We start from the raw sequence: 72,089 nt of genomic DNA on the forward strand, positions 1-72,089 counted from the left end.
GGCCCAATTATACTTTGGAATTGGGCATTCAATAAACATTATTACACCGCATTTTGTATGAAGACGTGGGTCTTAAGTTCCGTTGGCGCAATAATTTAAGCCGGGTTATTTTTAACAACGTCAGTTCTTAGTTTGGGTTTTTGAAATGCTTGAAAATTATTCTGTATTCAATCGAAAGGTCATCTTTACTAATTCAGTTCATTTCTAACCCATAATATTATATAGAGAACATTTATCCCCAAAGAAACTAAAATTAAAAGCTTCAGCCAAATAAATCGGAAGATATGGTCAGGGCTATTAAAATAACTTAAATTAGAAAATGTGCAGGTTAATTCGTTAGAAAATGTGATTTAAGTACCGAATTTCGGGAGATAAATCTTCTAAATTCCTAGGATTTCAATTTAATAATATGGACTGTATATAGATTTCAAAGAACATCAATAAAGAGACTTAAAACTTTTAGCAGTCGGCTGTCCAAAAAGAATTATATGTGTTACAAACGGAATGACAAATTTAATATACCGTCCATTCTATTGTGGATAGTTGAAAGATACCAAGTAAAAGTCAAATCGATTGCAAAACGGGACCTAGAGCCTCGAAGTAACTACAATCAAACTGTACCGCCATATAAGTGATGTTCCGAACCTCGGACCCATGTAGACAATTTTCTGCGTGAAACGTTTTTAACAACGTATGACGTATGAGTACTTCAATCTGGATTCTCCCCTTAGTAGTCTTTCAGGACATATAGTAGTATTTTATGACAAATAATTTTGTAGAATATTTTGACTTGTTATGGTCCCGACTAAAGGGAGTTTTGAACCATATGTTAAAATAAGTCCGGAGAAAAATTTATTAAAAAGTCAGGGAATATTTTCGGTATTTATTTTTTTGGAACATTGATACAAATAATGTTTTAATATACAATGCTAATTTAGATTTCCTGACTTTGGTGGCTTACAGTGAAATGAAGATTATTTTCGTCTTTGACGTCATCTTCCTAAAATGATGTTTTGTGGTAGAAATTTGGATAAATTCATATGAAATAAGACTTTGACCCTAAATGGTATTTTTTTAATATTTATAAATTTCTGGCGTTTTGCCTTCTAGAACGTGTAGTAGAATTTTGTGACAACTAATTTTGTACAGCATTTTGACTTTGACCCTTTTTTAAAAATAAAGTTATGTAGTAAAATGTAACGTCATCCTTCTAAAATGATGCTTTGTTGAAGATTTTTGAGCAAACTAACACATAGTACGACCTTAACCCTAAAATGCGCTTTTAATATATATGAATGCCTGGCGTTTAGGTAAGGTTTAGACGCTTTACGTCTACTATGTCCTATAGCAAAATTAATATTTTGACTTGCTACGATCCCGTTTAAATGGAGTTTTTAACCCAATTAATGAAAAAATGACCACAAATATCCTTTTCCTGACCCGCTTGAGGGTTAAAATTTTGTACCAAAAAAAATCCTCTATAAACCACAAATTTCGAAAAATCTTAATCTGAATATTTAAAAATATGTGGAAGAGAGGGAACGTGGCTCCTTTATTTATGTTATTCTTCGATATAAACTTTCGAAACGCCGATACAGTTGTCTCCAATTTTTAGCTCTACTTTCATAATCAGCTGGATTTTTCCTCTGTAATTATTGAAAAAAAAAATGGATTTTGTCGCACAGTGTAGTTTTTACAATATGAACCAAAATGCTCTGAAAGTAATATTGTTTTAATTTGATGTAGACATGAAAATATTTCCATTGGAAATTGTAAACAAGTTAAAAAGCAGTAACTTTGAATACCCGAATTTGGAAATTTTCAAAAAAAATCCTTAAAAAATTCTGTTAAAATTTTAAAAATGCTGAATATGACCGTTATATTGCGGTCTATACGACGTGGACTGTTTGTCAGAAGCCATTACCATATTCGAATTCGAAATTTGAAATAAACGGTGAATGATGTAACTAAAATCATCAAAATATCGTATATAGGGAGGTACCGTTATATCAGAGCTGTGCGAAGGCCTGAACCAGCATAGACAATTTTCTGTTGCATCCATTACGAACTTTAAATACGACATCTCAAAAAATTATGAACTTCAAATTCGACATCTCAAAAAAATTCGGAGGGTATTGTACCTAAACTCGTCAAAATACCGAATATAGAGAGGTACTGATATATGGGGCTTATACGGAGACCTGGACCTGCATAGACAATTTTTTTCACAGACTGTAGTTCCCATTACGGTCTCTAAATACGTAATTTGAAACAATTCTGGTAAATAATGACGCTAAAATCATCAAAATACCGAATACTGAGAGGTACCGTTATATGGGGGCCATACCTACACAGAAAATGTTCTGTTATAGGCTGTAGTATCTATTACGAACTTCAAATACCAAATTTGAAACAATTCTGGTGAATAATGTTGCTAAAATTATCAAAATACCGTATATAGGGAGGTACCGTTATATGGGGGCTATACGAAGACCTGGCCCTGCATAGACAATTTTCTGTCTTAGGGTGTAGAATCTCTTTCGAACTTCAAGTACAAAATTTGAAACAATTCCGGTGAATAATGTCGCTAAAATCATCAAAATACCGAATATCGGGAGGTACCGTTATATGGGGCCTATACGAAGACGTGAACCTGCATAGACGATTTTAAGTCTTAGGCCGTAGTATCCATTTCGAATTTTAAATGCCAAAAAAACAATTCCGAAACAATAATGTCGCTAAAATTATCAAAATACCGAATATCGGGAGGTACCGTTGTATGGGGTCTTATGAAAACGTGGACCTACATGGCCCATTTACGAAAATAACCTACCTACTGGAAAAATAAAGACGTATGCAAAATTTTAGCCTTCATTCTCAATTCGTTCGAAAGAAAGCGTGATTACAACAGACAGACGGACAGACAGAAAGGCGGACATCTCTTAGTCGACTCAGAATTTTACGCTGATCAAGAATATATATACTTTGTTGGGTCTGACATGAGTATTTCGAGGAAGTACAAACGGAATGACAAAGTTAATATACCCTCCATAGTATGGTGGAGGGTACAAAAACTGTTTTTGGTGATCTTCCGAGCAGTTATTTAACCCAGCTTTGAGTGATTCCAATTTAAAAAACTTCTATACCAAACAGTTTGGAATAATACTGTTAACTTTCCGATCGGCAGCTATTGGCTAGGCATATTTTTATTTCTTCCAAAGTCCCGAAAAATCAGTGGCATGTTGTGAATTTTACTGTCAAACCTAGATTGCAGAGAAGTTTTTTTTTATCTCAAATAAGGCAGTTGTTTATTCCATTCAATTTTGATATAAAAAATTATCTTTCAAAAAACTATGAATATTAAATAATTTTACCTTTAAAGTCCTTAAGATTCAGCATGCCATACCATACTACCCCCCATTGCCACGTATTGTCCCATTTCAAGACAAACGATTTGACAATGTTTAGCCCTCATTTAGATAAAAAAAAAAAATTAAACAAAACTGATACCCACGAACCTCTTACAAGAAAATTCTGATACCAGTGGTGGTGGAAAAGTGCAGCAAAACAGAGAAACTCACACCAGGAATAAAAGGACAATGTGTCATGACATGGGTTAACTTGCGTTCGCAATAATTCGTAGATATGTTAAAACTTCCTAGAATGTGGTCATCCTACAAGTGTTTGTCCACCGTTCGTTGGTAGTACTCTACCCCCTGCCCCCATGACCCTTTTTGTTTGGCTAAATGCAATGAAATGAGCCATAACACCACAGTCTTGCTGTTTCTTCCTTACACGGTTTGTACGTTTTGTCTCCGTGTCTGTCTCTTGGCCCATCCTGCCAGGAGTCAGTAAGCCAGTAAATACTATTTTGAAAAAAAAAAAAAAAATTTGAAAGGTAAACACAGTTGTCAACAGACCTCATGTTGTTTTAGCCACACCGATAGTAGTGGTGGCAGCAATTTTAGTGAGGTCCTGCTGCAGACAGGACAAGCTAAGGTAAGTATTTGTACTAAGTATTTGCCTACCTGTCACGCCACCACCACCACTGACCTTATTCTTTGCATTGTTGTTATTGCTGCTGTATTTAATACCAGCCATTGTCCTTTTTTCCCTTGTCCCTGTTATCCTGTCTGAACTATATTTAACATAAACAAAGAGTCAACCCACACAATTTTTACGATACCCACAGCCATTGTCCGGTGTCCTGTTTTGCGTGTGAAACCGTTATGTTGGTAATAATCACCATTCAATTTTCTATGGTTTTTCAGTTGAAAATTGATTGTTGGCCAACATCAGATTTGTTACAGACGAAATTTTCGGAATTACACCTCGATGTCTTGTCGTGTTCTTTTTTTTGGGGTTATGTTGCCAAACTGACGCACGTCTTGTACGTGTGCACGGAACAAGGATCGATGGATGCAGGGATAGTGCGATGGATGCCAAACACGTTCGATCAACTTACAAAGATAATCGAGATCTCATAAATGATATCTATTTTTATGATTGTTCATTAGGACCAATCTTATTGTTCTTGATGCTATTGTTGTTGCAGCAGAAGGGACATTAACGGTTCGTTGGAGGAAATTATGGCAATTTGGCGCCTTAACTGAATTTTTTTTATTGTCTATCAATGTGACATTTATGTGGACATTTATCTTTTTAGTCTAGATTTGTATGGAATTCTTGAAAATTGAATTTTGATTTGTATATCTGTACCGTTTTGAGGAGACAGAAAACCTGAGGAAATTTGGGATAAATTATTAATAATTATTTTCATATTTTTTTCCAATGAGGATGTGGAAATGACAATTCTAAGAAAATAATTTATTATTAGAATTTTGCAAATAAATATCGAAAAGGACAGGAAATACAAATAAGTAAAAAATGCACATTTAAATAAAGGGAAACGAATCTTGGGAAGTCAGAAATTAACAACAACAATATGCAACAACATTCGTTTTTTCTAAGATTACAGGGAAAAACTTAGTGGCTTGTGAAGAAAGGAGAGCAAGAAAGAGAAGACACATAATTTTGGAGAAGTGATGTCAAAAAAAAATATTCAGGAAAAAAAAAATAATTATTTTCATAATACATCCAGAAAATAATTGCATCAATTTGCCAAAAAAGACGATAATATTTCGAAAATTTTTCCCATAGGATTTTCTTTGGGATTTTCTAGGATGATCCATTTTAGACTAGAATTGCCAAAATATTAAATATTCTATACTCAAGATCGCTATAAAAACAAAACAACTAAAAATGGTGGTAATGGTTTAAAGAGCTCTCGTAGGTTTCATATTTTCTTTCACTGTCAAACATCTTCGGTTTAGTTTATAGTTAAACCATGAATCGTCTTATAAACGAACAACGCTTGCGAATCATTGAATTTTATTATCAAAAAGCGCGCTCTGTTAAGAAATTTCATCGCGCGGCTCCTTATTCGGGCTATTGTGACTCATCGTTTGCAGCGATTTTGCTTTTGTTACTCAAAAACTTAGAACATTTTGTGAAACGATTTAGCCTTTAAAATACAGCTAATGCAATAATTGAAGCTGCCGAACGACCTTCCAAAACGCAGATTTTTTGGGACGTGGGCTCATGGAAAGATTAACTTTTTCGAAAAATTTTATTTAACGACGTAGCTTATTTTTAACTCAATAAATACGTTAATAAGCAGAATAGTCGATTTTGGAGCGAAGATCACTCAGATCACCATCCAAAAGAAGTGAAAGTTTGGTGCGGTACGGAAATCTTAACGTAACTGTTAATGGTGATATCCAACTGTTTTTTTTCCCCAAAATGCAAGAGCTTGACTTGCATGAAATGTGATTTCAAGAAGACGGTGCAACACGCGTGACAATGGACTTATTGAGAGGCGATTTCAGTGAGTATTTTATTTCACATTCGGGACCTGTCAATTGCCCAGCTAAACATGCGATTTAACGCCTTTGGGGTATTTTCAGCTCATATCTATACAGACTAGACAGCATTAAATTATTTATTCGTGAGACACCGCCCGAAATGTTGAAAAGAGTATGGCAAAATTGGACTAAGCGGATAGAATATTTGAGGCGCAGACGCGGTCAAATCTTAGATGAATTATCAATTAAAATGTAGGTTTTATACATTGAGTTTTTTTAAGGCTTATTACACGTTTTTTGAGAAAACTAAGGCAAATTTTCCTTTTTAGCATTTTGAACTCATATCTTCTTGTAAGGCATCCAAATCTGGTGCTGGTTTTGGCATATCGAAAGAGTGAGTACATATTTTCAATTCATAAGCCACAATATCCAACCGGTTGAAAGTGCAACAATCCGCACTTTGGGGTTTGTGATTTGGTTATTAGCTCCGATTTCAATTCAAGCGAAAACTTTGAATCGGGGAAATTAAGGAATAAAATTTTTTTTCTATTCGGAATCGAAAAAGGGTTAATTTTGTTCCACTCCATGTGAATTGTACGACTCGGAAACTACCCTAATTTTGAAATATTAAATTGTTGAACTTATCACAGCAGCAGAGTTGTGCAAATTTTTGGTATGCCTTTCATAACTCGTAGTTACATCTGTCGTGAATTGGGTACCCTGTTTGCTACATTGTCCGCAATGAGCAATACTCTTAAAGACAAACAAACAAACAAACATACGACGGTAGTTTGGAAACTTAGCCTAGCACAAAAAGCGCGGTATAAACAGAAAAAAGTTAAGTGTTTGGAAACTGAACACATGCTATATTTTGTTTCCATCTGGCAACTCCTTCATATAGAAACAGGTGTTCAAAAAAGTCGCATCCGCAATTTTTTTCCAATGGAAAAACTTGAAATACGTCCTGTCATTAAATATTAACCTAAAAAAGGGTTAATCGGGACAAGAAATTTATAATGATATGATGAATGTGGTAGTGAAAGTGCTCCTTCATATCCAACAGTAAAAAAATGGGTTGCTGAATTTAAATGTGGTCGTACAAGCATTGAAGATGAGCCACATACTGGACGTCCAAAAATAGCACCAACAACAGAAATTGTAGCTAAAACGCATAATATTGTATTAAATGATCGACAAATAAAAGTGCGTGGGCATTTCAAATGATCGAGTTATAAGCGAAATAAAATGGATTTTAAGCGTCATTTCATAACTGATGAGATGATTTGACATGGAGCCACCACTGTACTCCAGAGACAAGAGAACAATCCAAACAATGGACTGAAGCTGGAGGAAATGCCCCAAAGAATTACAGCTGTAAACCTCTAATTTGGAGACCTTGAGAAAAACTATTTTAATCAGGGATAAAATTGGTGGAAAGCGTTGGACTAAGTGTATGAAATTTTCAGGAGATTATATTGAAAAATAAAAATAACTTTGAAGAAGTAACTATTCTCTTTCAGTGATAGGCTAAGAATTTCCGAACCACGCTCGTACTATGGTGGGTATATTAACTTTGTCATTCCGCTTTTAACTCCTCGAAACACTAGTGTCAGACCCAACAAACAATAATATATTTGATCAGCGTAAAATTCTATGTAAATGGGTCATGTCGCCACGCCCCCCTCTCCCTTAAAACGGTACCTTTCAATTTTTGGTAGTTTGCTGATTTTAACGACGTTATTTGCTGGAATCGTTTCAAATTTCGTATTGAAAGATCTTAAGAGGTACTACAACTTACTTACTCAGGTCCATGTCCTTGTGTAGCCACTTTATAACCGCACCTTCCTCTATTCAGTATTTATGGACCGGGATTGCTTTAAATACAGATCCACGTCCTCGTATAGCCCCCATATAACGATACCTTCCGATACTCAGTGCTTCGATAATCCTAGGAACATTATTTATCGGAATCGTTTCAAATTTCGTATTTAAGTTTCGTAATGGACACTTCAATCTATGACAGAAAATATATAACGGTGTCACTCTTTTTCGATATTAGAGATTGTTTTTTAAATATTTTTAAATTTTGTATTTGACAAAAAATTGCGTAGGCATAGTACTCATCTAAGGATTTTTTTAAAGGTTTTTTTCGACGAATGTTTTTTTTTTAATTTCGAAGTCCCCACCCACTGGTGGAGGTTATTAAAAGTTCGGACCGGCTTGACTTCTGTTATGATTATTCAAACTGTTGATCCTGATTGATATTGTCCATTTCGTATCGGACCTAAATAAATATGATATAAATATTGCGACGTGCCAGGTTTGGACTATATTGGTAACTTCCTTCACTTTTCATGACATGTGTAATAATTTTTAGAAAATGATAACATGTTCGCGATGTGCTAGACATAGTCGACCGAAGTATTCGAATTTCATGCTTCATCTAATAGATATAAAAATATTAGTATGGGCAAAATTACAAGAAAATCGAACGAATTTTAAGCGAAATTCTGAATTTTATAGTCATCTCAGGTTTCTGATTAAAAGAGATTTATTTAGATATATACCAGAAGGGGTTTGCAGATATAACCCATCTTCACAACAGATTTTGTTTTTAAAAAATGTTTGTATGTGTAAAATTTAAAGAGTTTTAGAAGCTTATTTCGCTTTTTTGAGCTTAGCAGGTAGCAAAAAATGGTCCGACCTCTATCATGTTTATAACAGATTTTGTGTTGATAAAAATATTGTGATATACCAAGTTTGAATGAAATCGGATGTTAATTTTGCTTTTTATGAGATTCATGGATATTCAAAATGTTGAGCCTTTGTGGGGGAGGTATCAGAATGAGTGGACCGATATATCACATCTTGACAACAGTGTTAGTAGAAATAATGGTATGTGTAAAATGTTTATTTCGGATTATATAAACGTTTTGGTTATTCAAAACCTTAACCCTTTGTGGGGGAGGTACCAGAAGCAATGGCGCGAGCTCTACCGTTTTGATAACAGATCTTGTGTTGATAGAAATATTCAGATGTGCCAAGTCTAAATGGAATCTGATGTAAATTTCGCGATTTATGAGCCTTATGGATATTCCAAATTTGGACTTTTTTGGGGAACGTAAGTGATATAAGTGTCAGGTTGTCTTCAAATTATACACTGCACAATATTTTTATTAACCGAAAGTCATCACAATATATTTATAAACCCAAGGTCTGGTGTGAAAATGGGATATATCGGTCCACTCCTTCTGGTACCTCCCCATGAAGCTCATAAAACGCGAAATTAACATCCGATTCCATTCAGACTGGGCACATCTCAATATTTCCGTCAACACAAGATCTGCTGTAAAGATGGTAGATATCAGATCATTTCTTCTGGTACTTCCCCCATATATAGGGCTCAAGATTTTGAAAAACTAAACACTCAAAGGTCAGATACGAATTGGACAATATTGACCCACTGCTTCAGAACCTACCCCATAAAGGCGTGAGCACTTTGAATAATTATAACTCAGGGCTGGGAGTATACATTTACTATTTTAATTGTTTTAGTTAAATTCTGTGAGTAACCTTCAAAAGTTATTTATATAAATATCACTTTTATTTTCAGCGCTTGAAACATACATATTTATTTCTGGTAAGTACATATCAAAAGTTCGCATATTTCATTTCAAATTTATGTCTCATAGGAAATAATTTAATGTGTCTCCTCTGATTTGTAAGCATTTTTGACGATCTTTTCACGTTCATTTCTAATGGGAGAAATAGTTTCCCTTCCCTGTATAGAGAGTGCTTCAATTTTTATTTTCTAAATGCTTGGCCATTTTATGGAGGATTTTTGCGTACCGACGCTTTCATTACTCCTAAACATAAAACAATTGCCTTTAAATGTCCCTTCCCAAATCCCCCACAACCTTTCGTTAACTTACAACTATTTTTTGCAGTGTCTACAGATTGTTGCATGTAAAAACCTATTAATGAAAAATTAATGTGAAAAACGATATACAATGGAAAAACATAACTAACGAAGTGGCGAATAATTGGCAATTGTAAATTCCAAATGGCAAGCGTAAACGGGGCAGGCATTCTCCAGAAAATAGGGGAGAGGACCTATTCCACAATAGAATGATAGAAAATCTAAAAAAATTGCCATAATACATTTCTACTATGAAATGATCACCCCATGGACATAACACCCTATAACTGCATAACTCAGCTGTCGGGTTATGGTGGTATGCAGCCACTAAGAACTCAAATCCAAAATACCTATTTATAAATACCTATCTCCTCCAAGCTAAAAATATTTGCTCGTACTTCTGGGCAAATGGCAAATTAAATAGCATTGTAGTAGAGAGTCTCGCCAAAGCAAAAGGCAGAAACAAGTGGGAGAACTGATTTATATGGACAGCGGCAACAATCGGCGACGTCAGCAAAAGTGTTAAACTCTAAGCTAGTCAAGTAGTCCGACAATCAGCCACACCACCACCACCATCGCTATTTGCAAAACTGCTCTGTAAACTCTGAATGAAATGAGTGAATGTATGAATGAAGCAGCAGCAGAATATTATGAACAACTATCCATATGCTGGCTGGATGGATGTCTGGCCGGTGCTAACTAACAAACCTGCCAGCCGGCCGATTCAGCAAGCTTGCTATCTTGCTTGTCTGCCTGCCTGCTTGACTGGTTGACTGCAGCAGAGAGTTTATTATTAATTAATTACAAACAGTTAATAAAGTAATTTTCTCGCCTTTAGAGCAACTTAATATAAATGCTAATAACGTTAATAAAAAAAATGCAGCAACATATCGCCGACAAAAACAACAACAACAAAAACACCACGATACCATGGCATATGGAGTACAACAGAAACACAGATTACAAGGAATGAAAACAATAACTAGGCAGAGATGAGAGACAAGGACGGAGCACACTTTGCAATTAATTACACAATTAAATGACATTTGTAGGAGATGTGAAGGTAATATAGAGTTTAGAGTGGAAGAGGAGGGGCGAGTTGATTTATAAATAACATGGAACATAGATTGTTTGTAAATAGTCTGTGATCTTAAGAGCTACCTTAAAAGTTTCGTTATTTTCAAACAATCTCCTGAAAGACTGGAATGAAAATTAGTAGAAACATATCATCTGGCCTCTAGGATATCTGGTTCCAATCATTAAAGATCTGTAAAATTTATTCATTCCATTTAAAACCTCTAAAAGTCATTCTATTTGGTGTTCTATTCGTAGAAGACTTGTGAAACATCTTCTACTACTGTATTCTAACCATCGAATATCCGTAAAATATAGTTAGAGATATAGAAGACATGTGAAAGGCCTTTAAAAATCTAATTTCCATAAAAGGTTCCTATATTTATAGAAGACTTATAAAAATTGTTACGTTTACGAAAGACCTTTAAAAGGCCATTTATCACTCAGCAATCGACCATTTATTTATATGTACCCTACCCAACAATGTAACAAAAGCAATATTTTCCATAGATCAAGTCTTGTCTTTATCCAGTACTGGAATCGTCCAATTGAAATTCTAGAAAAGAACACTTCAACATTTTAGAGTCGTTCCACCAGTTCATCTAAGTACTCAAAATACACAATTTTTTCATTATTTCATTGACATCGTACTAAGTTTCCAGGTGCGCCAGTTCGACATCGAGAAGGGTATTAGAAAAATGACAACTTTTTGAACCAAAAACTTTTCGAAATTGTTCGTTTTGAAGTTAACCGAAGATCTTATTAGTTATATCCTTACACAATGCATTTTACATCCAATTTCGCTAGCCAAAACTATTTCGGCGTCTTGGCCACCTCCATATCTAAATCCTAGAAACCAACAGTGACTTCAATATCGAATTCTAGGATTCGAGCTCGATCCATTCACTCAACGATAGATTTAGTGGCATTTTTCGAACGATCATAGTACGCATTTCCAAATACACCGGCTTCTCTCAAAACTATATACTAACAATGGCTTCCATATAAAATTTCAGAATTCCAGCTCCATCGTAAGACATAATCTCAAATTTTTTCCAATACCTTTCGTACATTTATACTACGCATATACTATACTCCATCTCTCCAAACAACAATGACCTAAATACCAATTTCAGAATTTCAGCTTTATCCCAACAGTCAATGGTGTGACATTTTGCACTTTTCGTACGTTCATAGTACGCATTTCCAAAACCACCTCCTTCTCTCAACTACAGACATATCAAGTTAAGCATATCAGCTCCATCCCTTCATCCAATACCAAATATATGCGCATTTAGTACCATTTATCCATATCCAGTTCCTTCTCTCCGCTGCAGATACCAACAGTGCCACTAACATCAAATTTTGGGATTCCAGAACTATCTCTTTACCCGATTCCAGTTTTAAGAGCATTTCAAAATATGCATTTTTAAAATAATCTCCATATCTCAACATTAGATACCAACAGTGAACTTAAAATCAAATTTCAGGATTTCACCTCCGTAATTTCTCCCATTACTAAATTAAATACCATTTAGTACACGTATGGTACGCATATCCAAGACCAGCTCCTTCTCTCTCACACACACACCCCAACAACAGCATCCATGTCAAATATCAAGATTCCTATTCTATCCCTTCAGCCACTTGTACTTTTCGTACAATTATAGTACACATTTTTAAAACAACCTCAATATCTCAATTCAATATCAATTTTGAGGATCACAGCCCAATCCCTTTACTCAATACGATGTTTAGTACCATTTAGTACTTTTGATTCAAATATAGGACGCATTTCCAAAATCAGCTTCATATCTTAACCACAGACACCAACAGTGACCTTAATATCAAATGTAGAGATTCCAGTTCTATGTACGAATTTCCAAAAATTCCTACATACCCCAATCCTACACTCAAAACATCCAAAACTGCCTGCATACCTCAATCATACAATCGCATAGAAATTTTAATTCCAAATTTCAAAATTCCAGTTCTATTGGATCACTGCAATTCTAATTTGTACCGAATACATACCCCAATCCTGCACTACCACAGTAATCCCAATTCCAAATTTCGGAATTTGGTTCGCCCTAACACAAATCGTACCAAACTAAGAATTTTCAAAACTTCCTACATATCCCAATCCTACTCTCCAACAGTAGTATTAATTCCAAATTTTAGGATTCCAGCTCTATCGGTTTATCCATAAGAACAAATTCCCAAAACTACATACCATATCCCAATTCTACACTCCGACATTAATCTTATTTCCAAATTTTGGTATGCCAGCTCCACTGGTTCTCCCAAATACATATTGTACCAAATTCAATACCATTTATTACAAATTTCCATACAATCATATGGAAATCTTATTTCCAATTTCACAATCTTTTTTCAAAATGTCAGAATTCCAACTCTGCCGATTCTTCCAAATTTTAATTGTACTAAATTTAGTACCATTTAGTACATATAAGCACGAATTTGCAATAGTAATCTTTCCAGCTTCATACCTTCACCCAAAATGCTAATTGTACCAAATTAAATACCCAATTCAGTGCATTTTAGTATTAGTGGTACACTTAATATCTGAATTTCCGAAAACCGTCCGTTTGGTTCGTCTGTCCTACACAACATCAAAGAAATATCAGATTTCCTGCTCTATCCTTAATTAAATACCAAATTTAAATCCATTTAGAACTTTTCGTATATTTTAGTTTGTATTTTCAAATCCACTTTTTAGATTTTCAACTCTATTACTTCCCAAAATACTATATTTCCCAAATATTGGCAGGGGCACTCGCAGGAGCAGGACCGTGCAGTATAAATATTTAGAATTTTATTTTTTTAAATCAATTGAAATATTGGAAAATTAGATACATACCGGAAGGTCAAAAGAGTTTCAAAATATTTCTTTGAATATAGACAGCTACCGCACCCATTTTTACCCTCTCTCGAGGCTAGTTAATTTCTTATTTTCGCTGGAAGAGGCGTGGATGACAACAGGTTCGTCATAGCAACACACGTTGCTGTTGTTAACCATTGTCGGACAAACACAAATTGTGGACAACACAAATTTTCATACACCTTGGTGGCGAAGAAGAAGCGCTGAAGAGATGTTAATGACGACAAAGCAAAAAGCTAATGCAGATAGATGGATGCGAGCTGCAGTGATCGTGATATTGGTGATGGTGACGTTGATGGTAGTAGAGCGGATGACCATGATCGTTGTCCACCGAGGGGATTGTCTTCAAGGGAATTAAGTAATTAATTGTGATTCTTTTCACATTGATAGCTTCAGAAAATAAAAAACGAACATGATAAATTAAAGTGCATAATGGGTATATTCTGCTGATATAGTACCAGCTCATGATGATGGCTTTATATGCCTTAAGTATCGATCGGATCGAAACAATTGCTATGATGAACCTCAATTAAGAATGCACCAATTAGGTGTCATATTAAGTAGATTTAGAAGTGTATATGTTATAAAAGAATATGGGGGGAGTGTTTATATCAGATTCATGAGAAATATGTAATTCATAAATTTAGACGTAAAATGCATAGAAGATGTTTTAAGAATCTATACAAAATTCAATTACCTTGTTACATTTTCGTACCCCAAATTCAGCGTATTTTTTCACACGCAGATTGATCCTCATGCAACATTTTAAGTTCTTGCCGATCCATCACATTTTTTTTCTCTTTTGCACTTCTTAGTATATTTATACCCTCAGCCATATGGCTACAGAGGGTATATATCATTTGTCCGTCCGTCTCTCTGTCTGGCTGGTGCGCACGATAACTCTCGAAGGGAGTATCCAATTTGATTCAAACTTGGTACATTGTAATATTTTTGTCAAACTTAGATCAAGTTCGGAGATGGGCAATATCGGCCCACTCCTTCTGGTGCCTCCCACACAATATGTCAAAATTTTCAAAGAAAATAATTTATTGCACAGAAAGAGAAAGCATAATCCGATTTTGCTCGAACTTTGCGAATCTTCATATTTTCATTAGTGCTAGGTCATATGCGAAAATGGACAATATCGGTCCACTCCATCAGGGACCTCCTCCACAATGGGTCAAAAAATTGAATAATTAAAGCTCTCATAAAATGTGATGTAAGAGTCCGATAGTCTTCAAATTCCACACATCCCAATAATTTTATTAGCCTAAGGTCTGGAACGGAATGTACCGGCCCACTCCTTCTGGTACCTCCCCCACAAATGGTCGACATTTTCAAAAAATATTTTTTGCACAAAAAGAGAAACGATAATCCGATTTTGCTCGAACTTCGCAAATCCTCATATTTTTATCAGTGCTAGGTCATGTGCGAAAATGGACAATATTGGTCCACTCTATCAGGGACCTCCCCAACAAAGGGTCAACATTTTGAATAATTAAAGCTCTTATAAAATGTGGTGTAAGATTCCGATTGTCTTCAAATTTCACATATCCCAATATTTTTATTAACACAAGGTCTGGTGTTAAGAGGCAATACATCGGTCCACTTCTTTTGGTACCTCCCCAACAAAAGGTCAAAATTTTCAAAAAAATATATATAAAATATATTTTTTGCACAGAAAGAGAAACTAACTTTGCAAATCCTAATATTTGCTTCAGTGCTAGGTCGGGTGCGAAAATGGACAGTATCGGTCCACTCCATCGAGTACCTCCCCCACAAAGGGTCATTATTTTGAATAATTATAACTCTTAAATAATGTGATGTAAGAGTCCGAACGTCTTAAAATTTCACATATTTCAATATTTTTATAAACCCAAGATCTAGTGTTAATATGGGATGTATCGGTCCACTCCTTCTGGTACCTCCCCCACGAAGTGTCGAAATTTTGAATACCCATGAAGCTCATAAAACGCCAAATTAACATCCGATTCCATTTAGACTTGGCACATCTGAATATTTCTATCAACACAAGATCTGTTATAAAGGTGGTATAGATTGAACCATCGCTTCTCCCCCATACATAGGGTTCAGGATTTTGAAAAACAAAACACTCAAATAAATAAAGAAATAAATATCCAACTCTCTTCAAATTTCACACACACACAAATATTTTTGCTAACACAAGATCTGTTGTGAAGTTGATATATATATATGCCAACCCCTTCTGGGGTCACAATTTTCAATAATTATATCTGTAATAACTTTCGAAATGCATATGGACTCAATTCACAGTTCTGCCATATAGACACATTTTACATCTCTTTCACCCACACACCCATCGTTCTTGGTAGTGTTAAACATCTTCCGAGCTCGTCTATCTACTCCTTTTTTAGCTTGCCTTGAGGATATTCATTCGCATTTACTTGATATACTCTTCCTTCGAAGTTCGTCGAAATAAACTCGTAACACAGCTCGTTTATATCTGATCCCTTTCCCTCTACCTATGTAAAATACGGTGCCGTGCCATAATCCCCACGGACATATAGAAGCAGAAAGTTCGAATACAAAAATACCAATTTTCTTGTATTGCTCCAGAACCGGATCAAACAACCCCATTATCATGACCGATTGTTGGATGGGTATTCCCATAAACTTTCAAACGATGCCCATTTTGTGATTATACCCTACACCACATAGTGGTAAGGGTATTATGTCTTTGAGCATTTGTTTGTAACATGGAGAAGGAAGCGATATAGATCCATAGTTACTTTGAAGATGTCCATAGAATCACTTTCTAATTTGATTTATGTGTGTCAGTCCGTCTGCCCGTCTGTCCATGTATTCTTGTGAACAAAATGCAGGTCGCATTTATTATCCGATTGCGATGAAATTTTGTTTGGCCTAAGGTCGAAATCTATTGAAATTGGAGATAATCGGTCAAAATTTAGATATAGCTCCCATATGTATCTTCGTCCGATTTGCCTTTTATTGTGCACCAAACGTGTAATATCAGCCCGAAATGTATGGAATTTTGCACATACAAGCATATTAGGCCTGAAAATAAGTATGCCAAATTTGATCGAAATCGGTTCAGATATAGCTATAGCTCCCATATATATTGTTCATCCGATTTGTTATTTTTGTGCTCAGCAGCCGTAATATGCACTCTGTGACAACAATAATAATATCAAATGCAGTCCAGAAATATCTTTGCCAAATTTTATCGAGATCGGTTCAGATTTGGATATAGCTCCCATATATAACTTCGTTCAATTTACCTTTTATTGTGCACAAAACGTCTAATATTTGCCCAAATGGGATGGAGTTTGGCACATACGATCGAATTGAGTCTAGAAGTTAGTATGCCAAACTTGGTGAAGATCCTATCAGATATAGCTATAGCTCCAACATATATTGTTCATCCGATTTGTTGTACAGCCGTAATATGCACTCCGTAACAACGATATTCAGGGATATATATCAAACACAGCTCAAAAATATCTTTGCCAAATTTTATCGAGATCTGTTCAGACTTGGATATAGATCCCATATATATCTTTTTCCGATTTCAAATTAGTTGAGCTCCACACGGGTAATACAAGTCCGAATTTAAAAGATACAAATGCTTCGGCATGTTTAGTCCTTTGAACTTTAAATTATAGTCATAGCGTGCATCCATTAAAATCTGTAATTGTTATATGGAGCTCTACTAAATTAGCAAAGTGGTGTAGGGTATCATAAAGTCGGCCCCGCCCGATTTTAGGACTTTCTTTACTGTTTTTTTTTTTTTCTTGTAGAACCTGATATAATCCGATGTATCCGAATGTATCCAAATTTTCAGGCCGAAAAACCGAATACCCCCCACGAAAAAAATACTTTGCGTAATCGGCTGAGAAATACCAACCATAGCCCATAACTTCATTTTAAGCCTTGGGGATTTTGTCCAAAAATTTTACTTTTGTGTCCGAAAAATTTTCGGACATATCCCCAAGAGAAACGGTCACACCCCCTCTTTGTAAAATTGTCCGGACACTGTAAATTACCACGAGAGGTCCTTTAAATTGACTCCCTACACGGTCCATCCATATAGTCTCCATTTGAGCTCAACTACAAACTCCTTATAATTGCTTTATATAATTTTCCTTTAGACCACATTCCTTGTCTTGACCACTACCTTACCTTGAGCACCAATTCATCTAAGCTCTCTTGGAATTTTCTGGGCATTAAGAATATGGTGTGTTTTAAAAGTCATTTCAGATTCATTAAATTGTTTTGCATGCACCCAAAAAACAACCTAGCAGCAACAAGAAAAACAACCTCAAGTCGTGCCAGTTGGATCGAAGAAAGAAACGAACGAACAAACCAACAAACAAACAAGAAAAATGAAAGAAACAAAACATAACATAACAGATTAGTTACCATATCCCATATCAGGGTAATTATTGTTAAATGCGATAACAATCTTGTAGTGTGGTGACATTTATTTATTTTCCTTAATTTTGTTGTATTAATCTTTTCGAACACTGCCCGAGTCCGACTCTCTCTGGGGGGAGAATCGTTGGTGTTGTTGTTATCATTTCGATGCCGTGAATACACATGTATCCATTCCAAGGCAGCCAGCGAACAGCCAACCAACCTTCCAAGCATCCATCCATTCATTCAGATGACGATAAACAGGGGATTGGGATGTGTTTTTTATTTTTTTTCTCCTCTTCTTCTGAACTTCTGCTTAATCATGTGTCCGAGTCCAAGCATCTATCGGCCCCACCCCGCCTTGGGCCCCATCACGTTCCATACTTGTCGCATCATTAACACGAATTGTAGTTGTATGGAGTGCACACATTATCATCTTCATCATCAACTCCACGGCATCTGCTCCAGCATCATCAGCCTGAACAACAACAAGAATAACAAAAACAACAACACCAGTATCGACACCAATACCTGTATCATTATCAACGACAAAGTGTTTGGTCATCAATTTTTGGCTTAAATATGCATACCCTCATCTTCTACGTTGTTGTTGTTGTATTCACTCTTTTCTTGTTGTTGTTGTTGTGTGGAGAATGATGGGACTGTTATTGAGGCCTTCAGATTCAGGTGAACAGCATTTAAAATGATGTTAAAGAAAATTAGCGAATTTTAATGGACAGTTTTCAGAATAAATGTATTTCGGGCTGGCGAAGGGGGCTATTTTTTTGTTGCTGTTGTTAATATCGACAGATAAGTTCATTAGTTAAATGTGATAAAAATTTGAGATTATATTCTCAAAAAGAAAGAGGTAGAGGATAATAAAATGGTCATTTTCATGAGAGACAGTTTTTCGGAATTTTTATAAAATATTCCCAGGCGGATTTGTGCAGCGTCATTCTGGCGAAAATATTGGGCTGAAACGCAATTTAGAGAAAGGCTATTTCATGACTATCTGACCAAGACTCCCTTTTTGTAAGCCTACATACACTCCTTGTGTTTAAGAAAGTAGACCAAAATTCCAGATCATTGCTGCGGTCTCATATCCTTCCTCCTTTCAGCTTGGCCAAAAAGTTCCAAGATTGCCTTCCCAGCTTCAGATCGTCTACAAAGACTCTCCTCGTAGTTTGCCTGTAAAGACGCTTTTCGCTGCCCTTCTAAAAACACACTCTTCACACCTCGTCTATACAGACGAGGTCAGCTTCAGGTCGTCTACACCGACGAGGCTAGCTTAAGGCAGGCTATTAAGACTATGGAACCTTCCTGACTAGCAGCTCGTCCATGCAACCTTCCTGTCTATGAGTTCAACAGCTCTTCTATGAAGCCTCCCTGCCCAACAGGTCGTGTATGGACTACTGGCGCAGCAGCTCGTCTATAGAGCCTCCCTTACCAACAATATCTCTATGAGTTCAACATCTCTCCTGTGCAGTCTCCTGGCGCAACTGCTCGTCTATGCAGCGTCCTGGCCCAGCAGCTGGTCTATGAAGCCTCCTGGCTCGACAGCTCGTCTATAGAGACTCTCTGCTCCATCTGCTCGTTTCAACAGACTCCCTGCCCCATCTGCTTTATAGAGACTTTGTTTATAGAGACTTTCTATCCGGTCCGCTCGTCTATGGAGCCTCCTTGTATCGTCAACTCGTCTATGAAGACTCCCTGTCCCGTCAGCTCGTCTATGGAGACTCCCTGTCCCGCCATCTCGTCTATGGAGACTCCCTGTCCCGCCATCTCGTCTATGGAGACTCCCTGTCCCGCCATCTCGTCTATGGAGACTTCCTGTCCCGTCAGCTCGTCTATGGAGACTCCCTGTCCCGCCATCTCGTCTATGGAGACTCTCTGTCCCGCCATCTCGTCTATGGAGACTCCCTGTCCCGCCGTCAGCTCGTCTATGGAGACTCCCTGCCCCGTCAGCTCGTCTATAGAGACTCCCTGCCCCGTCAGCTCGTCTATAGAGACTCCCTGCCCCGTCAGCTCGTCTATAGAGACTCCCTGCCCCGTCAGCTCGTCTATAGAGACTCCCTGCCCCGTCAGCTCGTCTATAGAGACTCCCTGCCCCGTCAGCTCGTCTATAGAGACTCCCTGCCCCGTCAGCTCGTCTATAGAGACTCCCTGCCCCGTCAGCTCGTTTATAGAGACTCCCTGCCCCGTCAGCTCGTCTATAGAGACTCCCAGGCCTTCTGCTCGTCTATAGAGACTCCTAGGCCTTCTGCTCGTCTATACAAACTCTCTTACATTCAGCCCGTCTGTAAAGAGTCTTGGACCTTCATCTTGTCTCCAACTCGGCTATACGCACTCCCAGACCTTTAGCTAATATATTGAGACTTCCAGGCCCTCCAAACCCTTTCAGCTTCATCTGCAGAGACTCCGTAGCCTCCTCCTTCAGCCTCTATTACCAGCAGCTTTTAGGCCTTCAGCTTTTTTACAGAGACTTCCAAGCTTTAACACCCAGCCATTCATCTCGTCTATAGGTATTCCAAGTCTTACCGTCAGTTTGTCTATAGAAACCTCCTGGCCTTGTGTTCGTGTTTGTAAACTCTTCCAGGCTTTCATGGACTGCCATACCTTTAACGCCTTAACTAGCGACTCCCAGGCCTTCAGCCCTTTATAGAGACACTTCTGCTTGTCTTTAGAGACTTCCTGGCCTCCAACTCGTCTATAGCGACCACCAGGCTTTATCTCATTTATGAAGAACTCAAGGGTTCTGCTTGTCTCGGGAGATTTCTAGGCCTTAATCTCGTCTATAGAATCCTCTAGGCCTTCTGCTCTTCTGTAGAGTCACCCAAGCCTTCAAATCATCTATAAAGAATCGTAAGTCGCAAGAGAAACTTCAGCTTGTCTTTATAGACTTTCTGGCCTCCAACTCGTCTATAGCGACTACCAGGCTTAATCTCTTTTATGGAGAGTTCCATGGATTCTGCTTGTCTCGGGAGATTTCCAGTCCTTTAACTCGTCTATAGAGACCTCTAGGCCTTCTGCTCGTCTGTAGACGACTTAGAGACTTCTCCGGGACTTCTGCTCTTCTCTAGAATCACCCAAGCCTTCCGCTAATTTATAAAGAATCGCAAGTCTTCAGTTCGTCTATAGGGACTCCTAATCCCTCAGCTCGTCTCGGGAGGCTCATAGGACTTAAGTTCATCTTTAAAGACTCCCAGATCTTCAGCTCGTCTACAGAGACTCCCTGGCCATAAGCTCGTCTATAGAGACTTAAAACGTTAAACCGTCTTTCATATTCCACTTTTTTGGCCACAAGTTTCATCTTCACTTGAGAGCTTGCATATATGTCAAATTCAATATCAATTGAGAAAAGCTATCATTCATTTATTGTCATAAAGATCGATGAAGAATAATATTTCAAATTGAAAGCAACTTCAGAATAAAAACAAAATACGAAGAGCATCTAACCGCATCCCAAATCATCATTAGCCCTTAAAACTGATGAGCAATCAAAGTAACTCAGTTACAAATCACAGGTTTTTAAAACAACAGTGTTGTTGGCCCGTGCTTCAATAAAAGACAATCTTTTGTTAAGGAAAATTTAGTGTTTTGTTCATTAATAACAGCCGAACAAACAAACTCTCATATCTTTTTTCAATTTATGAAGGCGCCTTGGTCACAGTTGGATTGCTGCAATGCCTGACTATTTGACTTTTCGTCAAACTCATAAAAGTCTTTGACTCTGTGATTGACTGTTTTGAAATGGAAACCACAAAAGAGAGGATAACACAAAGCAAACCTCAAAAAGATCAGAGATCCAATGATTTCGGTTAGTTGATTTAATTTGGTTGGCTAATCAACGCGATATTCATAAAAATCATAAAAAAATAAAAACAAATCGAACAACAAACACAATAACAACAACAACAACATGATACCCCTCAACGCTATTGGGTTTCTTCCCTGGCATGCCGCCCTACAACTCTACATGGAGCCACAGAGATTCAATCTCCAAGAGAATTGAGACATAAAGGAGAGTCGCTCCCCCCCCCCTCCCCATTCCTCCAACACAAGAGGAGGTGTATCATAAAAAGTGTCAAATTCAAAAATTGTCTGTCTATTGATACCTGAAAACGACATGACATTGCGATGCATAAACACAGAAATATTAACGTGGCCGAAACGAAACCGAACCGAACTGAACCGTATGTCTGCAACCGATACATTTTCTCCAACAAACAATATAAAGACATTAGCTGCCGTCACAGGGTGCCATAATCATTTGATTGTGATCAGATGATGCCAGTCGACACTTTCGTACCACGAAATTTTTGTCAACCAGCAACAACAACAACAATGGCAGCAACAGTGAATGAGCTAAAGATTGAACAGCCACAATTGCGCTGAAGGGACGGAAATCAATACAGCACGCTGAAGTGAACTAGCAGCCGAGAATGTATTTTTTGTTTGGATCACGCTAAAAGCTCATGGGGTCGCTCAGCCGTGATGGTAAATCAGTGATATGACACTATGCTTATATGTCTCGATTGGCTTCTAACCGTGTGAGAAGGTAAGTGTGAGATGTAAAGGGTAACACAATTGGTGTCGGAAACCCCATTTGAGATGCCCTTCCCTAGCTCGTCTACAAGGTCTTATTGACCCCCACGCTAGACCTTCTGCTCCTAGACCTTCTGCTCCTCTATTGAGACTTTCTGATCTTCAGCTCGTCTGTGGAGACTCCCAGGACTTCTGCTCGTCTGCAGAGACCCCCTAGGTTTCAGCTCGTCTATAGTGACTCCGTGGGCTTTAACTCGTCTATAGAGACTCCCAGCACTTCTGCTCGTCTAAAGAGACTCCCAAACATTCAGCTCGCCCATAGAGATTTCTAGGCCTTCTGCTCCTCTATGGAGACTTTCTGACCTTCAGCTCGTTTATGGAGTCTCCCAGGTCTTTTGCTCATCTATAGAGACTCCCAGCTCCTAAGTTCTTCTACAGAGACTCCCTGGCCTACGGTTCGTCTATAGAAACTCATTGGCCTTATACTTGTGTATAGAAACTCCCAGACCTTCTATAGGGACTCCCTGGTCTCCACCTCTTCTATGGAGACTCCCTGGTCTCCACCTTGCCTATGGAGACTCCCAGACCTTCGGCTCGTCCAAAGAGATCTCCAGGCCTTCTGCTCGTCTATATAGATTCCCAGGCCTTCAGCTCGTCTATAGAGACTCCCTGGGCTTCTGCTCTTCAGCTCGTCTATGAAGACTCCCAGGTCTTCTATTCGTCTATAGAGACTCCTAGGCCCTAAATTCTTCTACAGAGACTCCCTGGCCACCGGTTCGTTTATAGAAACTCATTGACCTTATACTTGTCTATAGAAACTCCTAGATCTTCTACTCATCTATAGAGACTCCCTGGTCTCCTCCTCGTCTATGGAGACTCCCAGACCTTCGGCTCGTCCAAAGAGACCCTCAAGGCTTTCTGCACGTCTATATAGACTCCCAGGCCTTCTGCTTGTCTATAGAGAATGCCTGGGTTTCAGCTCGGCTATAGAGATTCACTGAGCTTCAACTCGTCTACAGAGACCCCCAGGCATTCTGCTCCTCTATGGAGACTTTCTGACCTTCAGCTCGTTTATGGAGTCTCACAGGCCTTTTGCTCGTCTGTAGAGACTCCTAGGCCTTCTGCTTTTCTATGGAGATTTTCTGACCTTCAGCCAGTCTATGAAGACTCCCAAGTCTTCTGCTCGTGTGTAGAGACTCCAAGGCCTTAAGAGACCCCCAGGCCTTCTGCTCGTCTATAGGGACACCCTGGGTTTCAGCTCATCTACGGAGACTCCCAGGGCCTTCTGCTCGCCCATAAAGGCTCCCACGCCTTCTGCTCCTCTATGGAGACTTTCTGACCTTCAGCTCGTCTATGAAGACTCCCAGGTCTTCTACTAGTCTATAGAGACCCCCAGGCCTTCTGCTCGTCTATGAAGACTCCCAGGCCTTCTGCTCGTCTAAAGAGACTCACAGACCTTCTGCTCGTCTATAGAGACTCCCAGGCCTTCTGCTCGTCTATAGAGACTCACAGGCCTTCTGCTCGTCTATAGAGACTCCCTGGCCTCCAACTCGTCTATAGAGACTCACCGACCTCCAACTTGTCTATAGAGACTCACTGGCCTCCAGCTCGCCTATGGAGACTCCCTGCCCTCCAGCTTGTCTATGGAGACTCTCTGCCTTCTGTTCGCCTATAGAGTCTCCTCTTTTTGTGAATCATTTTCTTTAAATCTCCTTGTCTTTCGCATTGTCGTTACCCTTTTTCCAATCATTTACACGTTTCCAAAATAACTAAGCGACAAAATGACACCTACACACCAACCAATATCGTCAATGGATTGTGAAATCTTAATTTAATTTATACATCGCAACAATTGTTTATAATCTCCTCTATGCTCGACATAAATATAGACCAATTTAGTTATTCATAAAAATATTGCTTTCAGGCCATTAAAGACGAGAATGAAAACAAATAGCAGATAGCTAACACACATGCCCCATAAACTCTCGTTAAAACAAACCATAATGGGTGCCACAGAGAACGCAGGAGAGAGAGAGAGAGAGAGACCCGATACTCATACGTCCATGTGAACGATAGGTCGGACAGGCAGACAGACAGACAACCATAGCACAGATCATTAAAAAAACTTGTCACATTTTAATAAAGCTGCTTTGTGTCTGGTGGTTAACACGGGCGAGATGGATGGATAGCTGACTGGCTGACGGACGGACGGACTGATTGGATGGAGCTTACACTGCATACAGCTAGCCAACATATTGTTCAAACAAGCTGCCTGCTCTAAATGACTTGACTCATGGACTGAATGACTTTGTCGTACTCGAGCACGCACACTCCATGCTTTTAATGGACTAATTCCAATGAATTAATGATAATTATAATAACTTTATTTTGTTGTTGACGACCACAGACAACCACGAAGACGGCTTCAACGACCAACAACGCACCATGCACGCATTAATTGAGGTACTCTCTCACGCTCTTTAACACATGTGTGCTGTCATCATTCTCAGTTGCAGTCGCAAGAGTATGGGCCTTATAATACGCCGTAAGAAAGCTATTCAATCACTACCGTATGGAATTTGATGTTACAAGGGATTCATGACACCTTGCCGACTTTGCAGTACCCTATGGTAAAAAAAAAATAAATTCGGAAAATAGATTTTTAAAAAATCAGCAATGAAGTCTCACAGATTGAAGCTATTTTTATAGACTCCCTGACCTGATGAAGACTTAATGAAGATGAGGGGTCGTCTATAAAGATTGCCTTCAGCAGGGAGTCTCTATAGACGAGCAGGATACCTGGGAGTCTCTATAGACGAGCAGGAGGCCTGGGAGTGTCTATAAACGAGCAAGAGGCCTGGAAGTCTCTATAGACGAGCAGGGGTCTCCACAGGAGTCCTGGGAGTCTCTATAAAGGAGCGGGAGTCCTGGAATTCTCTATAGAAGATTTTCAAGGCCTGCGAGTCCCCATAGACAAGCAGAAGGCCTGCGAATCCCTATAATACATGGGAGTTTCTGCAGACGAGCAGAATGCTTGGGATAGGAGAACTTACGCCTTGCTTTCAGCTTGTATATGAAGACGACCTAGATTCAGTTCACCTTCATGAATTCAGCTCGTCGATAAAAACTCCCTAACTTAAGGTGGTATTGAACGAGTCTTGTTTCCCAATTCGCATAGGCCCAGCTTTTCTTTCGGGATGTATTTCCCAGCATACCTACAACAGCTCTCATACTTATTTTACCCTGCCTTCAGCTCACCCAAAATAACAATTCTCTCCATCTGTCACCTCCCCACTTCTCCCTCATCTACCGCTCTAAGTCCACATTACTCTCCCCTATGCTGTAGCGCTACACACACCAAAAAAAAATATTTCCAACATAAATCGTTTTGCATTGCGTAGAGTTTGTTATGTGTGCGATTAGTTACGAGTACTTAACTGAAATGGACGTCAAGTAATTAATATCAGAGTGAACAAGAAAAGCAACAACAACAACATCATCAACCACCAAGTTAATATAATGAACAGCAAAGCTCCAAATAACAGCACTAATAATAATAACAATAAACTTATTGTGGTTGTTGTGCTGAGAAGCGTGAGGAGGGGCAACGGGAGATAAACGACATCAAAAATGGCCCAGCAAAACAAACAAGGCAGGCTGGTTGGCTGGCTGGCAAACAGATCGACCGACAAGCAACATACAAACGTCAAGAGTCAAGACATGTGCGCAATTAACGAACAGACAGCATAACACTATACACGGTTACACCTACTGCTGTGCCATCCAATGTTGGGCTGATTTTTCGTTCCAAACCCCCACCTCCATCAGAGAAAATATTATTGAGAGCTAACAATCAGATGAGATGCAGTTTTCAGTCCAAAGTGTGAAGAAGAAATGAGAAAGAGAGACCATAAGGGGGAGATAGAAAGGGGTTGTCTTTTAGATGAACTAAGGGGCAGGGTATCATAATAGATTAGCTGGGTGGCCAGGGAGTCTCTATAGACGAGCTGGAGCGCCAGGAGTCTCTATAGACGAGCTGGAGGGCCAAGGAGTCTCTATAGACCAGCTGAAGGGGCAGGGAGTCTCTATAGACGAGCTGATGAGGCCAGGGAGTCTGTATAGACGAGCTGAAGCCGAGGGAGTCTATAGACGAGCCGGAGGGCCAGGGAGTCTCTATGGACGAGCCGGAGGGCCAGGGAGTCTCTATGGACGAGCCGGAGGGCCAGGGAGTCTCTATAGACGAGCCGGAGGGCCAGGGAGTCTCTATCGACGAGCTGGTGGGCCAGGGAGTCTCTATAGACGAGCTGGTGGGCCAGGGAGTCTCTATAGACGAGCTGGTGGGCCAGGGAGTCTCTATAGACGAGCTGGCGGGACAGGGAGTCTCTATAGACGAGCTGGCGGGACAGGGAGTCTCTATAGACGAGCTGGTGGGACAGGGAGTCTCTATAGACGAGCTGGCGGGACAGGGAGTCTCCATAGACGAGCTGACGGGACAGGGAGTCTCTATAGACGAGCTGACGGGACAGGGAGTCTCTATAGACGAGCTGACGGGACAGGGAGTCTCTATAGACGAGCTGACGGGACAGGGAGTCTCTATAGACGAGCTGACGGGACAGGGAGTCTCTATAGACGAGCTGACGGGACAGGGAGTCTCTATAGACGAGCTGGAGGGCCAGGGAGTCTCTATAGACGAGCTGGAGGGACAAGGAGTCTCTATAGACGAGCTGGAGGGACAGGGAGTCTCTATAGACGAGCTGGAGGGACAAGGAGTCTCTATAGACGAGCTGGAGGGACAGGGAGTCTCTATAGACGAGCTGGAGGGGCAAGGAGTCTCTATAGACGAGCTGGAGGGACAGGGAGTCTCTATAGACGAGCCGGAGGGCCAAGGAGTCTCTATGGACGAGCCGGAGGGCCAGGGAGTCTCTATGGACGAGCCGGAGGGCCAGGGAGTCTCTATAGACGAGCCGGAGGGCCAGGGAGTCTCTATCGACGAGCTGGTGGGCCAGGGAGTCTCTATAGACGAGCTGGTGGGCCAGGGAGTCTCTATAGACGAGCTGGTGGGCCAGGGAGTCTCTATAGACGAGCTGGCGGGACAGGGAGTCTCTATAGACGAGCTGGCGGGACAGGGAGTCTCTATAGACGAGCTGGTGGGACAGGGAGTCTCTATAGACGAGCTGGCGGGACAGGGAGTCTCCATAGACGAGCTGACGGGACAGGGAGTCTCTATAGACGAGCTGACGGGACAGGGAGTCTCTATAGACGAGCTGACGGGACAGGGAGTCTCTATAGACGAGCTGACGGGACAGGGAGTCTCTATAGACGAGCTGACGGGACAGGGAGTCTCTATAGACGAGCTGACGGGACAGGGAGTCTCTATAGACGAGCTGGAGGGCCAGGGAGTCTCTATAGACGAGCTGGAGGGACAAGGAGTCTCTATAGACGAGCTGGAGGGACAGGGAGTCTCTATAGACGAGCTGGAGGATCAGGGAGTCTGTATAGACGAGCTGGAGGGCCAGGGAGTCTCCACAGACGAGCTGGAGGGCCAGGGAGTCTTTATAGACGAGCTGGAGGGACAAGGAGTCTTTATAGACGAGCTGGAGGGACAAGGAGTCTCTATAGACGTGCTGGAGGAGACCTGGGAGTCTCTATAGACGTGCTGGAGGAGACCTGGGAGTCTCTATAGACGTGCTGGAGGAGACCTGGGAGTCTCTATAGACGTGCTGGAGGAGACCTGGAAGTCTCTATAGACGTGCTGGAGGAGACCTGGGAGTCTCTATAGACGTGCTGGAGGAGACCTGGGAGTCTCTATAGACGAGAAGGAGGAGACCTGGGAGTCTCTATAGACGAGAAGGAGGAGACCTGGGAGTCTCTATAGACGAGAAGGAGGAGACCTGGGAGTCTCTATAGACGAGCTGGAGGGCCAGGGAGTCTCTATAGACGAGCTGGAGGCCTGGGGGTCTCCATGCGAGTCCTGGAAGTCTCTATAAAAGAGCAGGAGTCTTTGAATTTTCTATAGAAGACTCTCAAGGCCTGCGAGTCCCCATAGACAAGCAGAAGGCCTGCGAATCCCTATTGACGAGCAGAAGGCCAGGGAGTTTCTTAAGACGAACAAAAGGCCTGTGAGTCTCCATAGGAGGGTTGAAGGTCAGAAAGCCTGTAAGTCTCTACAGACGAGCAGAAGACCTGGGAGTTTCTGCAGACGAGCAGAAGGCTTGGGGTAGGACAGACGATATGAAGTGAAAAGCTGAAGTAAGTCGTCGTAGACGACTTGGAGAGTTGATTATAAGACCTGAAGGAAGTCTATTAAGACATTCTGAAGGGATGCTTTTAAGGCGAGTAAAAGTAATTGTTGTAGTCGATCTGAAATCAGTGTTTTTATGAGCTGGGCGAGCTCAAGAGAGTCGTTTTAGACGAGAATTTCTAAAAGCTCCAAAATATTTGGAAAAATGTCTGTAACTCATAATGGTATCCATACTAAAATCTCTAATTAATAACATATTTCCAAACACTCTAATACACACCTTCAGACAAACACGCACACACACAACCATACCCCCGAAGTAAAACCAAAAAAAGGCTTAATACCATTAAGCCCCTAATAAATCTACACACCTAATCAGAAAAACGAAAGAAACACTTATGAATGTTCGGTGGGGAGAGAGAAGCACACGATTTAAGCCATAATGAAATGATGTTGTTAATTCAGGCAAATTGGATTATTAAATAAGTTTATTGGTTGCGTAAATATCAAACAACAACAACAACAGCCACGACAGCAACAACAACACCACACCACAACTGGAACAACATTAACAACGATTATGCTGATGATGACGATGACTACGGTTTTCAGTTTTTGTTTTGGTGGGGAGGAGAGCCCACCAACAAAAAGAAAAGAAACAACATTAATAAACAAAATTGAGAAATACAAATAACAAATCAAGGAATAAACAAGCCCAGCAACAACAGCAGAATACAGCAATAAGGAACAAGGCTTCCCTCCAACAGTACGGCAATAACGAGCCAATATATATGGACAACATGCTAACGCATAACCTTTGGCAAGCAATTCTTTAAAATATTAAAGGAAAAATAAATAATATCAGCCACGAAATGAAATTGTGACTTTATATTGGCCAATATCGTTTTAAATTAAACCACACCACCAACAAAAAAAATGTGTACTCGAGCTGAGCCTAAGCTCCAATGTTTGCTTGCTGTCGACAGCAGCTGAAACAACAGCCAGACGAAATGACTCGGGAGATCGGGCGGCGCACAGTGGGTGGAATTAGGGATTCCAAAGAAATTTTCTGTGAACAAGAGTGGACTATTAACATAATCTTTTATATTAATAACCGCGGATTTGTAGAACACATTTTTTGTCGTGGATTTCTTCGCATTTCCAAAACCACCTCCTTCTCTCAACTACAGACAACAACAGTAACATCCATATCAAGTGTCAGGATTGCAGCTCTATTCCTTCCCTAAATACCAAATTTAGTACTTTTCATCAGTTATAGTACAACAATTTCCAAAGCCAGTTCCATATCTCAATTCCAGATACCAACGGAGACCTCAACATAAAATTTCTGGATTCCAGATCTATCCCTTCACCCAATACCCAATTTAGTACCACTTAGTACTTTTCATCAATTATAGTAAATATTTCAAAGCCACTGCCATATCTAAATCACAGTTACTAATAGTGACATTTATATACGCATTTCCAAGACCACCTCCATATCTTAACTACAGATACCATCAATAACAAAAATATCAAATTTCAGAATTGTATCTCTATTCCTTCGCTCAATTCCAAATTTTGTACTATTCAGTACTTTTCGTACCAATATTTCACCCCAGTACGAAGTTTCAGATTTTAGTCACTATCTGTTCACCAAATGCTACCAAATATAGTACTATTTAGTACTTCTCGTGCACTTGTAGTACACAATTACAAAACCACATCTTTATCACAGACCTACCACAAACAGGAACCGCAATACAAAATGTAAAAATTGCAGTTTAATCCGTTCACCCTAAACCAAATTGTTTCAAATTCAGTACCAAAAGCACCTTCATGTATGAAACTTTCTTTCTAACCTTGATTCTCATACCAAAGTACCAAGTGGTACCATTTTAGAACTTTTCGTAACCTTAAAGTTTGGATTTCAAAAAACCATTTGGTACATCTATCCTATACTCTATCAGTGACTACAACTCCATAATACAAAGTATTTTTTAGGGTATAACCCTTTTGCCTTATCACATGCATACGCACCAAGACTGACCCTCTTGCGAAATTCCAAGATTATATGTAGTTTCAGTCGTTTCGTCGATTCTTAGTCGGTTAGATTTTTTGAGGGGGCCATTTGACCGTCAATTCTGCATATTTCACAATATTTTTGAGGATCACTTGGACCAAATCGATGCTTCAAATCATCGATGTTTTGCCAAGAATTTTATTCAACTTTATTGGGGAACTCCTTGAACTCCAGTCGTGAATTTTTTAATCACGTAAGGAATATTTTCTGTGAGACTTCTTGACCTCTAGAGGGAATAGTTAGACCAACAATCGCGTAATTTTTAGACAAATTTTCAGGAATTTTTAGGGACTATTCGTGAAGTTTTTTTCCAAGTCTTAGACCACCAATCATGCATTTTTAAGAATAGTTGCTGGTGGAATCTTTTGATGTTGGGGGAATAGACAACCAAACCTTATTTTTTTTCAAAATAACCTTTGACCTCAATTCGTAAATTTTTTAAAGATTATTTTTGAGGCGCTCTAAGGCCACCAATCGTGTATTTTCAAGAACAATTTTGAGGCACTCTAATATTGGCCATTGTGGGTTTTTAAGAATTTTTTTGGAAGATTTTTTTATTTGGGCGATTTTCATTTCACCAATTTTTGATTTTTTTAAGAATATTTTATTTTGATGACCCTTAGGCGACCAATCGTTGATGTAGTAGTTTAGTTTTTATCTTTTTTAAAAACAAACCCAAATTTTTTAGGAGTTTTCCTTGAAAACTCTTAGACAAACAATGGTGCATTTTTAGGACTATTATTTGGATTACTCTTAGACCACCGATCGAGATTTTTAGATCTGTTATTTACCACTAGTCGCGAATTTTTAGAATAATTTTTGAGTATATTTTTAAGTATATTGAGAGCACCTTAGATCAATACCCGAGGATTCGATTTGTTGGGGACTTCTTAGTGGATTTTTAAACATATTTCTTGGACTACCTTTTGTGGATTTTTACCTATATGTATAAGATAGCAAGTGCGTTTTTTAGTAATATTTTTATGGGACTACAAACAAAGATGCGAATTTTTTAAAAAAGTGATTTCCTCAAAAATAGTTGTCAATTATTTCAAATACATTTTTGAGAGACTGCATTATTGAATTTGATAGAAACTTTTTGAATAAATTTGAATATTCTTGGGAATATTGAGAGTTTTTTGGATTATTAAGCTGGAGTTTTTTTTAAAGATTTTTTTTTAACGATTTACTGGTAAATAATACTGTATTTTTGAAGAATACTTCTTCTGGCCAGGTGGATAAATTTAATTTTTTTAATGCATTTCCTTGATAATAATCGTTGATTTGTTGGGAAATTTTTGAGGGACTTCCTGGCAAATAATCGGAGATTCACATTTTTATACCCTCAGCCAAATGGCTAAAGAGGGTATATATCATTTGATACGGTCAAAACGTGCCTAGTCGAAATAAGGGTTTAAGACCCTAGGTCTCTGTGGACCAAATCCGTTTAATGACATTTGGAGTCGATCTAGCGATGTCCGTCCGTCTGACTCCCTGCTGGCTGGTGCCACGATAACTCTCGAGGGGAGTATCCGATTTGGTCCAAATTGGTACATCGTAATAATTTTATCAAACTTAAATCGAGTTCGGAGATGAGCAATATCGGTCCACTCCTTCTGGTACCTCCCCCACAAAAGGTCAAAATTTTCAAAAAATATATATTTTGCACAGGAAGTGAAAGGATAATCCGATTTAGCTCCAACTTTGCACATCCTAATATTTCTATCAGTGCTAAGTCAGGTGCGAAAATAGACAATATAGGTACACTTCATCAAGTACCTCCCTCAAAAAGGGTCAAAATTTTGAATAATTACAACTCTTATAAAATGTGATGTAAGAGTTCGATTGTCTTCAAATTTCACACATCTCAATATTTATATTAATCCAAGGTCTGGTGTTAAGATGGAATACATCGGACCACTCCTTCTGGAACCTCCCCCACAAAAAGCCGAAATTTAAAAAAAAAAAACAAGATATATTTTCTACACAGAAGGAGAAGCAATAATCAGGTTTTACTCCAACATTGAAAATTCTAATATTTGCGTTAGTTCTAGGTCAGGGCAAAAATGGATAATATCGGTCGACTCTATCAAGTGCCTCCCCCACAAAGGATAAAAATTTTGAATAAGTATAACCCTTATAAAATGTGATGTAAGAATCCGATTGTCTTAAAATTTCACACGTACCAATATTTTTATAAACTCATGATCTGGTGTTAAGATAGAATATATCGGTCCACTCCTTCTGGTATTTCCCCCACAAAAAAAACACGAAAATACCATATAACACGAAATTACCATCCGATTCCATTTAAACTTGGCACATCTGAATATTTCCATCAACACAAGATCGAAATACTCATTCTGGCACCTCCTCCACAATGGGGGAAAGTTTTGAATCACCAAAACGATCATAAAATCCTAAAAAATCATCCAGTTCTCTTCAAATTATACATACCACAATATTTTGATTAGCCCACGGTCTGGTGTAAAGGGTCACAATTTTTAATATCCATGAAGTCATAAATCGGGGAAAGAACGTCCGATTCCATTCAGACTTCGTACATCGCAATATTTCCATCCACACAAGATCTATTATAAAGATGAAAGCATTGTCCTGTATTATGCATCTTTGACTTTTTTGACTTTGTTCTTGAGCGAAAGGTGTTTTAAAGAAATGTGCTTAAGTGACTTTTTAGGTTTATTGAGGGCTTTCTAGGACAAGATTCCTGGAATGATACAGGATTTCTTTAAGGAAGCTTTCTGGAGAAGATTCCCGGAGTGACACCGGATTTCTTTAAAGAAAAAAAATATTTTGTAAAGGAGCTTCTGCTTAACAAACCCGTATTCTCTAAGAATATTTCATGAGGAACTTTCCTGAACATCTTTCAACAATTTTTCTTTCAACATTTTCCTGACTGCACTCCTTTTGTTGATTTTTTTGAGTGATGGATATTTACGAATATTTTGGGATCTCCTCCAAAATCTGTTTTATGTTAACACACATACACCTACTGTCTTTACTGTCATTCCAAAAGTGTCAGCGTCAGCGCTACTAACAACAACATCAGCAGCAACAAGCAGAACGAATGTCTTTAAACATCATTCGTGTTAATTTCTCAGAATTACGATTTGATAAGCACGTTTGTGGGGCTTATAAGGAAATCATTCTAGCTGAGACTTAGTGTGGAGTACATGGCTACTCCTCAATGGGGGAGAATGGACGTGGACGTGCACAACGCCGCACCTTACCTCACCATATTCATTGGATGAATGTTTTTTGTTTCGATTTAATTTTCTGTGGCAACTTTACTGTTCGGTCGGTCAGTGGTTCGAAGACCAAATAATATTCCAGCGAAATAAAAAAGGGGGGCTCGTATAAATAAAATATATATTTATACAAGTCAACTAAAACGATGAATACGATACTACAACAACGACGACGACGAGTTGAGTTTACGGTGGGTGTAATTTATTATTAATTATTACACAGACGTATGAACCTGAACCCTTTTTTTGTGGAGAGAACTGTTGAACAGTAAAACGGGCAAAGACAACCATGCGAAAGGTGAAAACAACAACAACAACAGCCACAACAAACAAAATTCGATTCACATTGGAATTTTGATGATGGCAAGTTATTTCTTCCGATTCTCTCTACGGGGAAGCAGTCAAGCGAATGCCAAAAAAATAAGCTGTGGAAAATCGAACAGATTTCACACTGACAATTTTTTTTTTTGCGAAATTGTTTTAAGGCTAAATTGTAGCTTCTTGTTGCAAATCCAAGGCATCAGCAGAGAGACACCAGCCAGCCAGCCATGTCTCACCTTATGATCGTGAATATAGATCTTCTTGTTAAGGAATCTTTTTTTTGGGCACATTCATTCCGAACACCCATACATACATTTTAAAGCACGATAATATGCGATAAAGCTGTATGCGTGCGCCTGCCCATGAGCCCCTTTTGGTATTGTTTGGTGTGTTGTTTTTGTTTTGTTGTTGCCACGATAAACGCCTAAGGATAACAAATAACATTTCAAGTGTTGGAGTAATATATTGTCTTACTTATATGGAGTTTTTCTGCTGCTGCTGCTCTTGTTGTTGTTGTTATTTTTATATTGGATAAAATTGGCATCCAACCTGCTTAATAGCGATTACTATCATCATCATCACGCCATCATCACCCTGAAAAGTATACACTATCGATTGTTGTTTATGAATTATGGAAATATTAAAAACAACCTCATGGATAACATTCTCACTTGCGATCTCATGCTGGATTTTGTTGTTCAAGGAGCTTCTTCAATTATGTTTAGTGTACGGAAAAGTTTTGAGACAAAGAGTTTGTGGTAACGCTATTATATTTGAGCCCATAAAATATAGTTGTAGAATATTCTTTAGAATTTCAAGAAGTTTCATTAATGCACATGATTTCAAATATGAGAAAAGCATTGAAAGTCAATTGCAGAATGTTTATTTGTTCTGCTAATTTTTCGTCAAATTATAATTCTCGCATAGGTCATAAAAAATTAGTATTAATGGATTGCCATATGTATTTTTATTCCAAATGCTACCCTTATTTAGAATTTTGTTTAAAATATACATGTTATTTTAACATAAGGGGAGAAAAACTAGATTGGATTTAGATCCAATTTATTGTGCAATGGTTTCACTAAAACCTTCCTCCGTAAAATTCAGAATGAACGATTTTCAAGACTATTTGATATGAAAGGTAAACTTTTTACTATTATTCTGAGGTCTATATTTATCGGTAAAACGATCGTTACCTCCTTATATGTAAACTCTAGGAACCAACAATGACCTCAATATTAAATTTCAGAATTTCAGCCCAATACCAAATTTAGTTCGCATATATAAAACAATCTACATCTTTCCATCCAAGATATCAACGGTTATCTTAGATATGGTACTAATTTTGAATCGCTGTTAGTACATTTCGAACAAATATAGGACGCAATTGCAAAACCAACCAAAACCTGAATATCAAGCCCTACCCCTTTACCCAACAGCAAATTTAGTACCATTCAACAATTTTCGTTCATTTTTATTACACATTTCCAAAACCACTGCTATATCTCTATTCCAGATATCAACAGAGACCAGATACAACATCAAATTGAAGATTCCAGCCATATCCCTTCACCGAATACCACATTTAGTACCATTCAGTACTTTTCGTACAAATATAGTGAACATTTCCGAAACCACCTCGATATGTCCAGGCTACACATGAACAACGACACTAATATCAAAATTCCGATTCCAAACACTTTTTGTTTACTTTGTACCAAATGTAGTACTATTATGTACTTTTCGTCCACTTTTAGTACACATTTCAGAAAGCACCTCCATATCTCAATAACAGATATCAACGGAGGCCTCAATATCAAATTCGAGAATTCCAGCGCTATCCATTCATCCAATATTAAATTTAGTACCATTTAATACTTTTCGTACAATTTTATTACACATTCCCGAAACCACCTCCATATGTCAATCTCACATCAATATGAAATTTTGAGGATTCCAGACGTATACCTTCACCAAATACCGAATTACTTTGTATTTTCGAACAAATTGTACTTTTCGTTTAAATATAGGAACCACCACCAAATTTCAAATACAGATACATTCACTAATCTCAATATCAAATTTCTGAATTTTAATTTCAACCCTTCACCCAAAACCAAATATAGTACCACTAAGTACTCCGCATCCACCTCCATATGTCCAGGCTACACATGAACAGCGATCCTCATACCATTTTTTTCAAAGCACTACCTTTTAACAAAATACCAAATTGTACCAAATATTGTACTATTTAGTACTCTTCGTGCACTTGTAAAGGATATACCGGATGGAGTAGACCTATATTAATTCTTGATCTCGTATCGTGTAAAGTTTTTTAGGGAAAGAAAAATTATTTCACATTCGCATTAATGATTATTCAAATGTTGAGGTCCATGTAAATGTTACAAGTATCAAACAAATAGTATTAAATCAAAGAGAAATGCTTTGGTGCCAAAGGTACGGATATATTACATCCTCTGGCCACGTAATGGCAGTTTATTGAGTCTATATGTAACTTTTCGAAATACTAATTTATTAAAGTTTCCATCAGCATGAAATTCTAAGACATGTACGTCTGTCCGGCCGCCTGTGACAATCACTTTAAATTTCCAAAGGACTGAACTACATGATTAAATTTGTTTCTCATAATTATTCTGTCGGCAAGTTATACGGAATAGAAAAAAGAATCTATACTCCATATAATGCTATCAGCTGGCTATATTTGGGGGGTATTTCATTTCCGCAAAGAAAGAAAAGTTCGAAATCGGTTAAAATTCTACTATAGCCACCCAAACCGATATTGAGTATTATATCTATAATGAGAAGCGATTAAGATATTCAAAGCATCTAAAATGGACTATGCAGCTATTTTACAACGAAACGTGGACCTACTACTATCGTAATACAAACTTCCATCCACAGTGTATCAAAACTGAAATATTCTGAAGCACCGATGAGAACATATCAAGATGCACTCTATGTATGGTGATATTAGGCGAACCAGTATTTAGGGACTATTTTCTATATTAAAATATACTAAAAAGTTTAATGTCAATGACCTGACGAATGTGAGAAGGCAGCATTATATGAAACCTTATATAGATGTAGCATAATGTGGTAGAAACATTAAAAGCCCTTAAAATTTACTATTACTTGAATATATATTGGCTTATGTAGTAAGTATTTATTTCTACAAGGTGAGATAAGAAAACTGCAAAAAATCAAACGCCATATTTTTTACATTTTTTATTTTATTTTATTTATTTATTTATTTATTTTTTTTGAATTAAATCAAAAAATATCGGAAATAGCATCAAATTTTAAAATAGCTTAGATTTGTTCAAATTGGTCACCTTTGCCACGAATTATGGCCTTCAAACGGCCAATGAAACGTCATACGCTGCCCGAATATTGTTCTGCGGTATTTTGGCCCATTCCCGGCGAAGCGCTTGCTTGAGGTGATCGACACTTTGGTATTTTATAGTTTGCTTTCCAAAATACTCCAGACACACTAGTCCAACGGATTGTTATCCGGAGATTTTGGTGGCCATTGTTTCTGTTGCGACGTAAGTTCTTGCACTTTTTGCAATTTCAATGGCTGATTTTTCAAGATTTGGCGAATTGAATATTGCGATATGTACAGCTCACGAGCCATTTTTCGGCCACTGCGACGCGGGTTTCGATCAAGTCGCTTCTTTACTTTTCGAACCATTTCTGCTGATGTTACTGTTTTCTTCCTTGACGTCGGGCTACGCTACCAGTATCACGGTATCGAGGGATGGTAAGAGTCAAAAAAGATTTATTCACATTTAAATGCTGGAGTGCTCTAACGATAGCCACTTGTGGTTTTCCAGCCAAATATAAAGAAATTACACTATCATGCTTGAATTCCATCACGAATGACTTTTTTTCTGGAAAATTCTCACCAAAATACTTTTGTACGCTTATAAACAATATAATGAGCTTTCACTGAAATAATTTTAACTGCTGTCGGATGAGTGGCTTATAAATGGCAGCAGTCTGAAGTTGGTTGAAATTTTTTTATCTCACCCTGTATATAGCTGTATATACAAAGGAAATTGATGTTAGTTAGAATTCTTATATCTCAAGAATTGCTGGACCGATTTTGTCATTTCAGAATGCCCTATTGGCATTCTGATTTTGTTGACGAATATAGCCAAATATCGAAGACAAGCAAATCATATAGATGAGTCTATATTTGGAGATACAGAGGAGCGTCTTGCATTTGCAGATGATCACAAAATATTTAGGGGTTCAATGAACCAAAAACGGAAATTTTTTTTCCTGATGACACAATTAAAACAAATCGACGAGGTATTTTGCCGGAGAAGAAAGTTAAGGACAGGGAAGAAGTCTAGCATGTTGGATGACCATAGGATCATATCTAGCTGTAAAATGGACCACAACAACTAAATATTGGAAAATGTCCCTGGTCAAAAAGCTAAGGGTAATATCTGGGCAGTGACATAATTTCAAAAGCAAAATCTTCCAAAATGGATTTGGACATAAGGGGACTTCTACCATATTATAGTGTTGTAGGGTATCACACGGTCGGCCCCGCACAACTTTAGCCTTTGCTAAATTGTTTTATTTATTTGTTTTTTTTTAATTTTTGAGTTTCCCCTTCCTCCTCAAATAATTTTCAAATTTACAATTTATTTATCAGAGAATATAAACTCATTGAAGACATTTTCCAGTATATGCTTATTCCGCTATATAAATCTAGCGTCATACATATTTGGTATTTAAAAAATGCCAACGGCGTAACACGATTAGAGCTTTGTTTTTTTAGGATTATTAAATTGTAATCGAAGTAGCTGTGAAATCATAAAGCATCTAGCGGGATTATTTGCATTTCAGTGTTTTGAAATTTGGCGATTGCCTCCAATAGCTAAATTGAAATGGCTTTAAAACAGAATACTTCATTGGGCCCGGTTAGGTTGAGTAAACAACGGGTTATCGGATATGAAAGTGCCCATGTCTGTTTTTCAAGGAAGTTGTGTGAACTGACAACAAACCTAATTATAAATCTGATATTGCTTTGCTCCGTATATCTTCACAGAATTTTACAGTCTGAGAGTCACAGTATACATAATTCTATTGCGATTATTACCAGTGTTGCCGTTTTGGGCGTTTCCGTCCAAATTTGGGCGGAAAAAAGATACATTTTGTGGTTTGGGCGGATTTTGGGCGGTTTTTTCCATATTGGGTACAAATTTATTTTTCATTGTTTATTTTTACGTAGTTTCTTTTTTTTATTACTAACTGAATTTTATATTTTTTTATTGAGATGAATCGTTATTTATTTTATAGATTTTTGTTAAGTTTTTTAATAATATATATAATACATTAGGCTATAGTCGTACGGGGCCGACCATGTGATACCCTACAACACTACAATATGTTAGAAGCCCCTTTTTGTTCAAATCTATTTTGGAAGATTTCATTCTTAAAAAATTATATCACGGAGCACTGCCCAGGTATTACCCTTAGCATTTTGACCAGGGACATTTGCCCAATATTTACACACTCCGTCGTGCTGTTAGTTATTATGGTCCATTTTACAGCTAAATATAATCCAATGATCATCCAAAGTCCTAGAATTCTTCCCTGTCCTTAACTCTCATCTCAGGCGTGTCGATTGGATTTAATTGTGTGATCAGACAATTTTTCCGGTTTTTGGTTCATTTGTACCCCTAAATATTTTGCTATCATCTTCAAAAGCAACAGGACCCTCAGTGTCTCCAAATTTAGTCTCATCTATATGATTTGCTTGTTTGCGATAGATATATTCGTCAACGAAATCGGCATAAAAAAGACAGATGTTCGCTTTTGTGTATATCGGATATCGCCTATAAGTAATACTGATATTTCTTCACGCAGAAGTAGTGGTCCATTCTACCCGCTGTCCTAAACTCTCACTTCATGCGAGATTTCGTGTCCTTTGGTTTCTATTTGTGACCTTTATAAATTGTGACCTGCAAAATCAAGAACATTTTTAGTTGTATTTAAATATATTGCGCACATTTTTGAAAACAATAGGCCTAGCCCTTCTGAGGCTAACCCTACCGTTGTGAAAATTTTCGTGAGGATCGGACGATAATTGCAATCTGTGTATAATAACCCCAACCTGTGTTGTAAGGTGAAAAAATATTACAAAATGTACACTTAAATATTATAAGACAAATTGAAAAAATTGAATGCGATAAAAAATATGAAAAACATAAAAAATGTCACAAAATACTACAAAATCTATATTAATATCATTGTTGGCATCTTTTTATGCGATTTTTTTTTAGATTTTATTCTTTTATTCCAAGAGGGCATTATTCATTGACAAAATTTGTCAAAATCGGTCAAGCCATTCTTGAGATATAAGCATTCTAGCTAACATCCCCTTTCCATTATATTTATACATTGTATATATCTCGCTATATATATCCGATATATTTACTATGGGCATCTACGTAACGGTCAGAACTGACCTATTCGTCCATTTGTGATTTCGAAGGGATTAAAAATATTCGCGGTGTAAGGGAAAATTTGACTTTTATTTAACACAAATCTTTATGGTCTATTTCAGCCACTAAATATTACCCGATGACCATCAAAATTGGAAGGCTTCTGCCCAGCCCTAAGCTCCCCAATGCTAACTTCCGCGTCGATTGCTCTATAATTGCGACCTGTAGAGCAACTGTAAAATCAGGAAAATTTTCAGTTTTTTATCCATTTCAGCCCCTAAATACTATGCGATTATCTCCAAAGAATAGGGTTCTTTTCTTACCTTATCCCCACCTCCATTTTCAATTTCGTGATGATCGAGCCATAATTGCGACCTGTGGAGTGATTACAAATTAACATTAACAGATGGACGGACGAACGGACATACATAACTAGATCGACTCAGCTCGGCAAGATAGGAAGATCCATATATACCTTTCTATGTGGGAAACCAATATTTCGAGGTGTTACATAATTTTTGTCCCAGTCAAACTTATAAAACCCCCAACACATAGTCTCGTAGGGTATAATAAAAAATCCTCTATTGCTTTTCTCCGTATATCTTCATAAAATTGTACAGTTTAAGAGTCACAAAAGTGTACAGTTTGAGAGACACATACAAAATTCTACTGCGATTATCACTTTTGTAGAATTTGTAAATATGTCTCTTTCTTCACATTTAACTTTACTTGGAGAGTTTTCGATCCTAATTTATGTAGCTTCAATTCCTCATCTCTTTTCACACTCATGGCGAATCTGCCAGTACTGAATTTCGATTTGAAAATCGAAGCATTTTTTCAAATATTTGGTTTTCTATATTTTTTAAATTAAATTAATCATCCTTTAAAATCCACCCATATTTCACTAACATTTTCACCTTTTCAAAACTACCCAATAAAATTCAATTTCAAAAAATTCCCATGCCATATTCACAAGCCGTCGGACTTTTGCAAATGAGAACACACAACAAATTTTTTGGTTTTATAGGTTTTTTTATGTATTTTGAATATTTCTTTCAAATTCTTTCTTTTTTCTTATTTTTTCCACTTTGTCTTTTCTATGGTTGTAAACAAACTTATAAATATGTAATTAAATTTAATTTATTCTAATTTTTTTTTTATTATTTATGCCAAAACGACTGACTAATCTAAAAGTTGATAATTTGTTAAATATTTACAATTGAATGATTAATCAAAGAAAATGAAAATCATCTAATAAAAGTTAATTATAATACTGGGTTTGATTTGGGTGAGTTTAGACAACAAATTGAAAGCGATCAAAGGGAAGGAAGTCCAAAAAAAGAGATTTTCTATTAAAATTTCAAAATTTTAGTAGGACGCACAGCATTGGGCTTCTGACATTTTTTCTCTTTTTTTTTTTGGGAGAAAATATTTCTTTTTGATATTCTGGGACTCCTTTTTTCCTTTAACTGCCTCATTTGTTGATGCCCAGTTTTTTTAAGTTTTTTCTTCACTTATTTACATTTTTTTCTTTATGCTGTACATTTTTTTGTTTAAATAATATTATTATAATTTCCACTAATTTCACAAATTAAATAATTAAATCATTTGAATATAGGGTAGCTAATCTTAAAAATGTATTATCACAAGTCAAACTGAACAAAAATTAAATAATAAAACTGAGATTGTTTCAAACGCAACGCCCGGCGCGCACTGACACAATGGTCCTCTCCGCATTATGCCCGTGGAGGACGGCTGGCTTACGTGGAGGAGTCTGGCAGCACGCTTTCCCTTGGTCACTCACTACACTTGGGGTTTTTTTTTAAATAAGGAACTTGGATTCGGATGTTGTGACACAAGAAAAGAAAAACTATCATCAAAAACAACGCCACTTGTGGTCATACGGCGCTTCGATGAGTTTTCTTCTTGGTTTTTTTTCTTTCTTTCTTTGTATGGAAAAGGTACTCTGAATACGACGGCAATAACAATTGGGGATTTCCATGACAATTTTGATCCCTTTTTCTGTGGTGTCGATATTTTTTTAATGGCTGGCATCCAATTCATGTTCATCATCCGATGGACAGTCATCCATTTCCATGTCGATGAGTTCATCATCTTCCTCGTCACAGCTGCCGTCCTTGCGATCGGAACCTTCTTTGCCATCCTCCTGCTGCATGCGTTTATGTTTGGTGCGTCGATTTTGGAACCATACTTTCACCTGGGTCTCCGAGAGATTTAGCGATTGGGCCAATTGTTTGCGTTCAGCACCCACAACATATTGATTGTTCTCGAAGGCATGTTCCAGTTTCAACAGCTGGGAGGGTGAGAAGGCGGTGCGTATGCGTTTGGGTTTGCGGAAAGGTTGCAAAAGGAAATCTAAAAAGAAAACGGAAAAAGAGAGGGGAAAAGTTAGTATTGTTTGGATAATTTTTTTTTTCAATATTTTTTGAAATTGTTAAATTTTGAAAAGTTTTGAAAAAAAATTCAAAATGAAGATCTCTACTTACTTCCTGGAAAACGATGAGGGAAAATCCTTCCATGTCTGCTCAGCAGCCAGGGATACAGGGGATAACTATCCCTGGGCATGCCAGGGCCAGCCATAAATGGCCCAGCATGGGGAGGTAATCCAGCGGCAGCTGCCGCCGCTGCAGCGGGGCCCAAAACATGACCCGCCTGCAGGGCCATCTGGAATTGGGCAGCAGCAATCAAATGAGGATTGTGTTGGGGCGGCAATTCTGGTGGAGCATTGATATAGGGTGGCAGGGCCTTGATATCAGGCATTCCTTGTTGAGGTGGTGGTGGTGGAGGGGCCGGTCCCATGGGGAAGGGCCTGACAATGTTGGCCGGTGGCATACCAGGTACAAGAATAGGTGTCAAACCTCCAGCATTTGGTGGCTTGCCATAGTGTTGCGGGGTGGCTGGACTGCTGCTCAAATTACTGCTGGGTGGTGGTGAGGGATGGGATTGCGGCGACACAGATTTGGGAGGAGTATGTGGTGGCTGATGTCTTTGGGCCGGATTCTGCAATTGCTCCTGGCCCCTATCCGGTGATCGTTCACGTTTCAAGTTGGGCAGGTGGATTTGTTGATGAGAACTGGAATTGGAGGAGGTCTCCACATCGGGTGAGAGACGTGTATGGGGAGGTGGTGGACTGTAGGTGGAATTGCTGGCATTGCTGGAATTCAAATGGACTGCCGCTGCGGAATTGTGTAGCCTTTGAATGATATCCGTGATTTCAGCTTTGGCGGCATTTTGTTGATGTTGCTGGTGTTGCATCAACAAATGCTGATGCAAAGCCTGCTGTTGGGCCATGGACAAGTGATGGGGAGCCATGTGATGAGGATGACCAGGATGTCCTGGCATCAAATGGGCATGGGGTGGCAAGTTGGTCATGGCTGGTGGGGTCTGAGGTGGCGATGATGGGTTGTTGTTGTGGTTCACACTGTTATTATCCTCATGGGCTGGGGATCGCACATCGCCGACGGTAGTTGTGTTGCTCGATTGGGTATTGGCATCATTGCCAACGATCGACTCAATGCTGAAGCCGATCTTTTGCTTTGGCGTGGGCATCATGACGGCTGATGTGGGTACCGGCGGAATCATTTTAGTCATAAATGCTTGGGATGGAATAACGTGGGCCGCCGTTTTTAGGGCTTTTACGTTTCAAAAACTTTTGAATTTTAGATCTTTTCCGATTTTATATTTTCAATATTTTTTAGTAAATCCGTTTGTGGGGTTTTGTTTCAAATTTTTTGTTAAATATTCTCGACTTAGTCTATTTTCTAAGCTTTGCACTTTTAATCCAAGAGGAAAACACTTTGTTTTTGTTTCTTCTTTATTTTGTATATATTTCCACTTGTTTGTGTTTTTCTTCTTCTCTTATTCCGTTTCTTTGAATATCTTCTTTTCTTTTGAAAATCTTTCTTTTTTTTGGTTTCTTTTTTTGTTAATTTCACGGACGTTTTTGTTAATGCGTGTGTTAACTCAACGACAAACGATGTCAGAATAATCTTGGAATGCTCAAACTCACACTAAGTATCCGCAGTGGGAATTTTACCTTGCTCTCAGCTGCCACAATAATTTACTCTCTGCATACACACAAGCAACACCAAATTTCCAACCGGTTTTCTATTGTTTCATTTGTTCAAAGACCTCATTTACACATGCCATCTCTCTCGCTCTTATAACAACGGAAAGAGCAACCCTCTTCCATGTGGATTATAGGACAAAAACAAAACAAGCAACTCACACACAAGAGAGAAAGAGATCCACATTCCCATAATTAATTCGCTCTCTCTCGTACATATGGCAACGGTATTTTCTCTACTCAATTAACAGACTAATATGTCTTCGGTGTTTTTTGTTGTTGCTCCCTGAGTATGGTGGTTGCTCAAACAACTGAATATCGTTGTTGTTGCTATTGTTGTGTTGTATTGCTGTGTGTGTCTTTCATATGGTTTCTCTTGTTCTCCGAAGGGGCGTTACTACTTTTAATAGTTACATTTTACGCTCGTTAAGAGCTGTTATTATTATTAGTGAATACCCTCTGCTGCTGCTGATGATGTTTTTCCGTTGTTGTTTTTGTCGTTAATAATATTGTTGTGGTTTTTGTAGTTGGTGTTGTTGTAACTTTTGCATATGGCTTCCGATAAATGGTGTGGTATGTATGGTGTTGTTGTTAGACGTGTTTGTAGTAAAGAGTAAAGGGAAAAAAAAGTGGCATAGAGCAGCAAGTAATTGGTTGGTTGGATGGTTCATTCGTGCCTAAATAAACAAAAGCAGCAACAACAAGAACACACCATCACCAAAGCAAACATCCAGCCAGCCAGCCAACCAACCATTCATGGGTTAGTTGTCGTCATTTAGATCAATAAGTAAATTAACGAGTTTCATTATCTTTGCTTATACAAAAATGTTGTCTCCCAGCGCAACGAATGTGTGTTTTTGCAAAAGATGCCCTTAAGAAAAACGACAAAGAAAAATTAATGGAGGAGGAAGAACTCTTCCACAAAAAGAGCATAACACCAAAAAATAATGCACCAAAGGCAAACCATTAGATGATGGAGCAATACTTTGCTGCTTCTTCTCCTTCATTCTTTGATTACAGCAGCTGCTGTGCTGCCACCGCAGCAGCCATTGTTGTTTACTTGGAATTTATGTTAGCAGCTCTCTTTCTGCCCCACACTACCATGGAATATTGTATTTAATTAGTGTACATTTTCCTTTTTTTCTTTTTGATGTCTTCACTTAATTAAATGTGTGGTAGTTGCAAACAACAACAGCAGCAACCGAATTAGTCACCAAAAAGTTTCCAATTAAAGGATAATCAGACAAATACGCAGACCACAATAGTCCTCATTATATTGTATATATATTTTATTTTATTTCCTTCTTAAATGTGATAAATTTCATTGGCAAATGTTTATTTTGCTGTCTTCATATGTTGGGTAAAATAAATGTGGAATTGCTTTCCATTAAGGAAGATGATTTCTCAACTGGCGCACATTATAGGTATTTGAATTTAAAAATGATATGACCAATTTTTAGAAAAAAACTTTTTGTTTTCTAATTAAATAAGAAGAAATATCTGTGATTGGAATTAGGTCAATGAAAAAATAAAAACGATGAGAAAATAATAAAAAAATAGGTCAAAACCATTTTAGATACCTATATCAGAAAAATATTCATACCAAAGTTTCATCAAGGAAATTGGGAAATGGTTTAAACATATAGGCATATAGTCATGAAGGGTCAGATAACGAAGGGTCAAATTAATAACAAATTGATAGGCAAAAATATTTTACTTTTACTTCCAACCGATGCCAAATAAATAGTAATAAATTCAACATATTTTTTGCCGCTTTCTAATAGTCGGTTTGACATGTTCCTATAGTAGTTGTATTTATTGTTTATTTAATAATACTGATTACTTGTGACGAGTTCAAACTAAATAGTTAAATAAAAAAAATCCCCGCTGTGTTAAAGATATTAAATCTCCGTCGACCTTAGAAACACTGTTATTTTATGGTCAGAAAGTCAGCGATACACAGTTTTCCTAAAAGTGGCCAAAACCAGCAAAATCATTTTATCTGTTATTTAATAATGTTGAAGATTATTTTTCCTATTTTTTAGTTATAATTTCTAAAATCTAAATCTAAAATTTTGATGGCCAACCGAAGGTGCACATTTTAAGCTGAACTCTGTGGCGAGTAAACACGATCATTTTGTTTGTTGACAAACTGCTGGACAACGAATGTTTTCTCATCGGAGAAAACCAAATTCGGCAGTTCTCTACTTTCGGCCAAGCGAAGCAACTCTTTAGCTCTTTTAAGTCTATTTTCTTTCTGTTGTAGTTCTTGCACTTTTTGGAATTTCAATGGCTTTACCCCGAGCTCATTTTTCAATATTTGCCGAATGGAATATAGCAATATATTTAGCTCACGAGCCATTTTTTGCCACTGCGATGCGGGCTTCGATCAAGTCGCCTTTTTAACTTTTCGCACCATTTCTGCTGATGTTGCTATTTTCTTCCGTCCACTTCCTTGACGTCGGGCTACGCTACCAGTATCACGGTAACGAGCGATGGTACGAGACACAAAATATTGATTCACATTTAAATACTGGAGTACTTCAACGATAGCCAATTTTGGGTTTCCAGCCAAATATAAAGAAATCACACCATCACGCATGAATTCCATTACGAATAACATTTTTTCTGAAAAACTCTCACTAAAATGCTTTGTACTCTTGTTAACAATATAATGAACTGTCACTGGAATAATTCTAACAGCCGGACGACTGGCTTAGAAATGGCAAAAGTCTGAAGTTTGTTGCAGTTATTTCGTCTTACCTTGTAATTCTTAAAGAGTGTAGGAAATTGATCATGTATTCCAAAATGTATTTTAATTGAACAAACCAAATAGGATTCGAATAGTAGGTATTTACTAATAGGAGATTAAAAGAAATCTGTACCGATTTTGAAAAAAAAATAGTAAAGCTATATTGGGTATTATGTACCATATATAATTGTTATCAAGTGCATGCTATGGCTTTGAGAAGGCTTAAATATCAAATCAGATAAAAAGTCATAACAAATCGTAGTGATCCGATTATTATTTTAATTATTATTTTAACAAGAGCCTACAAGTAGAAGTAGTTGCTGCAAAAAATACATATATTTTTTCTTGTTTGTAGTCAAGGAATTACTACTTATTTCCACAGAAAAATGTCCTTCTTAAAATTGAACGTTAGGTATCCGACTTGTAATTTCGCTTTGAGGCTATATGCAAACCAATTATCACAAAATTTAAATTATATGAATGCCGCATATAAAAAAAAACTGTCATGATTATCATCAATTTTACTAGAATTCGTTTTCGAGCCAAAAAAATAAACTTTGTAAAGTTATACCTTAAAATGGACAAGAAATTTAAGAAACTTGAACCTTCATGGACATGTCATAAATAGATTTAGAAATTTATTCCATGGAGATCACCAAAGGATATGTGGAGCTATTTGAACATATTTTTTTGTTCCCCTTTTTCTTGCACAATATGGTGCTTTATTATTTATTTTTTTCAAAAAAAACCAGTTGCATTTCAACTTTTATTACCCCAGTAATCATTTCTAAAACTCTTAACTAAAGATGTGGTAAAAAGTTATCAGTCGAGCCCGTAAAATTTTATTTATTTATTTATATTCAATTAACACAGTTACCTAGCCCATAGGGCCATGGACGGTTCCAAAAACTTCTATACATGACTACTGAAATTATTAAAAGCTACAGATTTTTTTCGCCTTTCATTCTTTCTTTGAAATTGACATTTCTAAATAAAATTGTGACCAAAAGAAATTAAAAAACTAATCCCAATTATTAGTTACTTCATCTACACAACAAGCTTTCTTAAGAAACATGGAGGCTATATTACACAAAAAAAAAAAAAAAAAAAAAAAAAAACAATCCCAATTTAAATAAACATAAGGGCCAAAGTGTAGTGTCTAAATTTCTATAATTGACAAACACTAATGACAGCCAAAACAAAGGCAGCACAAAAGCAACATATTTTCCCTTAAATAAACAAACTGATTGCTGATAAAGAAACCTGGCAGACGGTCAGGCGTTTTAGTGGCGAACAAATACCACCAAAAAAAAGCGGAAAGTTTGTTTCAAGTAGCGGCCGGCTGAAAAAAAGCCCCAAATCATTAGTTTATTATGGCGATAACCTTTGGTGACCAGCGGCAAATCGGCTTGTTAAGTGGCCGGTGACAAAAGAAATTACACAACGATTTTCAAGTGAATTTTAGTTTTTTGGTCGTTGTTCTTTTTATTTTTTTTTTTGTCAGCTGGCCTTCATTTAATTTTTTCGGAATTACAAAGCTTTTACACGTCACACAAAATTTGAACTGATTTCATTTTGTTTTTGTGTTTTTTTAGTTGAGGGCAAAATAAAGGCGCCATAAAGTAATTGGCTTGCAAATCATTTCACTAAAATCATAAATTATAATAAAAATATCACGAAAAATAAACAATAATAATTATTATTCATATTCTGGTTTAAATTGTTGTGTCTTGTTGTTCAAATTGTTGGAGAGTTTCATAAGGCCATCAAAATATGTTGTTTTTTTTTTCTCCTCTTGAAAAAAAAAAACTGTCTTGGCATGGTGTTGCTGCCCCGCATTTTTTCCAATTTTTTTTTGATGGTGTTATATTTTCAAACCTAGCCAGTAGTTGCCGCGGCGATAATAGAAACGGTCGTAATTAAATTTTGGTTTTTTTTTTTTGGCACATGTTTCTCATGCATTTAATGGCTTCAGCGTATGTCTCAGTATGTGATAATGATCGTGTTTTTCGATATTATGATCCATTTTGACATGCGATCTATTACAAGCTAATTTATGATATGAGGCGAAAATATTGTGGACGCAAATCGAATATGAATTTGGCTGATGATAATATCGACACACACACAAACGATGGCAACAGAAATTCGCTTAATTTTTCATATTGATTTAAAAAAACTGAATCAGTTCTGGTGTTACTCTTAAATATTATTTTTTTTTAACACATATGAATTCATTCAATGTATAACAGATTTATTTTGATTTATACGCGTTCCGTTGGAAATTAATTTTGGTTTTGTATGAAAAATTCATAATTTTGTAAGATAATACAGTGTGAATTGAATTTTTGGGAATTGATACATATTTTCACGTAAAATAGATTAAGTTCAGGTGATATTTTAAAATTTAATTTTCTTTTTTTTTTGCAAAATAAGGAACTCAAGTTGGAGGGAGTTTGAAAAACACATTTGCCAATTTTTAAGAAAACGTAAAATGCGAAAGTTTTGCAAAAAAAAAAAAAGTAGCAAATGACTACCTACAAAAAAAAAAAAAAAAAACAGTGCGTAAAAAGTGTGTCACACTTTGAAAACCTCGCCATAAAATATTCACAAAGGAAAGTGTTCATATGTGTAGCCAGCTTTTCGACTGGACACAGGTAAAAGTTTTAAGGACCGGCAAACACTTCGCATTTTTTAGAACAGTTGATTTTTGAGTAAATATATAAAAAAATCACGATTACACGATTTTAAATATGGCCAATGGCTCACGCCTGATTTGAAATATCCAGAGGAATAATTGGGCAATTTCGACTTCGAAAATGGGCAACAAAATGGCTATTAAGTTATCGGGTTATGTTAAATGAATTTTTGTTCACAAAAATTGAAGAGAAAGATATTGGAATTTAGTTTCAACGGGAGGGCTATCCGTGCAACATAGCCGAAACTTCCTATTTTTGAAGATCGCAATACCACTGGACTATTATATCTGGAGGCCGTCAAAGAAAAGTGTTACGTCGACAAGCCAGATCCAATTGACGCTTTCAAGGACAACATTTGTAAAACTATTGATGATTCAATGTTTCAAAAAAAGGGCTTAGGTCTGCTAGTTTTAGGGATCGACCAAAGTGTTCATATGTGTAGTCTGGATACAGGTGAAAGTTTTAAGGACCGGCAAAAACTGGTACGAGGGCTCTCCGTACCAGACAGCCGAGCCTTCTTATTTTTGAAGATCGCAATAACGTTGGAATATTATTTCTGGCGACCGTCAAAGATAAGTGTCACGTCGACAAGCCAGATACAACTGACGCTTTAAAGGACAACATTTGTAAAACCATTGATGATTCAATGTTTCAAAAAAAGGGTTTAGGTCTGCTACCATTAGGGATCAACCAAATGCTAAATACTTACCTCAATCGAAGGTTTAATGGAAATAAAACGATTATCTAATTTTAAAAAGGAATTCATAAAAATATAAATGATTTAAGGGGGGGGGGGGGGGGGTCTAGTTCCCCCCGTTCAACATTTGCGGATAATGATTCCTGGAATTCTATGCTTTTTAAGAGAACAGTGCTGCTTGTTTGTTCGGGATACCGTAGTATTTTGTTGTTGCAAAATTGTCCATGCTTTATCCCTTTATTGTTGTTTTTATAAAAAGTATATAAGTATATTTATAGTAGTATTTTTAAGTATATACTATGTTCGGCAATGTTACTGATAACAATACGAAGATTTGGCTTTTTGGGTTTTTTTAAATATAACTAAAAAAATCCATTTAAGCCGGATCGTGTCAAATGTAAATGCTCAAAAAATATATGTCCATAGAATTCTACTATATTGGGACCTATATACACGGTGAGATGAAAAAATGGCAACCAACTTCAGACTGCTGTCATTTCTAAGACACTCGTCTGACAGCTGTTAAAATTATTCCAGTGACAGTTCATTTTATTGTTTACAAGCGTACAAAAGCATTTTGGTGAGAATTTTCCAGAAAAAAGTCTTTTCGTGATGGAATTCAAGCGTGATATTGGGATTTCCTTATATTTGGCTAGAAAACCACAAGAGGCTATCGTTAGAGCACTCCAGCATTTAAATGTGAATAAATCTTTTGTGTCTCGTAGCAACGCTCGTTACCGTGATACTGTGTGACGTAGCCCGACGTCAAGAAAGTGGCCAGAAGAACACAGCAACATCATCAGAAATGGTTCCAAAAGTAAAGAAGCGACTTGATCGAAACCTCCCTCGATCACCTCAAGCAAGCGCTTCGCCGGGAATGGGCCAAAATACCGCAGAGCAACATTCGGGCAGCGTGTGACGGTTTCATTGGCCATTTGAAGGCCATAATTCGTGCCAAAGTGACCAATTCGAACAAATCTAAACTAATTCTAAAATTTGATGCTATTTCCGACATTTTTGGCTTTCATTCAATAAAATTAAAAAAAATTTAAAAATTTTGGGGTTTTACTTTATTGCAGTTTTTTATCTCACCCTGTATTTCTGTCGAAGCACCCACTGAAGCTTTCTAACGTGTTTTCCCAATATTTGTCGGACAATTGTGCAATGAATTTATGGGTGAGATGTTCTAATTTCATTGTAAAAATGAGTTTGTGTTCCTTCAGAAATTTTAGTCACCGAAAATTGTTCTATATCGGCACTCTAAATGGCAAGCCCAATTAAAAATATTTATATATTCTAGATTTCTGCCGCATTTACAAAGTGCAGCAAATAGACATCGGCATTTCGAGTTCCCAGGGGGTTCAAAATTTCAGTTGTCATAGCAAAAACCATCACATACGTGCGCTAAAAATTCCAAAAATTTTGTAAAAATAACAAATATGTAGGAATATTTTCAAAAAATATGTATTTTACTATTATTTTCTAGAAAAAGAACAATTCATTTTTCGGAAACTATTATAAATAAAGTGCTGATTTTTATACCCCTCAACACTATGTATTGGGGGTATTATAGTTTGATTGGATCAAAAATTATGTAACACCTCGAAATATTGATTTCCCACATAGGAAAGTATATATGGGTCTTCTTATCTCGCCGAGCTGAGTCCATCTAGCTATGTATGTCCGTCCTTCTGTATGTCTGTCCATGTTAATTTGTAATCACTCTACAGGTCACAATTATGGTCCGATCTTCACGAAATTTAGAATGGAGGTGGGGCTAGGGTCTGAATAGAACCCTATTTCTTTTGGAGATGATCGCATAATATTTAGAGGTTGAAATGGACCAAAAACTGAAAAAATTCCTGATTTTGAAGTTGCTCTACAGGTCGCAATTATAGACCAATCGACACGGAAGTTAGCATGGGGCTAGAGCTTAGGGCTGGGCAGAAGCCTTCCAATTTTGATAGTCATCGGATAATATTTAGTGGGTAAAATAGACCACAACATTTGTGTTAAATAAAAGCCAAATTTTCCATTAAACCGCGAATATTCTTAATTCCGGCGAAATTTTAAACAGACGAACAGGTCAATTCTGAGCGTTACGTAGATGCCGATAGTAAATATATCGGATATATATAGGGAAATATATACAATTTGTATAAACAAAGGAAGGAGATGTTAGCTAAAAAGATGCTTATAATGGTGTTAATATAGATTTTGTAGTATTTTGTGACAGTTTTTATTTTTTCATATTTTTTTCGCATGCTATTTTTTCAATTTGACTTATAATATTTTTTTACCTTACAAATATCGTCCGATCCTCACGAAAAATTTAACAAGGGTAGGGTAAAGCTCAAAAGGGATAGATCTATTGGTTTTAAAGATGTCCGCAATATATTTGGGGGTTGAAATGGACCAACAACTAAAAATCTTCCTGAATTTGCAGCCGTTATAAAGGTCACAAATAGAAAACAGGGGACACGAAATATCGCATAAAGTTATAGTTTAGGACAGCGGGTACAATGGACCACTAATTTTGTGTGAAAAAATACCAGCATTACTTACAGGCGATATCCGAAATACACAAAAGGCGAACTTCTGGCTTTTCTATGCTTATTTCGTTGACGAATATAGCCAAGCAAATCATATAGATGAGTCTCAATTTGGAGATAAAGAGGAGATGCTTTTGGAGATGATCGCAAAATATTTAGGAGTTCAAATGAACCAAAAACAGAAACAAATTCCTGATCACATAATTGAAGACAATCGACACGCCTGAGAAGAGAGTTAGGGACAGCGAAAAATTCTAGCATTTTTGATGACCATTGGATTATATTTAGCTTTAAAGTGGACCACACAACTAAAAGCACGACGGAGTGCGTAAATATTGGGCAAATGTCCCTGGTGACATAATTTCAAAAGCAAAATTTTCCAAAATGGATTTGGACATAAGGGGGCTGCTAAGATATTGTAGTGTACAACTATAGCCTTTGCTTACTTGTTTTATTATGAGAGAAGGATTTTTATCCTAAAAAAAATTACAATAGATCACTGTGACGTTTTACCCAAATTCCTAATCAGGCAGTGTAGAGTATTCTTTAACCTCTAAAGACCCCAAAATTCCTCTTCACAGAAAAAGTAGCGGATAATGTCCTCTTTCTATAATTTTGTACCAATCCCTCTATTTTACTATACATTAGAATTTATTGAAAATTCTCGAGTAAAAATTTTACATTTATCTAATAGTTTTCTCGTATTTCTTCTCCACGAAATTGTATGGGGCTACCCCAAAACACGGGCCTACGTTGATAATTTGAAAAAAATGGGAAAATTCTGATAATCTCTAAAAAGAAAATTTGAAATTTAATTTTTTTATTTTATTTAAAATAAAATAAATAAATAAATCCTCATTGTGTTTAAGAAAAAAATCGAAATTGTATTTTTATCCTAATTTTTGCAACATCATTAAATCATTTCACAAAGTCCATACGAATTTCTAACATCTCAATTACTTTGCAACTCATTTACAATCAATTCCTCGACCACCTCAAGTTTCAATACATTCTTTTTCCCCGAATTAAGGGAATGCCACCATGTCTGGCCTTTCACAAATTTCACAGCAAGAAGCTGCAATTATTGCAATCGTAAACATTTCTGATCTCTAAACGTTTTCACACTAATTTTCCGAACACTTCAGTGTGCACAGTTTGAATGAAATATCAATATCCTGGTGTGCAAATGCCTCAGAATCATTCAATCCCCTGCACTTGCAATAACATTTTCTTAAATTGAAAAAAAGGGAAATCTTGCAAAAATCCCAAAGAAAAAGTTAAATGAATTTGAAAAAGGGGACAATGGTGGTATTAGCATTTTTCTCTTTTTTTTTGTCAAATGGCCAACCATAGAAAATGTTGGTATTGTTTCGCAGGACACAATGGGACACAGGGTAATGTGGAAAATAGAAACAAATGACCGTTTCATTATAAAAACTCAAATCGAACAATAGACGGAGCGGAGGGGGAGAATTAGCACACAAACAAAATGGCAGCAGGACTGGCGAGCGTCGAATATAGAGAAAAACGGAGGACGACGGACGACCAAAGGCACGCACACAAAAGAGGTACTTCAGGACACAATTGCATCCTTAACCAAGACAAAAAAGGTGTCAAAAGCAACACAACACCCGTGGCGTGTTGTTGCTCTGCAACTATTGTTGTTTGGTTAACTGCTTGCTCTCTTCTGGCTTCTAACTGACTTTATGATCTTTCCCTTTTTCGTCTGTCTTTTTTTTTGCCATGTACATGTAAACTGCATGTGTGTATGTATTTGCACTATTCCATATATTGGCATAGTGTAAATGCCTGAGTGTTGTGGCACTGCTGGCAAGGGGCAATATCTTCTCTTTTTTGTGTGTGTGATTCTGCTAAACAAATGTATCAAAATGCAATTGAGGTACAGCTAGCCCAGCATGATGTAATCCCTCAGACGATCCATCCATCCATCGTCTATGGCGTTTGCTGTTCGCACATCTTTTTTTGTTTTTGCTGAAAATAAAACCATTTCGAAATTCTTTAAAAAAAATGCATCGTTCTATTGATTATTTGTAAATAATTCTTTTTGTTTTTTTTATTCTTTTTTTTATTCTTTTGAATCTTACATTTCGAGTGTGGCAATTTTTAAGCTATTGTTTGTTTTTTTTTTGAAATGACCATTTTTGTTGGAAAAAATCGAGGAGGTTTTGTATGAATTACAACACAATAAAGCAACAGTTAAACAAATTTATTAGAATACAATAGAAAACAAAAGATCCATTTTAATGAAGATCAGTTTGCATCGAATCTTTTCGTTTAAATTGTAGAGCCACAGGGACATATGGTTGATTGTTGCATATGTGTATGAGGTTGCATAGTGGGTTTCAAATAAAAAAATAAAAAAAAAACAAGTAAGCAAAGGCTACAGTCGTGCGGGGCGACCATATGATACCCTACTACACTACAATTTGTTAGAAGCCCCTTTATGACCAAATCCATTTTGGATGATTTCGCTTTCGAAATTATGTCACGGAGCAATGCCCAGATATTACGCTTAGAATTTTGACCAGGTACATTTGCCCAATATTTACGCACTCTGTTAGTTGTTGTGGTCCATTTTACAGCTAAATATAATCCAATGGTCATCCAAAATGCTAGAATTCTTCCCTGTCATTAACTTTCTTCTCATGCAAATTTCTGTGTCGATTGGTCTCAATTGTGGGAACATGAATTTTTTTCTGATTTTGGTTCATTTGAACTCCTAAATATTTTGCGATCATCTTCAAAAGCAAGAGGCCCCTCTTAATTTCCAAATTTAGACTCATCTATATGATTTGCTTGTCTACGATATTTGGCTATATTCGTCAACGAAATCTGCATAAAATAGCCGGAAGTTCGCCTTTTGTGTATTTTGGATTTCGCCTGTAAGTTAATTTCAACGTTTCGGTAGAATGGAAATGTTGGTATTTTTTTACACAAAAAAAGTAGTGGTCCATTCCACCCGATGTTCTAAACTCTTACTTCATGCGAGATTTCTTGTTCTTAGGTTTCTATTCGTGACCTTTTAAACGGCTGAAAAATCAGGAACATTTTTATTGGTTGGTCCATTTCAACCCCTAAATATATTGAGGATATCTTTGAAAACAATAGCCCTAGCCCTTCTGGGTCTAACCCTACCCTTGTGAAAATTGTCGTGAAGATCGGACGATAATTGTAATCTGTTTATAATAACCCCAACCTGTGTTGTAAAGTAAAACAATATTACAAAATGCAAAATATATATCAAATTGAAAAATCGCATGCGATAAAAAAATATGTCACAAAATATTACAAAATCAATATTTACATCATTATTGGCATATTTTTATGCGATTTTTTAAGATTTTATCCTTTTTTGCTAAGAGGCCATTCTGAATTGACAAAATTTGTCAAAATCGGTCCTGCCATTATTGAGATATAAGCATTCTAGCTAACATTCCCTTCCTTTTTATATACACATTGTATATATTTCGCTATATAAATCCGATATATTTACTATCGGCATCTACGTAATGGTCAGAATTGACCGGTTCGTCTATTTGTGATTTCACCGGGATTAAAAATATTCGCGGTTCATTGGAAATGTTGACTTTTATATAACCCAAATGTTATGGTCTATTTCACCCACTAAATATTAGCCGATGACCATCAAAATTGGAAGACTTCTGCCCAGCCCTAAGCTCTAGCGTCATGCTAACTTCCGCGTCGATTGGTCCATAATTGCGACCTGTAGAGCAACTGTAAAATCAGGAAATTGTTCAGTTGTTGGTCCATTTCAACCCCTAAATATTATGCGATCATCTAGATCTAGATCGGGCCATAATTGCGACCTGTAGAGTGATTACAAATTAACATGGACAGACGGACGGACGGACGTACATAGCTAGATCGACTCAGCGAGATAGGTAGATCCTTATATACTTTCCTATGTGGGAAACCAATATTTCAGGGTGTTACATAATTTTTGGCCCAATACTTGAAATCGCATTTATACTTAAAAGGCGACTGTTCCACAAAGTGAACCGATATGACTCATTTTCTGTACCAATAATTCTGGGTGTGATCCAAAGATCTCCATCTAATTTCAAAGCTCTATCCTTAATATTGCAAACTGCATGTCAAAATATTGGCGGTGGCATTATATATGGTCAAAACTATAAAAGAGACATTTGGCCAAAAAAAAAAACCTAGGAACGAGTACTATCAAGACCACTTAACATTTTTCACAACCCAGACTGACTATTGTGCAGTGAAATTATAAGAAAATTTGCAGGGAATTGAAAACAATTAAAAAAGTTGTAAAAAAGTTGAATACCCTCCACCATTTGTTATAAATTTGGCAATTTTCAAAAAAAAAAAATAATAATAATAATAAAATCCATTAAAAATTCTGTTAAAATTTTAAAAATACCGAATGTAGCCGTATATGAGGATCTATACGACGACGTAGACCTGCATAGGCAACTTTTGTCATAAGCTAGTATAATATTCAAATGCTTAACTTGAAAAAATCTGTTTAAAATGTAGCTAAAATAAATAAAATACCGAATATAGGGAGGTACAATACGTGGACCTGCACAGAAAATTTTCTGTCATAGGCTGTAGTATCCAGTACGAACTTTAAATACCAATTTTGAAACAATTCCGGTAAATAATGTCACTAAAATCCTCCAAATACCGAATATCGGGGGTACCGTTATATGGGGGCTATACGAAGACAGGTCCACGTCCTTTTTCAATACCAAAAGTCCTGCAGACATAATACACATTTGAGTAAATTTTTATCAACTTACTTCATTTCGTTCGGAAGCTAGAGTGATTTCCACAGACGGACAGAGGGACGGACATTGATAAACCGACATAGAATTTTATGCTGATGAAAAATATATATACTTTGTGGGGTCTAAAATGTATATTTCAAGGTGTTACAAACGGAATGACAAACTTAATATACCCTCCATACTATGGTGGAGGGTATAAAAAGAATTGTCCAATTTTCAAAATTGTAAATCGAAGATTTTCATCAAAACCAATATGACTTTGCCTCTGAACGAACGTCAATAAATTCTAAACATTTGCACCAAACAAATAATAAACAAACATATAATACCCTATACCTCTTCTGGCATTGAATATAAATATGCAAATTTTCTGCAGACCTTTCAGCAAGACATCAAGTGTCGAGAAATAATTGCAAATAAAAATCAAACACTCCAATTAGGAAACTATTCAAAAGGTTTAACATAAAACTCAATTGACACTAAAGAACCCCATCTAAAAGCAGCATCACCCAGCAATTTCACGTAATCTCCCAACGAATGATGATGCAACAAATTTCTCATTTTATGGCATTCAAATGCCTGGTGACCATTTTCCTGATTTGAAATGACATAATTTTCACATTTTAATGAATTCATTAAAATGTAAACGAGACAAGGTGAGTACATTTCAATTTTATTTCTTTTTAACAGTTCGTTTGTAGTTTGTTTTATCGTTTGGGTTACTTCTCGGGTGGTGCTAAAAAGGACGAACATGTTTTTGATTGCTGCTACCTTTGCACATTTGATGTTTTTTTTTCCTCTTTTTTTTGGGAAATTCCTTTGAAGACAATAACACAATCATTTCTCAATTTCTTGGCAATTCATTTGAAATTAAATGAGCAATTGCCAATTATCCCGTAACCACCCCTAAAAATAGGCACTTAGAGAAGACGACAAACGTACGAACAGGCAGACAGACAGACAAACAGACATTTGAATGGTTCTCTGACAAGCGAATAGACAAATGTTACAATCAAATTACAATCGGTCATTGTTGTAACATCTTATTTTCTTAACAAACAACAAGAAGCCCAAACAATGGCTACTAAAACAACACATGAATTTTAACAAAAACAACAGCCAACAACAACAAAACGTAACATATTTGGATGTTACGTTTTTCTTTTCGTTTTGTTTCTTTTATAAATTACTTTATCATTGCAGCTTCATCAGAAAAGAATTAAGTAACGTAAAAAAATTACCCAAAATTAAATTTCAACGTTGACGACATACTTTTGAGAGAGACAACAGTGTTTAAATAAGAATGGAAATAAATCGAACTAAGATATTTAAAAAAATCATTTCAAAAACAAGTAAGCATAGGCTATAGTCGTGCGGGCCGACCATGTGATACCCTACAACACTACAATATGTTCGAAGTCCCCTTATATCCAAATACATTTTGGAAGATTTCGTTTTTGAAATAATGTCAAAGAGCCGTCTGGGTTACCCTTAGTTTTTTGACCGGGAGAATTTGACCAATATTTACGCACTCCGTAGTATTGTTCAGTATTGAAAACAATTGCACACGAAAGTTGTGGTCCATTTTACAACCAAATATAATTTAATGGTCATCCAAAATGCTAGACTTCGAAACTGCGAAATTCCGTGTCGATTAGTTTTCAATTGTGGCCTATTTTTTAGTCCATTTGCACCGCTATATGTACGTCTTCAGAACAATAGGCTTTAATTCTGACCCAACCCCCTTGCAAAATTTCGTGAGGATTGAACGATAATAACACTAATTGAAAAATGTAGTGTTGGGGGGTGTAAAATTTTAAAAAATTGAAACAATCGCATGCGATAAAAAATATGAAAAAATTGAAAAAAATGACAAAAGATATTTACTTTTTTATTGGTATATTTTTCCGCGATTTTCTTGGATTTTATCGTTTTCTGGCAAGAGACCAATCCGAATTGATGGGAATTATGGAAATCGGCCCAGCGGTTCTTGATTTATAAGCAGGATAAATAAGATCAATTCTTTTACATATATATTGTACCTGTTCTTCTATATATCCGATTTCTTGGCTATTAACATCACTGTAATGGTCAGAAGTGGTATTTTAATGTATTAAAAATATTCGCGGTTTAGTGGACATTTTCCTAATTTCTTACATAAATGTTAGGGTCTATTTTACCCTCTAATTATTGTCCGATGGCCGCCTAAATTGGTAGGTTTCTGCCTACTCCTAAACTCTAACTCCATGTTAATTTTCGCGTCGATTGGTTCATAATTGTGACCAATAGGGCAACTGCAAAATCAGCAGTTGCTTTATTGGCCCCTGAATATCGTTCGATCATCTCCAAAAACAATAGGGTTCCATTCTGACCCTAACCCCACCTCCATTTTCAATTTCGTGAGGATCGGTTCATAATTGCGACCTGTAGCTTGATAAGAAATTAACATAGACAGACGGACGGACGGACATACAAAGCTAGATCTCATCGGCTCATCTCGGCGAGATAGGAAGATCCATATATACTTTCCTATGTGGGGAACCAATATTTCGAGGTGTTACATAATTTTTGGCCCAATCAAACTTATAATACCCCCAACACATAGTGTTGTAGGGTATAAAAATATTTCTCAAGATCTCATTGCGTAAAATATTGACTATTCGGTCGTAAAAAATCCTGTGTTCGTTCCAAATATATGCAAGGTATTTTCTGGTTTCTTGCAAACCCTCAAAATTCGGAATATTTGGAGGTTTGGAAGACGAATTTAGGAAGCCTTCTCTTAATGACATTTGAAAAGAAGAATTAACCCTATAATTATAAGTATAAATCAATTTTGTCAATAGTTGTAAGTATATATCCGTTATTTTAAATGTATTGTGACTTGTGCTAAAAAGACGACCTTTATGGGGTGATAATATTGTCTATTTCTTATGTAGTTTGTTTGGAAAATGTTGAACATTTATGGAAATAGTGGACCAATACATACCATATTTATATTGGATCTACATGGTGAGATGAAAAAACTGCAACTAACTTCAGACTGCTGTCATTTCTCAGCGTGACAGCTCATTATATTGTTTACAAGCGAACCAAAGCATTTTGGTAAGAATTTTTTCAGAAAAAAAGTTATTCCTGATGGAATTCAAGCGTGATAGTGTGATTTCTTTATATTTGGATGGAAAACCACAAGTGGCAATCGTTAGAGCACTCCAGCATTTAAAAGTGAATAAATCTATTGTGTATCGTACCATCGCTCGTTACCGTGATACTGGTAGCGTAGCCCGACGTCAAGGAAGTGGACAGAAGAAAAGAGCAACATCAGCAGAAATGATTCGAAAAGTAAAGAAGCAACTTGATCGAAACCCTCGTGTGCTAAACATATCGCAATGTTGCATTCGGCAAATATTGAAAAATGAGCTCGGGGTAAAGCCATTGAAATTCCAAAATGTGCAAGAACTTACACCGAAACAGATAGAAAATAAACTCAAAAGAGCTAAAGAGTTGTTTCGCTTGGTCGAAAGTGGTGAACTGCCGAATTGGGTTTTCTCCGATGAGAAAACATTCGTTGTCCAGCAGTTTGGAAACAAACAAAAGAGGTTTGCTGAAAATGTGCACCTTCGGTTTGCCACCAAAACTCAAGCGCCGGCCGTGGTAATGGTGTGGGCCGCCATAACAACCGATGGTCGCTCTTCGCTCGTATTAATCGACCATGGCATCAGAATAAATGCCGAATATTAACGCGAAAATATTCTGGAGGGTGTATTAAAGCCATGGGCAAGCAAACATTTTGGCCCCAGACCTTGGGCATTCCAACAGGACTCAGCACCATCGCACTCAGCACGCGCCACCCAAGAATGGTTACAAAATGAGGTTCCTCGCTTAATTTTCGGCGCACAATGGCCATCAAAATCTCCGGATACCAATTCGTTGGACTACTGTGTCTGGAGTATTTTGGAAAGCAAGGTTGGCACTAAAAAATACCAAAGTGCTGATCACCTCAAGCAAGTGCTTCGCCGGGAAGAGGCCAAAATACCGCAGAGCAACATTTGGCAGCGTGTGACGGTTTCATTGGCCGTTTGAAGGCCATAATTCATGCCAAAGGTGACCAATTCGAACAAATCTAAATGCATACTAATAGCTGATGCCATTTCCGACATTTTTTGCTTTCATTCAAAATTTAAAAAAAAAAATGTGAAAATTATAGTGTTTGACTTTCTTGCAGTTTTTTATCTCAACCTGTAATACTCTTCATATTGCCGGTTCGACAGAGTTTGGTTGTGCTAGCCATTTTTGTGACAAGGAATTACCATTAGATTTGGTAATAGTTACAACTTATTCTCACAAAAATTATCCAACGTAGATCCAGGTTTTCGAATGCCTTCTATTTAAGAGTATTCCCTAATTAGTGGTATTTTCAGAGACCTGGTCTCATTTTTTGACTAAATATGCTACAATTGTGTTGACACTTAAATTGTTATGTTTTGAATTGGTGGAGTATTTTAAAAGTTTCGGACACACTTACATTTACTATAAAATGAGACCGATATAAAAAGCATTGAATATTATTGTCATTAATGTCGGTACAAATTTTCAAAGCCATATTTAAATATTTCAAGTAAACTAAAAACAATATTTTTTAAGAAATATAATGCACTCTTTGTATGACCCTTATTTAATTACAAATAATATTAATCTTGGAAACTTTATATTACTCATAAGAGAAACTTTAATTTTAGAGCCAGTGAAGTTAAAAAAAAAAACATAATTAAATTTGAGCTTATGAATTGCATAGAGAATATTAAAAAAATTTACTTAAATTGATGTTTTAGGAAAATTTGTTTGGTTCGCCCATTTCTTAAATAAACCCCTAACTTCCTCTCTTAAGGGGGTTATTACCACTTCCCATAATACTAATCCCAAATAAAATTTTAAAAATAATAATATATTTTTTAAATAAAATGTAGTAACTCATCATATTTCATTACATAAATAGAAATGATACTTATTTTCTGTTTTTTTTTCTCCTCTTGTATTTCCCGGAAACTTCTAATGGTTGTTATTGTTCATAAATTGTCTACTTCTTCTGTACTCCCGTTTTGCTGTCATTTTATTCTCCAGAGTATTAGACATGTTTCCACGACCCAGTCGCCATCGTCGTTGGGTCGTTGTCATAAACTAAAATGTAACTAAACTAACACGAAATTGGTTGTAAATCCTTGACATTTCAACAATGGAATCATAAAAATTATCAAAAAAAAAGAGACAGAAGGAAAAGAAAGAACTTTTGTTAAAAAGAACAAGCATAAATAACTTCAATTTGGTGTAAGAATGGAAGAAAATAAGAATATGAAGGGGGAAAGGAAAGTTGTAATCTTTTTTGGTGTTCTAAGTACAGACGTAGTGTTATGAAGCCATAAATGTATAATAATATTTTTATGTGTTTCGGATGTACATAAATACATATTTATAAAGATGAATTATGTGCTATGTTCTAAGTATGTTTATAGTATGTCATATTTCTAACACGGAGAACATTTTAAGGAACTTTTGCTGGTTGAAAATTAATGTAATTTTTTTCATAGCAAAATATTCGCCATTAAATCACTGATCTCAATCTCAGGCAAAATAACCCAATAACCGATAAATTATAACCACATTGTTTATAGTATCATTATACTCTCAGCCATATGGCTAGAGAAGGTATACAGGGTGAGCTCAAAAAACTGAAACAAAGTCAAACGCCATTATTTTTATTTATTTATTTACATTTTCTTGAATGAAGGCCTAAATTGTCGGAAATAGCATCAAATTTTAGAATAAATTTGGTTTTGTTCAAATTGGTCAACTTTGACACGAATTATGGCCTTCCAACGGCCAATGAAACCGTCACACGCTACCCGAATGTTGCTCTGCGATACTTTGGCCCATTCCCGACGAAGCGCTTGCTTGAGGTGATCGACACTTTGGTATTTTTTAGTGCCAACCTTGATTTTCAAATTACTCCAGACACACTAGTCCAACGGATTGGTATACGGAGATTTGGGTGGCCATTGTGTGCTGATAATGAAGCGAGGAACCTCATTTTGTAACCATTCTTTGGTGGCACGTGCTGAGTGCGATGGTGCTGAGTCCTGTTGGAATGTCCAAGGTCTGCGGCCAAAATGTTTGCGTGCCCAAGGCTTTAATACACCCTCCAGAATATTTTCGCGATAATATTCGGCATTTATTCTGCTGCCACGGTCGATTAATACGAGGGGAGAGAGACCATTGGCTGTTATGGGGGCCCACATCATCACCAAGGCCGGCGCTTGAGTTCTGATGGCCAACCGAAGGTGCACATTTTCAGTTGATCTCTTTGGCAAGTAAACACGATTGTTTTGTTTGTTTACAAACTGCTGGACAACGAATGTTTTCTCATCGGAGAAAACCAAATTCGACAGTTCACCACATTCGGCCAAGCGAAGCAACTCTTTAGCTCTTTTGAGTCTATTTTCTTTCTGTCGCGGTGTAAGTTCTTGCTCTTTCTGGAATTTCAATGGCTTTACCCCGAGCTCATTTTTCAATATTTCCGAATGGATTATTGCGATATGTTCAGCACACGAGCCATTTTTCGGCCACTCCGACGCGGGTTTCGATCAAGTCGCTTCTTTACTTTTCGAACCATTTCTGCTGATGTACGAGCGATGAACGAGCGATGGTACGAGACACAAAAGATTTATTCACATTTAAATGCTGGAGAGCTCTAACGATTGCCACTTGTGGTTTTCCAGCCAAATATAAAGAAATCACACTATCACGCTTGAATTCCATCGCGAATTACTTTTTTTCTGGGAAATTTTAATCAAAGTGCTTGTCACAGGAATAATTTTAACAGATATCGGACGAGTGGCTTAAAAATGACAGCAGTCTGAAGTTGGTTGCAGTTTTTCTTTTCACCTTTTATTCATCTCACATGTATTTGCATTAGTGCTATCGGTCCACTTCATCAAGTACTACCCTCGCAAAGGGTCAGAATTTTGAATAACCATGCAGTTCATAAATCGCGAAATTAACATTCGATTCCCTTCAGACCTGGCACATCTAAATTATTCCATCAACACAAGATCTGTTATAAAGATCATAGAAATCAAACCATTCATTCTGGTACCTCCACAACAAGGGGTCAAAGTTTTGAATAAACGGTTATAAAATCGGAAATAAATATACGTTTTTCTTCATATTTCACACATCCGATTATTTCTACTAACACAAGATCTGCTGTGAAGATGGGATATATCGGTCCACTTCTTCTGGTACCTCCCCCACAAAAGGTCAACATTGTGAGTATGCGTGAATCTCATAAAAAGCGAAATTAACTTTCGATTCCATTCAGACTTGGTACATCTCAATATCTTCATTAGTACAAGATCAATTAGAAAGATGGTAAAAATCGGTTCATTTGTTCTGGAACCTCACCCACATAGGGTACAAGATTTTGAATAATTATAACTCGTATAAAATGAGATGAAACAGTCCAATTGTCTTCAAATTACACACATCACAATATTTTGATTGACCCAATGTCTAGTGTGAAGATGGGATATATCGGTCCATTCCTTCTGGTACCTAACCCACAAAGGGTCGATATTTTTAATACCCATTAAGCTCGTAAAAAGCAGGATTAACCTCCGATGCCATTCAGACTTGGTACATCTCAATATTTCCATGAGCACAAGGTCTATTAAAAAGATGGTAGAGATCGGACCATTTCTTCTGGTAACTTTCCCACAAAGGGTTCAAAACTTTGAAAACACTTATAAAATCTGGTTCTTTACAAATTAAACACTTAGACAATATCTGCTGTGGGATATGATCTGAATGGGATATATCGACGCACTCCTTCTGCAACTTCTCCCACAAAGAGTTCAACATTTTTAAAAACAAAACGCTCATAAAAAGTGAAACATTTTTGCTAACACAAGATATGTTGTGACGATGATATTTATCTGCGAACCCCTTTGGGTACCTCACCCACAAAGGGTCAGAATTTCCAATACTTATGTCTGTCGTAGCTTGCGAAACAAGTCGGAGATTCTATATAACTTTCTATATCTAACTATTTCTCCCAACCAGAGAATTGAAATGAAATTTATAGGATTATTTTGATTTCGCATGAACTTGGATATAAATGTTCGATTTTCTAGTAATTTTGCCATACCAATATTTTTCTCTCACAACCAGAAACCTGAGATGAATATGGAATTTATTGGAATTTATGATTTCGCATAAAATTGTATAAAAATGTTCGATTTTCTAGTAATTTTGCCCATACCAACATTTTTATCTGAATTAGATGAAGTATCAATAAGGGAATACTTCGGTCGACTATATCTGGTACCTTACCCACATTTCAACATTTTTCATAATTTATCTCAAATCTCAAATAAAGTGAAGGAATGAAACCAATATAGTGCATACCTGGCATTTCGCAATAATTATTGAGGTCCGCTACGAAGTGGATAATATTGGCCCATTCCTTCGAAACCTACTCTTTAGAGGCTTAACAATTTGAATGCACATACCAAAAGTCAAGATATATTTAAATAATCGAACATTGGCTGAGGGTATACATCTGTCAGAAAAATTCGAGTGAAACTTTTTAACTTGTTTTAAAATGTATAATAACATAATAATTTAAATATTGTTTTAATTATATCCTATTTTCCCCATGTGAACTATATCTTTGTATAGCTTGTCTTGTCAAGTAAAGCCATTCTGTGCTGCTTAGTGTACTAGTAATAATATCCTTTTAAGATTACAAAATTAAACTCCTTAAAAGAGTTAAAGTGTAACACACAAACCACGTGTACAACCAACTCACTGCCAGACCCTTTCAACAATTTCGAATGAGGTGGTGACAGATTTTCCTTTTTTCCTGAAATCCTAAATAAAAACGACAAGCATCTTACAAGACAAACAGTAGTAAAACAAAATCATATCCTTAACAACTGTTCTTTTTTTATGGGCCGTACAACGGTAGCCACAGAAGGTTGGATGGATGACTGTTACAAAACTAACGGCATTTGGGGAGGAGAAGGATAACAGAACAGACATAACAACACGAAAACAAATAAAAATAAACTAAAAAGCCATAAAATTTAGACATTTCTTTTCGATATGACATGTTAACCGTTTTCTGGTTTGTTCTTCTCCCATAGATTTCCTTTTCCTTGCCAAAAAAAAAAAAAAAACGAAACAAAAAATAAAATAAAAACATATAAATATAAAGTAAACTAAAAACGTAAAACGTTATACCAATAAAAAAGCATAAGAAATTAAAGATAGAGTAAAAGAATAAGAATAATAAAATAAAACAAGATAAAGATATCATCACATAACAAGGTTTGGTTTATTTGCTTTACTATATTATGGTAGTCTGACATTATGCTACAGCTAGTGGAACAGAGATTGGTTTTCGGCTTCAGATTTTTAGAAGATAAATCAAATGGAGACGACAACAGCAGCAGCAAGGATAGTGGTGGTGGTGATGACGTAGATGGTGATGATGATGTTGATTACAATGGAATAGCATTATTGTTATTAACTTTTACCAGCAACAACATATTACATTATTGTTCAATGGGGTTACCGTTTGGGTCGCTGTTGCCGTTCTTGTGTTCTATCTCCCTTGGGTTTAGAGGGCAACCATTCTTCACAGTTCCTTTTCCAACTAACTTGCCATTTATGAGAAATTTAGTCTCGAATGTATTTTAGATTCCCAAAATTGCCATCTAAATGTAAACGATGCCATTATTCATCCGGGATAGTAAATGTGTTGACCTGCTTTCTCAGTTTTTCAGTTGTTGTTGTGTAAATGTTTTATGGTTTTTTAGTTTCTTTTTATATATTTTCATGTGAAGTGCAAGGAAGAGGCGTGTTTATGTGATTTACTAGAAAGGTTAGTAAATGAAACGCTTCTGAAAAATGAATTATTTGAATTGGAAAAAATAAAATATTTTAATTGAGTATTAGGACGATGAACTCTTATTTACCAACTTTTATATGCAGAGTTTTTATTTGAAAATTTGTAAATAAATAAGTAAATATTGTAGATCTACAATCTAAATTCCATTGAAAAAGTTAAAAAAGTGTCAGTCGATGTTGCCGCCAGATGTATACTCTACGCCTATATCAGTATAATGTAATAAGATTTTATCTTACATTATGATTATTCAAAATGTTGGCCCTTATAAATATCCATGAGGTAGTAGATATATCGGACCAAAGCATTCCTCTTCATCTAATACTGATAAAAATGTTTGGATGTGTAAACTTCGAAGAAATAAAAATTGGGAATAATTGATAATCATAGTTTTAAATTTTTATGGGGGATGTACGAGAAGGAGTGAGCCGATAAATTCCATATTCTCATTAGATCTTTGATTAAAAAACATCTGTAGATATACCAAGTTTGAAAGGAATCGCCGAAGTTATGAAATATATAAATATTGCAAATTGTAAAACTTTGGGTCAGTGGTACCAGAGTTGGGCGATATAAGTTTTTTCACACTAGAACATGCGTTAGTAAAAATATTGGGATATGTAGAATTTGAAGAGAATCTGATGCTTAATTCGCATTTTGTGAAACATATATTTATTAAATATTTTGACCCGTTACGGGGAGGTAGAAGAGGAGTGATCCAATGAAAGATGGATTAATTTCTACCTGACATTGTGTGAACAGGAGTATTGAGATATGCCAAGTCTACAAAAAATTGGATGTTCATTCCGCGTTTTATGACCTTTGCGGTGAAGGTATCAGAAAGGGCTGTCTGATATACTCTATCTTAGTACCGGATTTTTGTTTAGTAACAATGTTTGGATTTATAAAATATGAAGAGAATCGGATGTTTTTTTCGCATTTTATTTGAGATATAATTATTTAAAATTTTGTCCCGCTGTGGGGGAGATACCAGAAGGAGTTGACATATATATTGCAGCTTCATACCAGACTTAGTGTTTGTCGAAATATTGAGATGTGCGAAACTTGAAGATAATCGGAGTCTTACTTTCTATTTTATTAGAGTTATGACTATTCCAAATGTTGACTTTTTGTGGGGGAGGTACTTGATGAAGTGGGCCTGGCCTAGGTCGCACCTAACCTAGCACTGACGCAAATATTAGGATTTGCAAAGTTGGAGCAAAATCGGGTTATCGTTTCTCTTTCTGTACAGTAAAAAAAGTTTTTTTTTGAAAATTTCGGCCTTTTGTGAGGGGCGTACAAGAAGGAGTGGGCCGATATTGCCCATCTCCGGATTTGATGGAAGTTTGATAATAATATTACGATACATCAAGTTTGGACAAAAAAAAAAAAAAAAAAAACAATTACAACCGTTATTTTGATGAGACACGTTTTGACCGTATCAAATTATATGTGACCTTTGTAGTTATATGTGTAAGGGTATAAAAATGACAGGGGTTTATTCTACCAATTATGACTTTTAAAAAGAAAATTGTAACTACCTCTTCTGGAAAAAATTTTGATTCAAAATTTTCAATCCAACTTTTTATGCCCTCTATCGTAGAAAAAACATAAATTATAACAAAGATTATATGAAATCTCTGCGAAATAGTCTTCTGTGTAATACGAAGCTAAATTGAAGCTTGTTCCGTTGGAAAATTTGTCACAACCTTAAAAATGAAGCTCTACATAGGCGACCAGTCTTAAACCGTGACATCTTACATTAAAGATTTTTGAGAATTTTTTATGAACCTATTAAGATATCAAATAATTAAATAACTGTCTCTGCGGTTGGAAAATGCGTCTAAGACTTTCATAGCACCCAACGACACGCATTCGAGTCTTATGTCAAATCGTTCATCAATACGGTGTTCTTCAAAATACAGAAAATCAGGAGGGGCGCTATATGGAGGTTATCTTCAGAGAACATGAATCGTAAATTAAATCCAATATGTAGACCTCTATCGAAGATTGTCAGAAGAGATTTTATCTAATGAAGCCCGAAGAATAACATATCTCTTGAAAGGGTAGGAAATTTGGATGAAAACTAAAGAATACGAAAATCATGTTCGAAAAGTATTTCGAGTTCTTGCAGACGGAACGAAATATTAATGCAACCTTCGAAGTATTTGAAATTATAGGAGCGTTTTTATCTGTCTGTATTTGGAATCTATATGTCGAAATGAAAAACCGGTCAATACTTGAATAAATATAAAAACCACAAAATTAGAGTGAAATTGTTCCATTTGAACCTTTCCTAAGTTGTCAAAATTCCATTTTGCCACAAATTTCCTATATTAATACACTTTTTGGTATCGATCCCTTATAACGTGATATTTCGAAGGTTTCAGATTCCACTACTTTCAAATTGGTCTTTTATTTGTAATTAAAAAAAATATTATTACGAAATTGTTTCAATATCGCTTCACTTTTGCAATTTGTGATTTTAAAATCTGAAACACATGCTCGCCAAATATCTTGATTAAAACAAAGGTAGCCTTCATTTTTATACCCTACAACACTATGTGGGGGGTATTATAAGTTTGATTGGGCCAAAAATTATGTTACACCTCGAAATATTGGTTTCCGACATAGGAATCTTCTTATCTCACCTAGATATGTATGTCCGTGTCAATTTGTAATCACCCTACAGGTAGTAATTATGGCAAAATTACAAATTTAGTTGGAGTTAGGGTCAAAATAGAAGTCCATTGTTTTTGGAGATGATGGCAAATTATATATATTTAGGTTGGTATTGATGTTGCTCTACAGGCCACAATTCTAAACATAATTAGTATAGTGGTAGGGTCAGAGTCAGAATTAAAGCCTATTTGATTGAAGATGTATATTTAGATGTTAAAATGGACCAAAAAAAATTAACATTTTCCTGTCGCTCTACAGATCACGATTGATACCAATCTACACGGAATTTAGCATGAAAGGAGAATTGAGTCAGGGAAGAAGTCTAACATTTCGGATCACCATTGGCTGTAAAATGGACCACAACCTGCCCAAAAACCTAAGAATATAACATTTAATCCTCAATTCAGCCTGGCTGAATGGAGATGATGATTTCCATAGAAAATCCTCAATACAGCCTGGCTGAATGGAGACGATGATTTCCATAGGAAATCCTCAATTCAGCCTGGCTGAATGATGATTTCTATAGGAAGTCTTCAATTCAGCCTGGATGAATGAAGATGATTATTTCCATATAAAATCCTCAATTATTTGTAATTGTGATTTTGGCAAATGCCCCTGGCCATAAACCTAAGAATAACATTTAGACAGGGCTCTATGGCCATATTTCAAAAACGATATCTTCCAAAATAGATTTGGACATAAGGGGGCATCCAATATATTGTAGTTTTTTAGGGTACCACATAG

At 36.8% G+C, this 72,089-nt stretch overlaps 1 protein-coding gene across 1 annotated transcript; it reads right to left on the reverse strand.

Moving 5' to 3' along the window:
• Positions 1 to 43,000: 43,000 nt before the first annotated feature.
• LOC101901738 (homeotic protein empty spiracles) lies at positions 43,001 to 45,179 on the reverse strand. Its single transcript, XM_005179278.4, has 2 exons — positions 43,624 to 45,179; positions 43,001 to 43,492 (listed from the first exon to the last, which is right to left on the reverse strand). Exons 1-2 carry the CDS (start codon positions 44,726 to 44,728, stop codon positions 43,158 to 43,160), a joined length of 1,440 nt encoding a protein of 479 aa, XP_005179335.2. The 5' UTR covers positions 44,729 to 45,179; the 3' UTR covers positions 43,001 to 43,157.
• Between the last annotated feature and the right edge of the window lie 26,910 nt (positions 45,180 to 72,089).

This window comes from Musca domestica, unplaced genomic scaffold (genome assembly GCF_030504385.1).
Source record: "Musca domestica strain aabys unplaced genomic scaffold, Musca_domestica.polishedcontigs.V.1.1 1, whole genome shotgun sequence".
In the NCBI taxonomy this organism is placed as follows: Eukaryota; Metazoa; Arthropoda; class Insecta; order Diptera; family Muscidae; genus Musca; species Musca domestica.

Bases quoted from the DNA above. Each gene is read 5' to 3' on its own strand.
- LOC101901738 (XM_005179278.4), bottom strand. From the start codon at position 44,728: ATGACTAAAATGATTCCGCCGGTACCCACATCAGCCGTCATGATGCCC. The intron at 43,493-43,623 runs GTAAGTAGAGAT...TTTTCTTTTTAG, and splicing joins CCCTCATCGTTTTCCAGGAA to ATTTCCTTTTGCAACCTTTC.